Below are 72,089 nucleotides of genomic sequence, written 5' to 3' on the forward strand. Positions count from 1 at the left end.
GGGTATTTTCAGATAAAACTGAAATTCAAAAAAAATATGTCAGCAGGCTGGCAATAACACTAAGACTGTCTGGCAAGGGAAGGGAGGCAAGAAGAATCTGGAGGAGAGGAGTCACAGTCCAAAGGGTAGACAGAGGGAGGATAACAGGGAACACGATAACACGAAAACTAAAGAAGCTGTATCCACATTAGAAATGTCGTGGACAGAAACTGCAAAGACACACCTGGTTTGTCCAAAAGGTATGTTAGCAATTTATTAGTGAGGCATGTAGAAGATGACAAAGGTTTAAAAAACAGACTAAGTGAGGACTAAAATAAGCTAAGCATCCAGAGATTCGGTTTCAAAATTAATATCCATGAGGCTATAAAAGTTAAAGAATTTATTTATGAAAAGGTAACTTATGGTAGCAGCCAAGAGTTGCTAATACCAAGGAGAGAATGACCACCAAAGGGTGAGGGCAGTCACAGCAGCAGCATCACACAGGAAATGAGAAGAGGTAAAGACAAAGTCAGAGCCAAGGGCTGGCTGGAGAGGTGGCCTCGGGCATTAGTCCATTCCACAGCTGGGCACACACCAAAGGGCAGGAACACCACATCAGGCACATGTTCACCAGCATTTTCAGAGAATACACTTACAGGGCAAGCTGTGTTTTCAAAGGATCCACAAAACATCTGTGCTATGATCAAAGAAATACTTTTCTTATTTGTCAAAAAAAATATTTTCACCAACTAATTATGAAGTGAGAAAAACACTTCAGTGTGATTTTTATGAACTTATGACAAGAAGCACCAAGCTTAATAGAATCTTTGTAGAAACCCCAAAAATATATGATGTGAAATTTACCAAATAAAAGGTAAGCCACAGCTAAGAAGAGGTAGATATCTCTATTTCCAAGTGTCGATCAGATGTGAAGAGATCTTGGTTAATAAAATCATGAATTGTGGGCTCATAAATTTATGTCAGATTAGATCTGTAAACATTAATAAAGTTTTATGTAAAGTCAAACAAGAAGAATGTGGATAATGAATTGCATGGGGAACGTTTAACTACAAAGCCAAGACATCAAAAATAAGGTTCATTTTTTTTTGGTTTATTAAAACAAAACTACATTTCTGTGGTTCTCACAATACATTATCAGGCATAACAATCAATCAACATGTCCAAGTTTCACTCACAAAATCACTCAGCGTTACTTTACAATACTTTATAGCAATTCTTTTTACAACAATCTAGCATTTCTTTGTACAACAGGCAATACTTTAACCCCTTCCATCAAGACATTTAGCCCTTTAACTGTTTAGAAATAAAGTGAAGAGTCTCTTTCAAAGCAATCATTAGTTCATATTAAATTAAAATGCCAGGTGGCAACTCCAGGTTCCTAAAAAGAGTATTTTAAAAAACAGATTTACATCCCATAGTAAGTCTTATAAACCTCAATAGGTTCTACATTTCTAAATACTGGAACTATCTACGGATAAAAATCTGCATTCAGTTGTGCGATGTTTTCTTCTAGATCTGAATTAAAACCCTGATCATTTCCCACAATTAATCCTTGTATTAATTCTGCTACTTTCAGTAAAAAAGCCAGTCATTGACAGTTCATCTTCCCATCAAAGGAAAGAGCTCTGGCCACTTATGTTACAATTTTTCTGTGCTTATTCTTTCCAGGGGAGGAAATACCCACCATTCATCTCAACATTTGGTGGTACAAAATGCATGCGAATTCGGCCTCGGTGCCATCTGTTCGTCAGTGTTTTGTCTCCTTATAGAACTGCATAACGTAGTGTTTTCCCAAATGTTTTCCATAGGATACTAGTGAGAGGTTCAGAGGTGTCCCAGAGGGGGAAAAGGTCCTGAGGTCAAAAGAGTTTGGGAAATGCCAGGTTCAACAGACTGCTGGGGGCCAAGCCCTTACTGTGCTCAGGTGCAGCACAAGTTTCTACGATCGAACGGTTTGCCAGCAACACTTGCTAAAAAACACCGAGGCACATCTCCCAGGGTCCTCAGAAGACAAGGAACTCTGCGGGCACTGCCCTCGCCCCTCCAGGTTGCAGGAAACTCCACAGTCGGAGCTTCCATTCGCTGCCATCCTAGGACATATTTTCTCTACTCACCCTCGTGACTCTGTGAGACTTAGAGGTCTGAAGAAGAAGATGCAGTGCCTTCTCAGTTCCTAGTTTTTTACACTTAACACACATTTTTGTCATTTTGTTAGAATTTTAAGACAATGCAAATTCCTTCCTGTCTTCTGAATTTCTTAGGACATTGTTATTTTTTAAAAAACAAGGTAAAGTTTCATATTGCTTGTTACTGGGTTATTTGTTTTTAAACTTGACTCACAGTCTTCCCCTTAAGGGCATGCATTTCAGTTTCACAGAAATGCAATACAGTAAACTGTAATAAATTATTTACAAGCACCTAGTTGGTTTAACCTTACTTGGAAGCCATCCGTTGTTGGAAAACAATGAGAACGTGTCTATTAGCAAAACAGAGCTATCTGGAAGCCTTATTGTGATCCTTTTTCCCCAGTAATGAGGCACTAAAGAATGAGCTGTGCTAAAATTAACTTAAGGGTCAGCTTCTCTGGATGAGCATAACTTTGGTTGAGATTTTTCTTCCTTAAAAAAGGTTTTCAAAGCACCAGTTAATTACAAAAGCATGCATGTTTATCCTCACAGTGAGTTAAGTGGCAAGAGAGCTAGCAAATTGCATTCCCCAAAGCATCTGATCAAATTTCTTGAAAACAAACCAACTAAAAGGGAAAGTAAAGCAAGAGAAGCCATAGTTTCTCTGCTCAAGCTGGTAAAGCACAGCTCTTTGCAAAAGTGACAGGCAGAGCAGCAATATCCACTGGAAAGCCAGTCTCCACCTGGACTTTCCAGCCAACTAACAGAGAAGTTGAATGATCCTTGAATTACAATTTAGAGGATAGGAAAAGAAGAGACTTGTGAAGTGTTTGATTCCCCAGAGAAGGACCATCCAAGGGAATGAACAGATTCCCTGGGTAGTCCCCAAGTGCAGCCAGAAGTGTTCCTCTATTCTACTCAGTAAATTGAAGGTGAAAAGGTGGCATCTCATGCCACACCAGTTGCTACAGTGACTGACTTAATGGTGCGTGAGTTCCTACAAGATAAAGGAGAGATATATTTATGTACAGAATTAGAGAACAGTGGAAGATCACACAGCATTAGTATTATTGCTGACTCTCAAACAAGATTATTTCACAGAATATGAACTATCCACCAATACCCCTCCCTCTCCCAATGCACACATACTCATGAAATACTATTAGTGTTTAAAATCCAAGCTCAGGAAAGTACAAACTTAATTTGCAGTACTTTTATACTAAATTCAAAGAATCTATGCAACACTCATCAGAAAAAACTCATAGTTTCATAATATCATGGAAATAAGGGACAATAAATGGTTAGGAAAATTTTTAACATTACATGATCTTTAAGAAATCACCATAATTATCACAATTAATTATGCTCCCTGCTCACAAAAAGGCACCTACCCATTATAAACAGACATTTTTTCATAATTAATTATTTGCCTCTATGAGGCATGAGAGGGTTTAGGCATATAAATCATGTTTTTTTCTCAAAGGTAAAAATCCATAAATGCTATTCACCTAGAAGTAAGGACATGCAGATACTGCACAGTTCAAACACTGCAAACTAGAGTAAGTACCAGCCACCCACATTGGCAGCAGTATCCGACCTGTGTGCATACATGAAAGCCCTGGGTCGGGAGTCTGCAGCCAGAGCACCGTGCACTAACAGAGCCCATCAGGCTGAGCTAATCAACTCAGTGCAGGTGCTATTTGGCTGGAGATTTTAGAAGAAACAGCTGTACCTGTGAGAGGTGGGAAGGGGTGCAGACATAAAACAGGAGAAGTTTTTAAATACTTGCTGGTCATTTGAAACTCAATGGCACTTTTTTATGTGAGCACAAGTTTTCAGTGCCAGTTTTCTGGCCAAGTTTACCTTGTATTTTGCCAGCTAAATTTAATTCCTGATGTTGGCTATTTGATCGCATTATCTCAGTTCCTGACCTAAACTAATATTGTCTGTTTTCAGGTAGCTCTTAACACGTTTTCTAAATCTGACCTCAGAGGACAGCACAGTGATACCTGGGTATGATGTACCTCATCCCACTCATCTGTAAAGCACTTGGGATGAAAGGGCTCCCATTTCAAATTTAGTTACTACTGACAAAGGTAAAACCAAAAAGAGTGAATGGATGACAATTATTTTTAAGGGAAGCATTAACGATTAATCAGAAAATATACGAATGAATTACTCCACTATTTATGTATACTATACAACATTCAGTTCTAGAATACAACTACATTTCTGTTTCCATCACAGTAAATTAGTCCTTAAAAGTTGTACTTAAAATGTAAATCTTTAATAAACTCCAAAATAATTTATTGAGATTTCATCTAGTAATCTACTGATTATGAGTTGCAACAGAGGCTGAGGGCCCCCCGAGTGTTATCCATAGGCCGCTGTGTCTCAGAGTTGGGAAGATCACAGGTCCACAAAGGGGAGAAGGCACTTGTCTTCCAGGTCACCTCAGGGCAGGGCAGGCCCGGCCACGCGACGGCACCTGCAACTCTCAGGACAAATGCTGGAGCCTGCAAGGGACTCATCTCCAGCCCTTCACTTGCCAGAGGTGCCATAAGTTACCTACAGCACCACAAAACTCAGGATATATTCTAGGAGTTTTTGCCGGTTGCATTGAGGTAGGAAAGTGCTGCTCAGTTCTAAAATAGATACTCTCTTCTGCTTGGTCTCTTTGAAAACCTGAAGAGAAAGTGTAGATTCAATTAAAGGCAAAGGAGGGCATATCTGTCACCAACCCTGACCTGTGTTCTAGACCCCAAAGGGCAGCAAAGGCACCTAAAACCACGTCCCGATTTAAATAAATGAGGATGTGCAGGTGCACATGAGGCAGGAGGCTGGGGACACAGTTCAACCAGTGCATCATACACCATGACTGAAGCCAGAACAAAGTCACACATGGTGCCTTACAAAGAGACACTTGATGCCCCCTGGAGTTCATGTTCCACATGAGACCAAGGGAAAAGACGCCTGAGAAGCCTTGTAGCAAGACCAGCAAAAACACAAGGAAAAAACTGAGAGCCATGTGGAATTAAATGAATGGCTGAGCTCACAGGAGCATCTTGAAATGCTCTGATATCTTTAAATGTAAACAGTTTGGGAATGAATATGAAACCAGCGCAATTCTGGGACATGCAAATAAATCTGTACTGATGGGTCTCACTGTCGCCATGTCCCTCCCCAGCACTCATCCCCAGAAATGCCTCCCCAGTCAACCCAGCAGAAGCAGCTGTTCTTGGGGCCACGCTCCCAATACAAATAGTGCAAACAGACTAGATCTTGAGAGCCAATGTCAACACAGCTTTTATAAACATGGATACCTACCCCAATATCCTTAAACATTTTCACAGCATTCTTCACAAGACAGTAGGTGGCACTCTCAGCTGTAGAGAAACAATAAGACCCTGTCAGGGTTTAGATCTAGTGGACACAAAGCCCCAAGGCCAGCAGTAAGAAAGCAGTGGGGGCAGAGGGAGGGCCACAGCAAGCCGCAGACCTGCCAGCTCCCCTTCTGCCACTGGCAACAGTGAGGTCTCCCAGATGATCTGTGGTCTCTTTAAACCCATTCTATCATCTATTAGGGAAAAAGGGGTCGGGGAGGGAGAAAAGAGAAGGAAGAACAGACAATACCTAAAGTATCCATTTTGCAGGGTCTCTGTGAGACTCAAACAAGATAATGTGTGGGAACTCCTGTAAACTACACAGGGCTGCATAGATGGTTCCTACACACCTGTGCAGCCAGAGGGAGCACAGGCTACAGATCAGAAAGTAAGAATTCTAAACCCAAGATTGTCCATTAACTGACTAGCTGTATGATCCTGGGTAGTTTCCTCATTCATAAAGTGAGGCGATTGAATGAGATTATCTCTGGATACCTTTTGGCTCTAAAACTTGATTCTAAGTAGTTTCAGTTCCAAACTGTAACCATATGAAGTGCTACCTCCACCCCATCCCACCTCTCATAGATATAAGAGATGAGGGCGGGGTTGTGGCTCAGTGGCAGAGCACTTGCCTAGCACGTGTGAGGCACTGGGTTCGATCCTTAGCACCACATAAAAAATAAAATAAAATAAAATAAAATAAAGGCATTCTGTCCATCTATAACTACAAAAAATAAATATTAGAAAATTAAAAAAAAAGAGAGAGAGATGATGTGACAACCCCAAGGGCTGTAGGACATGGAACAACTGAAACACACACTACTGGTAGGAAGGCAAGTTGGTACAATACTTAGAAACTGTCTGGCAGTATCTACTAAAGTGAACATACCCATGGCCTGTGACCAAGCAATTCTATTCCTGCATGTATGTCATATATATGATCATAGATGCTCCCCCTAATGACAGACATTCAAACATGTTCACAGCAACACTATGCAAAGTAGCTCTAAACTGCAAATGATGCAAATATCTTTCAACAGTAGAATGAATAAAATATGGTAAATAATGGAAAATTTCATGACAATAAGTCAAACTACATATAACATGTATGACTCTCACAAATGTTAAGTGAAAAAAAGCCAGATTTAAGAGTATATAACTGCATCATCTAACTTATATGACATACCAAAGAAAAGAATTGTAATAATCTATTGAGTTACAGGTCAGGATAATTTTATATTTTTCCAATTTCCTACAATAAGCAGATTTCTGTAAAAGTTTTAAAAGTTTTACAAATAGTAAAAGAATATATGAAAATTGTCCAAATCGATCAGGGAAATGCAAATCAAAACTACACCAAGATTTCATTTCACTCTCATTTTATCAATGGCTGCAGTATGGCAGCCGTCAAGAATGCCAAATTACATACAAGAGGAAGTGAGGGGAAAGGGAAAAATAATACAAGGGGGAGGAATGAATTACAGTAGTGGGGGTAGAGAGAGAAGAGGGGAGGGGAGGGGAGGGGAGGGGGGATAGTAGAGGATAGGAAAGGCAGCAGAATACAACAGACATGAGTATATCAATATGTAAATCAATGGAAGTGTAACTGATGGGATTCTGCAAGCTGTATACGGGGTAAAATGGGAGCTCATAACCCACTTGAATCAAAATGTGAAATATGATATATCAAGAACTATGTAATGTTTTGAACAACCAACAATATAAAAAAAATAAATAAAATAAAAAATAAAAAAAAAAAAGAAAGATGATGTCTGGAAAAAAAAAAAAGAATGCCAACAAGGAGCTACAGTTGTGGCTCTCAGGTAGAGCGCTTGCCCAGCACGTGTCAGGCACTGGGTTCGATCCTCGGCACCGCATAAAAATAAATAAAATAAATGTATTGTGTCCATCTACAAATAAAAAAAATATTTAAAAAAGAATAAAACAATAATAAAAATTGGACAATAATAAATGCTGGAGAAAATGTGGGGAAAAAGAAACACTATTAGTGAGATTATAAATTCATACAACCACTGTGAAAATCAATATGGCATGTTCTCAAAAGGAATGGCACCACGTGATCCAGCTATCCCACTCCTCAGTGTTATCCTAAAGAATTAAAATATCATATCATAGGGATGCATGCATATCCATGCTTACAGCTGCACAACTCACAATAGCCTAACTATGGAACCAGCCCAGGCATCTTTCAAGACATGAGTGGAAAAAGAAAATGTGCTATATATCCATAAAGAAATTTTATTCAACCACAAAGAATGAAATTATATCATTTGCAGGAAAATGGATGGTACTTGAAAGCATTATTTTAAACGAAATACGCCAAACTGATAAAGTCTAGGGTCATATGTTTTCTCTCTTATGTGAAAGGTAGAGAGAAAAAAAGAAGTGTGTTGGGTAGAAGGGTGGTTTTCATGAAATTACAAGGGAGACCAGTAGAGAAAAGGGACCAGGGGTTGGGGGGAGCAGCAAAGGAGAGGTATGGGAGAATGAAATTGAACAAATCACGTGTGCATATAATGAATATAGAACAGTGAATTGCACTATTATGCATAACTATAATGCACCAATGATTTTTTTTTTAATTTTTAAAAAAAGTTGAAATAGGGATTTAACATACCATATACTGCAACATTTCTTTCCGTTCGGTTGATTAGGTATTTGTGCAGCTTTTGCAGATATTCAGGCTCCGGAACAGGACCACTGAAGTTGTGGACAAAGATGGCGGCAGAGCTGTAGGCCTCCAGTAAAGGCCCAAGCAGTCTCTGTAGGAAGGTGATGAACTGCTGGTGCTCCTTGGACTGGCTCACCTGAGAGTACAAAAGCAGAAAATGAAGGCTCCAACAAGGGACAGAAGAAGTGAAGCAAGCTGACAAGGACTTTATTTGGAAAAAAAGAGTAACTTGAAAAGATGGCCCCTCCCACTAACACTATATAAAAGGAGAATCCTCGTCATGCAGATAATCTCTGCTAAAAACAACTGATTCTGAAATGTGTTCTTTACTGCAATCTTTCACTTTTATAATATTTGAGGCTGTGTTCACTAACCAGTTCCTAGAAGCAATTTTTATAACTGAATGACAATTATGACATTCTGTCATCAAAGCAAACTGGTTCTGAGGCTGGACCCTCTGGGGTTTAAAGCCTGGACTCAGCAGTCACTCGAGTGTGACAAAAGGCCATCAGGTCAGACTACCAAGATCATCTCAGTCCTTCCCAGGTCCCACTTTCTGTCTCCCCCATAGGACTTCACCATACACTAGCACTTTGGGGAAGGATGAGCACAGTAATGGGGAGCTTTGTGGCGAGGGAGGTTCTCACTGCACCCACCCAAAATTGAAGGTTGATTTGAGCCCCTCTGGAATGTGCAAGCAAGATCACTGCCTTATCTTCAAACTAGTAATATCTAAATGTAAAGAGAGAGAAATTCTGAATGTCACTTGGAAAAAAAAAATACTGCCTCATGGGGAGTAGGTATGAGGATGGGTGAACAAGAATGTGCCTGTAGATTTCACAAGATAGCAGTGACAGGGAGCCCCCTGGTCTTCCTCTTTCTGATTTCTCAACTTTTATTTCCTTTTCTACTTACCAATCCCCAAACTGAGCAATTTAGGTGTCTTTCCTAGATGGAGCTGGCTAGTGAGTATTTAGAATATAAACGAGTTACCAGAGTTTAGTTTACCTAGCTGCAATATGAACCTCAACTCATCACTGTAATGTTCCCTTCAATTCTTCACCAAAGTACCTTTAGGTAGCAATCTCGCTGCTCCTCACCAAAATCACTGTCTTCATCTTCTTCATCACTTCTCCAAGACAACGGTTCAGGAAGCTTCTTGTCCCACTGCTGCTCTGCAAGACCAGGACTGATTTCTTCCTGGTCATCTTGCTATGCCAAGGAGACCACCAACAGTGAAAAAATACATCCAGGTACCCAAGTAACTGCCCAGCTGGACCAGAGAAGGCAGTCCTCTTCTCAGTCCCTTCCTGCCCCTTCTCTGTTTAGCCTTTCCTAACACCAGTCTACCTCCCTCTCCAATCAAAAATCACTCAGGAGATAGCAGGGGAAGGAGAAGGGTAGGGTCTTGGGAAAGAGCTACCAGACAGAGCAAATGAAGATACTCTTCCATCTTCTGAATTGACTTCCATTTTCCCAGGCCCTCCCCTCTACACCAAATCCACCAAAACTAAAATCTCAAGAGAAAATTGCACATATGCAAGCTACAAGCACACTGATATGTACAGTGTCGCATCTTAGAATGCAACTTCTGGATGTCACAGAATCAAGTCAAGGTATGCCTTAAACAATAGCACTTATACAAAAGAAAGCAAAATATTAAATAATTCAAAAAGACATTTATTCTCCCCATCTTTATTTTTCTCTTCTTTCACCTAGACATGACTACATGGCAAATGTAATTATTGGTTAAAATTACTGATAGAAATACTGGCATAAATAATTGCTGGAAAAGGTAAGGAAATAGAGCAAGAAACTCAAGAGACAAATAAAGGAAGGCTCTTCCTCTTACCTCTGCCACTGTAAGAATACCATACTGGATAAATCTTCCTACTGTTTCATGGCAAACTTGGTAAAAAGTCTGGCAGGGCTGCAGGAAAAACAACAGCAAAAAAAAAAACTTATTTACACACATAAATTTCTCTGTTTCATATTTTTTAAAGACACTGAACAAAGTAGCTGCCAAATCCTTCCATGTTATCACCTACTTCACTCCCCTGGCAAGTCCTGTGATTTCTGATGTCCACTCTGTTGATAAATGCCTGGTCATGGACAAAGCCAGAGACCTAGTTTCCTGGCTGGTGGGCACTCCTGATGTGAAACCACCTGCAGAGGGCGCTCCTGAACTCAGTCCTCTCCCAGAGTAGAGCAAGCCCTATGAAGGGTCTTGGTCCCCACCACCTGTTTCTTGGTCTTTTATGAGACAATCTCTCTGCATAGGCCATCTTACAAACAAAGAATATTCACAAAAGTAGTGAATGAGGAAACAAAGTATTATGACAAGACCCGGGGAAAGGATGAGGCTAATCTTAAGATTCTCATCTGTCCCTACCTTTCCTGTCACGTCATCCAAAGTTCATGCAAAACAGGTTCCCCCTCAGAACCACCAATCAATGATACACAATGAGAACATACAGAAGAGCTGTACTCAAAATACTTTTAATTGCAAATGTCCCAAGACTTATTCACATAAGGGGAAGAGATATTAGAATACAAATAAAATATGAATTGTACTCGATTGAGAAGGAAATATTTATGGCTTAGTATATATGTCTCATTTTAAATATCTAGAAGTGCCAGGTTATAATATAAATGCTAACTTTTACTTCTGGGCTTCAGTTTCCTCATTTGTAAATTGAGAGGGGGTCAAACAGATGATTTTTAAGGCTGTTTCTCTCACTCTTTATCACCTGTGATCCATCATCTACATGTGGGTGTGTTAATTACTGACAAACTATGACTCAGACCCTTTCACACATCACTCAGTCACTTTGGGTCTAACTACAAACATTGAGAAATCTGTCCTCCCATGCCTTGTAGTTGCACAAAGGATTCACTGGGGAGGTAAGCCACACTCAAATCAAGATGGTCAATGACATTGATTTGGTGGTCACTGACGGCAGGAATGAACAGAAGGCTGCAACCGTGGGCCAAAAGTTTTCTATGAGAAAAACAAAGGTGGTTTGTTTTCGTGCAAATGCTCAAAAGAAAACAGGTAACATGAAGAGCCTTCACTCACAAGAGAAATGGTGCCTTCGTTGGAGAGTAGGTAGCACAGGCTGGCGGCCTTCCGCACCAGCTGCTCCTGGCTGATCAGGTTGCCGGGGGCACCTGTGGGTCCTCCTGAGCCCCTCTTTTTTAGAACTGCGTAGAGGCTGCAAGCTAGGGACATAAAAGTAAGAATGAAGTCACCAGCATGGGGTCTCCAAGACAAACTTCACCTGGCTCTAATAACTCAGATCTCCTTAAATGTTAATATATCAAAAACAGTGGCCTGCTTTTACTGGAGAAAATCCCACAGGATTTGATTCTTATGATTCCACATGATCTTAACACTATGAAAGACATTCCCAAGGGCTCAGTTGCCTCTGCTCTTTCTCCTCGGCACTCTCTCCATCACATAAGCCCTCCACTCTCTTCACTGCCCTGTGCATGCCATCTCAATTAGATTTTTAGCTCTTAGACAGCAAGGCACTTGACCCCCTCCACAGTGATAAGCAAACAGCACACACACAGTGGTTCAGTAAATACCTGCTGTGGCCATAACCAGTGACATGGCAGCAGATTTGGAAATTAAAAATATAACAATGCATTTTATCCAACAAGAGGCTATCATCTAACCAAAGTAGATGCCACTATGTGTTTTAGGCCCTGTGCTTTCCAAGAAAATATCTGAAAGCATTCAGGGCCTGACATACCTATGATGGCCTCCATGATGAAGACATGGAGCACCCCGTTGCTGTAGAAGTTCAGTTCAAAGACTGATGGCACAGTTGTGCTGGGAGTGATAAAGAATTCATCATTCCTGCTAGTGTGCGTGATTGTAACACAATTTCCCAGCAGCTGTATAGCATGCATGACTACATCTTCCGAATTTCCTGAGAAGCCCAGGTCAAAATCACGAGCCAGGACTTCCTCCTTCATCACAAAGAAGTCTTCCACCAATGTGGAGAGATTGATTCCCTACAGACAGAGAAATGATCTCAGGACAGGGAAAATATCCTTTCCAAAAGGCCAAGAGGCCAATATTCCCAGGATTTTCTTCTTGCTTTGGCTTCCCACAGCTTGCTGTTGGGACCTACAGAAAACACCCAGATCACCAATATAGAGCCAGTCAGGAAACTGCTTAAAAAGCTGGTCTCATAGGAATGACATGGTACTCCACATGCCAGAAACCACTCTAGTATGAGTGAGTATGTAAGATCACAAAGGGAAGGAAAAGTTGTCTGAAGGTAAGTTTTCAGTTTTGAGAAAGAATTTCCTTCATTTTAAATATTTGTCTAACAAACATTTATTTGGAGGCTACATACCAGCACCATGCCTTGTGCTGAGAACATGACTGAATGGGCCAGTCACGGTCTATCCTATCATAGAGTTAAGACAGGTCTACTGTGGGAAGACAGAGGGTGGGCCCTAACATACAAATCAGATTACTTGGAAATCATTCACTATCAGAATACATATCACAAGTCAATGAAATATACTTTATTTACATTAACCATATTAATCAAAGAATATTTACCACTGACTCATATTGCAAACCTTTTTACTTTTTGTTATGAGACAATTACCCAGCCTTACCTCAAATTAGCAATTCTCCTGCCTTAGCCTTCCAAGGAATGGGAACTATAGGCAAGTGCCACGGAGCCTGGTCTCAAAGAATATCTTATTACTGCATATATTAAGTAGTCTGACTTTTCTTTTATGTAGATTCTTCCTTTACCAAGTTTAGAAACTCCCTTGGACTGGGTTCCTAACTTATTTTACTGTTTATCTCATAGTACTAGCCAGGAGTGGGCCAAATCTATTCTGAAGATGCCTCTGAACAGCTGATAAAAGCTTCACAGGTTTTCTACTGAACTGTGGGTGATATCATGGACATACCTGCCTGTGTCTGTAGAGCAGCAGGCAGGCCACAATGTGGGTGGACATGATGGCACAGGATTTGCTAGCAGCTGGAAGGCAAACACAAAAGCTTTAGTTGCACTTTTTTTTTTTTTAATACAGCTAAAACTTTTTAAAAGCACCTTAATTTTAAACAAAGGTATTAAAACTATAAAAGTTCTCTGCCACATTTCCTATAACTGTGATTTACCAAAAGGAAACAGCATTACACCATGCTTTGGTAAAATGGAACCTCTTTAGAGATCATTATTCATAATGCCACCATCTAAGACGGGTCCACCTTCAACCTCAGCCAAAAGATTTGGGATGCGTATGACCAAGAGATACCCTTATTGAAATATCAAAACCCAAAGTATGAGCCTGTTCTCGAGTTCTATGGGATACCCCCTGTGTGTCTCCTGACTTGTCCCTGGCCGCAATCTTTTAGAATTGCATCCCTATTTCACTCTTCTTGCACATACTCACCAAGTTAGAGTAAAGGTATGGAAAAAGGAAAAATTTGGATTTGAAGTCAGAAAAATCTGGGCTCAAATCCTAATTTCTACACTAATTAATTTCATGACTTGGAGAAAATGAAACAAAATTCCTGAGCCTCAGTTGCAAAATACTATCTAGTTCATTGGGCTGTGAAAGAATGAAATGAAGGTCTGGCAAGGACTCATGGTAACAGGAGCTCAATGTATCTTCATTTCCTCTTTTCAAACTGGCCCAGAGGAGTCTATTCCTTTTTTTTTTTTTTTTGGCAGGGAATGGGGGTTTGGGGGGGATAGGCTAAGCATGGGTGGGGGCAGTGCTGGGGATTGAACCCAGGGTCTTGTACATGCTGAGCCAAATTCTCTACTGCTGAGCTATACCCTTGGCCCCTCAACCTGGCCCAGAGATGGGCAGCAAGGGCACAGAAATATATTTGAAAATACCTATAGTATATAACCCAACATTTTGATTTATAGAAAATTAGATGAACATCCATGGAATATTTTGAAATAAAAAAATAGTCTGTAAGGAAAAGAATAATGAAGGAATGAGGGGGAATCTCATAAAAATAAAAGGGAGGTCAGTAGAATATAAAAAAGGAACTAGGGGGAGGTAGGAAGGGAGAGAAAGAAGAAATAGTGGGAAATGACACTGGCCAAATTATATTGCTATACTGTGTACATGTATATGTAACAACAAATCCCATTATTATGTAGAACTTTAATGCACCAATAAAAAATGTGGAAAAAAAAAGAAAATATAATCTAAGTTGTATGACAAATAACAATGAATTCATGAACATGTCAGTCACAATTGGTCTCTAGTGTTGACTTTAAAAAGTATCCAGTACCATATTTACAGTCATTAAAAAGAGTATTTATAAAGAATTCTTTAAAACATGGGGCCGGGGTTGTGGATCAGTGGTAGAGCGCTTGCCTAGCATGCGTGAGGCACTGGGTTCCATCCCCAGCACCACATAAAAATAAAACAAATGAAATAAAGGTATTGTGTCTATCTACAACTAAAAAAATATTTTAAAAAAAAAGAATTCTTTAAAACATTAATAAATGTTATAAATGAAAACCAGTATGGTAAAAAATTGTAAATATCTTTAGAGATTAGACAGCAATGCCACTAGTTACTTGAATAGTGGATTTTGCTATCTATTTCACCTTTACTTTTCAAAAATTAGATGTATTATTTTTTGCATCCAAATCTTAGGCAAAAGAGACACATAATCAGCTGTGCTTAAGAAAGGATCTTGTGGGCTGGGGATACAGCTCCGTGGTAGAGTACATGCCTAGCATGTGTGAAGTCCTTTGGTTCCATTCCCCAGCACCAAAGGAAGGTTGGAGGGAAAGAAGAAGGAAGGAAACTCCTCTGGCCCAGAGTCAAGTAGGAAAATGAGCAGCCAGAGCAGAAGGAGCAAGGAGATCCTGTTGGTCTGAGTACCAAGACACCATGGTGCTGACTGAGGACTTTTTTTTTTTCCAGTACTAGAAATTGAACCCAGGGACAGAACTGTATTCCCAGAACCTTTTTATTTGGAGACAGGGTCTTGCTAAGTTGCTTAGGGCTTGCTAAGTTGCTAAGGCTGGCTACAACTTGTGATCCTCCTACCTCGGCCTCCCGAGTCACTGGGATTACAGGCATGTACCACTACACTCAGCAGCTGTCTCCGGTTTTTAAAGCAACCTCTAAAAGAGTACACAATGCTGCAACTTAGAATGTAAGGGAGGCTCATAATACCCACAGCTCTAATGCTACTCAGTGTCACTATGACTTCAAGTATTTGTATACAACTATTCCACTGAGACAGCAGAAGCTCTTTGAGCACAGAACCATTAATGATTCAATTTGTATTCCATGCAGCTATAGCAAACCTTTATGTGAAATAGCCACTCAATACTTACTGAATAAAAATACCCATGGGATCAGAGAAGAAAAGAATATGCAACTATAAACCTAGATGTTGCATCATAAACTAGTTCAAAAACACATTTATGAGCAAAATAGGCCACAAATCATTTTGACAAAACCTTTTTTTAAAAAGCACAAGAAATAAAACATGAGCATCACTGCTTATCAGACACCAAGTCAAATAATTTGTTCATATTTCCTCAAATCCCCCCAATATCACTTTCTTTTTAATAACTTGCCTATCACCACCTGTGAATTAGGCAATTGACCTGGAAGAGGAAACTACAACCTCAGCAGATTCCAAAACCTGTAAGGTTTGCACACACTGTGCCAAATCTGAATCACAGGTTTAGAGTGTGGAATTCTACTCACTAAATAGAATGTGCTCAGCCAGATTTGCAATCAACCTTCTTCGGAATTCTTCTGCTGCATTCCTGGATTCATTACTGGGTATTTCTACACCTTCATTAGCAGCATCACTAGGTCTGAAAAGATTTTTTTAAATCAGAATTCCACTGCCCCACTCTTTTACAAGGCAAAGTACATGGGACTAATCTATAAATTAAACCTAATTTACATCTAATTTAAATACTTCAAATTACTACACATTTTGTATTTAAACCACAAAAAAAAGGGTATTTTATGAGTTGTTTTCCTCCATAATATACTTATTTACGTTTAGTATCATCTCTTGGACAAAACATGCTATTTAGTTATGACTATAAACAGTTTTTTGGTACATCACTTCCAAAACCCACTGGCAGACAAAGCACAAAAAGCAAAATTTCATGTTTTAAAACATGTCTGAAAACCCAAAATTTTAGCATATTAAAAGAAGGGCTTAATATTCGATTTCTTGAAGCTATAATTAAATTTGAATTCTGTAAAACTCAAATAGCAAAACTCTTTCACATGGTTCATTTATGTATAATATGCACAACCTAAACTACTACCAAGAAGAATTCAGTTCAAATATTCAAAAGCATAAATCAAATAAGAACTTGTACATGATTCACAAAATCAAAAAGATTTCACATGCAAATAAAAGCCTCCAAACTAATGTGAAAACACAATTCAATATTCTTTATCAGATCATGAGAAAAGTTACAATAATCAAGAAAAGAAGCAGCAGTATGTTCTTAATAAAGTTAACATTTTTCTATGTAATGTTAAAAATAATAGTTATTTGGTAGTTAATATAAAAACATTTCCACAAATCTTACCGTGAAGGAAGTATAGCTGGTAACAAGGCTTGCTCCAAAGAAAGTGGAGCAGATACAGGCTTCTGACTTTGGCTTTCTAAATATTCCTTAAAAAAAAAAAAAAAAAAAGAAAGAAAGAAAAGAAACCTATCATCAAAACTTGCATTGTTTCACTTTTTTATCAACATATAAAACATTGATCCTCAAAGGTAAAAAAAAAATGTGCCATACTACGGAGCATGGGAATACTTCCTGTACTGAAACTGTCTTCGAAAGTCCAAAATGATTCATAAAGTTATTAAACATATAATCTAAGAACTAAAAATACAAAGGACAGAATGATGCTTAAATAAAATCACTTAAGAACTAAAGGGAAAATGTTAACTTTTTTCAGATCGTCATGGAAATCATTCAACATTTCCAATGAGAAATAGTAATAATAGACTACCATACTTTTTGAAGGAAATCTGGCAACCTGAAGGTCACATAAAATACAAAAGAACCTCAACCAAAAACAAATCATAAGAACAAGCTGTGCTATCATTTAAAAATATAAAAAATAAAGTGGCAAGAAATGACAAGGCCCCTCTGAGCTGAAAGCACTTAATACCAGAAAGTATGTGGCACAGCATTTAGAATCTTCTAAAGTTGAGCCAAGTAGTACAAAAGAAGGAGATATATAACACCCCTGCTCCTTGTCCCCGGATTCCTCCCCCATCTCTTTCTTCCTCTATACCAATCTGAAAATCTAAGGAATTTTAAACAGCAAGACCTCAGGGAACTGGCAGTCCCAGACTGTTAATGAAGACAACAGTCCCCTTGAGATGGCTAGGTACTGAATTCTACTCAGCAGCATACAGACTAACTGTCAATTTTTACCCACTGGGAAAGTTTTTTTTTTTGAAAATTTTGAAAAATTTTCCCTAAATGCAATTTTAAACTATAGAATATTGACATATATAGGATTCTCATGAACTTATCTTTTTAAAAATAGCAACATTGAACCTGTTACCTCCCAAAGACAGACATTCTCCTGTGTCAATGGGCACATTTTGGTGGGAAAATTTAGGAAATGCTACTTTTGTCATATCCTTCCTGCAGGAGAGGAATCAGAGGCCGTGAGCACACAGAGTTGGTGTTAATGCCAGATGAGAGCCCAGACTATCTACTTCCAGGCCAATGCTTTCACACTCCACAGACTCTCACCTTTAAGGAAAATGGTTGTGCAAAGTCCACTCTCACATATCCGTAGTTTTTTCGTAACATTCTAATAACACCTCTTGCTACGCTCCAAAGGCTCTCGTTTTTCTTAGGTTTGCCCTAAATCCCAGTGGTGAAAAGATAACATGGTGAGAAGTAAAGCTAACAAACACAAATATTGTTTTCCAAAGAATAATTCTATATAGATACTAGAGACTCATCTTGAAAGAGGAAACAATAATAAAGAAAAATAAGTTATTAACTGAGACCTGTTAGGAAGTGTTTAGTATTCAAAGATACCAAGAGAAGTAGGCTCATCCCTGGGAGAGGAAAACATTTAATACTAGTTCATTTAATACAACGTTCACATCCTTCACAAAAAATACAGCTGCAAATTGGTGAGGGATAAAATTATATAATACCTTGAAAACTACTCAAGTTCACAAGTAAAGATAAGAGGTCAAAGAGGCCACTTAAGAGTAGTCTGCCAAATCCCAGAGTCTGAATACCTAACTTCAGGTAACTAAATGTCAGTCAGCCTCACAGTGGCCTTTGAGCTGATTATTCGCCTAAACAGCACCTCCCGAGTTTTTATTTGACATCAGGCAAGAGTGAGACTGACAGCATAAGAAGAAAGCTGTCAGATAACAATCCAGGTCTATTGCTTAATTTTTAAAGTCTGAACTGTCAAGTGTCCTTAAACTTGTGACATACTTGAAGCAGTGAATGCAGTAAGTATTTTACCCAAGGCTTCCATACTAAATAAGACCAAGACTATTCTCCTCCAGCACTCTCACACTGCCAACAGGAGGGTATGTTGGTAAAACCATCAAGGTAAACTGTTTGGCAGCATTTACTAAAAATGAACACACACGTACTTTATAGCCTACCAGTTCTGCCTCTAACATATACTCCACAAAATAAATACCTACGGTTGCCAAGAGAATTGTGTAAGAATGATGGCATGAATAGATAAATTATGGTTTATTCATACACTGGGATACTACAGAGCTAGAGCTATGAGAACAAATCAACTATGTGCAGCAACTTGGATGAATCACTTGAGTAAGGAAACCAGGTATAAAAAGAACACATACTGTATTATCCCATTTATATGAAACTCATTAATGGAAAAAAACTATCTATTCTGTAAGAAATCAGGTAAGTAGCTATTCTTGAGGAGCTAATGATAAGAAAGGCACAGGGTGACTTCTGGGGTCCTGATAATGTTATTCCTTCATCTGGGTGCTGTTACTGGTTGTATTCACTTTGTGATAATTCAATCTACATGGTTATGTTTTGTGCACTCTTTGGTAACTACTATACTTCAATAAAAAGGTTACAGAAAAAGCTTGCTGCCATTTCACAAATTAACTTGTAGTTGTTTTGCCGATATGATCCCACCAATTCTTCAAGCATAACTAAAATCTGCAAATAAACTGCAGGCCCTTGGGGAGAGCAAACCACAGATAAGCCACCAATTGAGATGACAACCCAATGGCAAGTGCTCTTCTATTTTCCAGCCCCATGACCAAAGCCAGCACTGATAATCCTGGTCATTGGGCTGGGGTTGTGGCTCAGTGGTAGAGCACTTGCCTAGCAAGTCCGAGGCCCTGGGTTCCATCCTCAGCACCACATAAAAATAAATAAAATAAAGGTATCATGTCCAACTATAACTAAAAAATTAAAAATTAAAAAACAAAACAAAACACCCTGGTCATGCCATTTCCTCCAAGTGCAGAATGACACAATGTGAGCACTGCCCCACAGTGACACAGTGGATGAGGGCTACTCAGCATGCCTCCAACCATGTTTCACTGTGTTCTAAAGTCACAGAATACCTAACAGCAAATCTAAATGCTGATGTTTAAATCTAAAAGCAAGCCTTGAAAAGTGATGGTAACTTTTGTGTAGGCAGACCCCTTACCAGCTGTTCGCCATTGTAGTGACCTTCAATGATCCGATCATAGGAGATTCCCACAGGTATGATCAAGATGTCCGGGATGGTATTGGTAGACAGTGTATCAACCACCACTGACAAGAGTCCTGCCCGAGCACAGGAGGTCTTCCCGCTCCTTGAGCGTGTGCCCTCTAAGAAAATCTCCAAGAACTGCTGCTGCCGAAGTAGTTCCACTACGTGCTAAAATATAAAGAGAAAGCAAAGCATGACTTCAAAACCACTCAACTGAGACTCAGATAAGAAAAACTAATCTTAAGAACATAGAAAAAACTATGTTTTCACTACTAACAAAATATTTTACCCACACCAAGAATAGCAAAGCACCATTGCCAACATGGTATTTTGATGATAATAATCAAATTATTCAGAGAACAGTTTTTTAAAATCTCAGCTCCATCAATCTCTTCTCCCTTAAGCGGGCATGACGGCTTAAGGATAATTACAGATCATACTCACCCCATACAACAAAGCTCTGTAGAGAATATCTTTCCGTCCATCTGGTGTTTCATCCAGCCTCCGTCGTATGAAAAAGCCCCCAAGTTTGTGGATCAAGGTACTATAAATTCAAGAGTGCATGAATTATTTATAAGGAAAACTATAAAAAGAATACTCCAATTCCAAGTTTCTTCAAAACATTTGCAATCTGATGTAAGCCACATATACGGTGAGTGCTGACCAGGCAGATAAAGGCAGTCTTTCACCTTCCGCATCACTGACACACTTCATCATTCACAAGATTCCCCAGCCTGCAGACAACCGCTGCATGTGATGAAGGTCTATTACACTGGTTACAAACCAAAAGGAACTTCATGATATACTGCTTTGCAAAGGGGATGGCACAGATTATAAAAGGATTATAGGATACTTCTAAATTTTAAAACTCTGTCCAGGGTCTCAAGACATACTGAAATTTGTCCATGGCAAATTTATAAAAATTCACAAAATGAACATAGTCCCTCAGGGAAAATGTTCTCAAGTAATTGTTGCTTAAACAGGTTCCCTTGATACAAGGATAATTTTATTAAACTGAACTGAGTATAATCACCTTTATAAAACATGAAACAAAAATTGACTTTATTTACACATACACAGGAATAAAACAATTCTGTTCAAAGCCCCATGTCTCTTTTTACAAATAGATGAATGAAGTTGAAATTTTCTAAGTCATCTTTCCTGAACTCAAAGCCTCTTCCTATTCTTTTCAAATACTACAATGCAACTATAAAAGAACCATTAATGTCTATGTTAATCTAAACAGAGTGACACTATATTAAGTGCTATTTGTATTTGTGTTATCCTCCACAGTTAGTATGAGAAGGCCAAGGTAAGATGTTGCCAAAGCTTAGTATCACTCTTTTTTTATTTTTTTAAACATTTGTTTAGTTGTTGATGGCCTTTATTTTTATTTATTTATATGCCAAGGATAGAACTCAGTGCCCCACACATGCTAGGTAAACACTCTACCCCTGAGCTATAACTCCAGCCCTAGTATCACTTGTTGAAATTAAAACTTTGCAAAATAAATTCATAATGAATGAGATGAGCCAGTCACAAAAATACTGCACCCTGAGAAGTGTAGACAAGAATGCAACAAAAGCAAGCTGCACATAAACAGACAGGGCTATGTGTGAAGGAAGCATGGGCAAGGCAATGACTGGCATCAAATTTGTGAACAGGAAGGTTCATTTATGAGAAATTATAAGTATTTATTAAGTACTTTCCAAGATCCTAGTTGAGAAACAGACACAACGGGAATCAGTATGTGAGCTATTCTGATTATAAGAGGCAAGGCTTCTCTAGAGGCCCGGTGGAATAATCCTCTTCACTCTGAAACTGCCTTCTGGCACCTCTGATGACTTTCTAAGTCCCCTTCCCAGGGTCTCTGATACTGGGACTCAAGTGCTCTGGAGAGTCAACACAGGTATTCTAATCCTTAGAAACCATATCTGCCCTTTAGGGTCCTCTCCCACTGTATTATAGCTAGCTATTATACATTAGCTAGCTAATATAATATTACCATGCTATTGCATGGTAATAATGTGTGACTTACTCACTTTTTGCCCAAAGTACAGCTGGATAAATACCGTTAGTGAATGGTTCCTCTTCTGCTGATCACATAGCGACTGCCATGACTTAGATATTAAATTCCCCCAAATGCTCAAGTTAAAGCCTCACTCCCCGTGTGACAGCACTCTAGGGATGTGGGGTTTGGTTGTAGAAAGCGGGTCCTGGGGACAATGCCCTCAAAGGCTTTATTATGTCCCCAGATTCTTCCTCCCTCTGTCCTGCTTTCTGGCTGCCATGAGGTGAGCAGCTCTCCTCCATCACACCTTCACACCCTGCGGTACTCCCTCACCACAAGCCCAGACACAATGGAGCCAAGTATTTCAGATATTTCGTCACATCAACGGAAACTGACAAGCTACAGAACTCAAAACCTATAGAACACTGAGCCACGGGATTAGAAAGGAGCTCCTTGACATGGGGCTGAGGTCCAGAATTCACAGCATACAAAGGTAACGAATACCACCCAGGAGGCTCTACCTGCAAAACCTGCCAGCCAACTTCTCGTCCAGTCTCTCTATAAATTTATACTCCTCTTACCCACCCTCTTCTCACAGAGGTGACCTTGGACCTTACTTTGTTCAAAGTTTAAAAGTTTAGTTTCTCAAACTAGCTCAACCTACTCCTCACCAATTCCTCATGAGTATTCAGACCCAATATCTTTCCAGTTTCCTAGGTGGAAAACACCCAGAAATCTTCCCTACCAGCTTCTTCCCCTCTACTGAGCCCCAAATCTGAACCATCATTGAGTCTTGTAAATAAAACTTACTAAGTACTCTGTAAATCTATGCCCTCCATTTCAAGAGCACTGCTACACTTTCAAGCCCTCATTACATTTTGCCCAAATTGTTATAACAGAATCAGAATTGATCTAACTTCTTCTGCTTCAGAATGATCTTTCAAAATTAAATCTGAACATGTCATTTCCAAGGATCATAGTGGACACTTGACTCTTGTCTTGGAACTCGTGTGGATCTAGCTCTCACTGCCTATGCAGCTACAAGCTCCAGCCTGACCCTTCCACAGGCATCCTATATTCACACCTCCCCTAATGGTCCATCACCTCTCTACCACACCAGGCTCTTGACTCTGTCTTTGCACAGCAGTTTCCTCTGAATGGATACACTTCATTTTCCTGAAAACCTCTAAAAAAACACCTTTCATGTTGTATTGTTCCTTCTACATGTTTTTTGCTCTGTGAGGTCAAAGTCTCAGGTATGCTTATTCTCATTTACCTTTATACCACCACTTCACCTCCCTACTGCCAAGCCTGGGATAGTTGTCTACTATCTTACCTTTCTAACTGCCTTTTATTTACTTGATAAATATTGCCTGTCAAATTGAAGTATTCACAGTTCATCCATAAAAAATACATAAACAATGGTGATGGTCATAATGCTTTTTTGCACTACCCAAATTCTACACAATAAGCAAGTACTACTTTTTATAATAATAAAAGGAAAAAGGCTAATATCATCTTAAGAGGCATCAAAAGGTACACACATATACACACACACTAAAAAAAAAAAAAAATTCAAAACACGATCTTTTGAATAACTTAAATTTCAAATTAAGCTGAACTTACCTGAAGATTGGGATGTTAAGATTATTGCCTGAAGCAATGTATGGCGCTTTGATGTTATGGCAGAAGAGAATGAAAGTGAGCAGCAGATAGTCAATATGGGATCTATGGACTGGTAGAAATATAAGCGGCGAATTCGTCTAATAGAAAAAAAAAGTCAAATTTAAAATTGAAATGTAAATTCAATTACAATTTGCAACTGCATATTTGGTGAGAGGCACTGGCTAATCAGTGATTCATTCTTTAAAAATATTTTCCAAGAACGTGAACTTCTTTCAAGTTAATACTGACGTACTAAATAGAAGAACAACTATGGGAAGGAGAGGCGTAATCAAGAATTCAAGTTGAACCTCTGAGAGGCAGGCCTAAGCATGTAAAAAGAACATAAGTTTTTGGAGTTAGGCTTGGTTTGAAATCCTAAAGTAAATCCCTTACTATCTGTGATTTCTTTCTATGTCTCTATTTCCTTATTATAAAATAGGGATTGTTCCCCTTGACTCTTAGGTTTTACAAGGTAATTTACAAAAGGAAACCTACGTAGGCTGGTAGGTCTTCCTTTACCCCACATCCACCGAGATACACAGCCACTGCAGTTATCACAAAAGGGAAACTTCCAACTGGGTTGAATTGCATGATACTATACCAGAGAGTATTTCCCAAAGAACTCTAAAGTCACAACCTATAAACAAGAGGAAAACAGAATAACAGATTCACAGAAATTCTTGCCTCAGCTGCAGCTTTAACCATCTCAAGTTGACCCTTGTGAATTTGAATGTTCCAAAAGAAGCTATTGAACAGCTTTAGCAGCACCCACCCAGTAAGTCTGAAAGAAAGAACAAAAAGGTAAATCTATAAGCATACATTTACCTATACATATAAATATGATTTATAAGTCAGCTATAATTATAGGTGACATTTTTCAACTTTGGTTTCTGAACTACAACCTTTTATATGAGTACTTGCAAATGGCTTTGTGTGCACATGTGCACACCTATGTATCTGTATTGCAGAACTAGTGAGCTAACTTTAAATACATATTACTGAAAGAAGTAATTATTTATTATGAACTAAAAATCATGTTTTACTCTAATAACACTGCATACTTTAAAGGTAAATAAACAAGCTAATATACAGTGAGCAGAATGGTCCCTCTAACACACACAAACCACTCCCTTGAGACATGCATGTGAAACTTGACTCATAACCAGTCGAGGACAACAGGTGTCAGTAGTACTGCAATGGCTGCTCTCAATTAGCAGAGTTTAAGGCACCCTGGAGCCTACCATAGTGCTACTTTCCACAGAAGCTGAATAAGAATATAAAAAAGAATTGGACTTAACATTAAAATACATTAAAATATCTTCTCAGGCTGGGGTTGTGGCTTAGCGATAGAGCACTTGCCTAGCACATGTGAGGCCCTGGGTTTGATCCTCAGCACCACATAAAAATAAAAAAATAAAATAAAGGTATTGTGTCCAACTACAACTAAAAAATAAATATTAAAAAAATACATTAAGGGCTGGGGATATGGCTCAAGTGGTAGCACGCTCGCCTGGTATGCATGCGGCCTGGGTTCGATCCTCAGCACCACATACAAACAAAGATGTTGTGTCTGCCGAAAACTAAATAAATAAATATTAAAAAAAAAACATTAAAATATCTTGTGCTCAATCAGCACTATATTAGGATAGGAGAATCCAATGGTTCAGTTCTATTCGCTCAAACAGGCTGGCTCCAGGTAAAAGTTTGTGCCTCCACTGTTAATACCTGATCATCCCAGGTGAGACAGTGGCAACCATTTCTTGAAGGATCTTCTTGGCTTTCTTTTTCACTTTATGGATGGCTTTGGTCTGCTGCTGAGCAGAACCATCAGGGTTTAATTCAGCAGCCACTTCAGCAATGGCCTCTTGTACTCTGATTTGAAAATGGAAAGACAGACAATATAACTGGTATCATATTACATTTCACTGCATATTCCATATTGCCTAAACTACAGCGATGAATCACAAAACCCGAGGTAACAAGAAAGAATAAGCTCAAGTTAGAATACACTCAAGTTAAAAATAAAGGATATTATATTCCTAAATCAATGAGACTTAAGAATTCACTGGGTAACAACTGTACATTTTCATGTTCCAATTTTGGTATGAGGGACAAAAGTTACACTCTAGCAAAAAAGAAAAAAGGAATATTTTCCTTTTAGGTATATAATTCAGACGTATACACACACACACACACACACAAATTGCCAAAGTAATGTGTAATTTTTCTTTCAAAAATCCTAATTTACTATTGACTTATATTAGTACCCCATTAATAGAACCATATGTAAAACTCTCTAGGAAATACAAAGAAAAAGACAAATATTTATAAATTGTTTTCAAATCAATCTGATAATTTTTAAAAGGAGTAGGACAAGATCAACATAGCACTAGCAATAAAAAAATGAGGTAAGAGGAAAAGTTTAATCCAATTTTATAAATCCTTCACATGATTAGGAAAGAAACATGAGGTTAACCCTTCTTAAACCATTACTAATATCCCAGTTACTAATTAAAACAAATGGAATGAAACAAACTTGAAGTTTTTAACTAGAAAATATACAATAATCCAACAGAGATTCAAATACTTGTGTTTTCTCTTACCGTTGCTATTGAGTTAAGACTAATGGAGTATGGAAAAATTCCAAATGGTCTCATAGTTCATTAATATGAAAAGATTCTAAGGACCCAACACATCCAGTCTATTCCTTAAATAGCATCTTTTACATCTGGCTAGAAATGTCTTCACAAATATTTAATGTGTTTATTATATTACCGTTATCAACCACTTGCTCATACAACCAATAAATATTTCTTGAGTACTTACTATATGCCAACACGGCTGAGGTTTTAATAACCACACCACAGGGCCCATGAATGGCCCTTGGGAATTCTAAGCAGCCTTTCAACCAACCCCATTTCCTGCTCCCCAAATCCAACTGAATCTCTACAACGGGTCACCCCAATGAGATGGAACAGCCTAACCCTCTCCCAAACTCCCATATTCTAGAACATGTACTTCCCCTGATGAGGCTCAGAAAATCATACACCGAAGTATGGTTTTGGTATGCTGAGCAATTAAAATCAATCAGAAGCCCCTGAAAGATGCTTTAGGACCAAGTACTTCCTAATTTTTGTTTCTTTCTTGATCCAATTATAGGGAGGGGTTCTCTAGAATTCCCTTATTTGACTGAAGAAACTTCTAGATTTGATCTTAGCCAAAAGGCCAAGAAGCGCTAAGAAATTTTTTTTCCAAAAGAAATGCAATGGTCTTTAAACCTCCCCAACAATCTCACTGAATAATCAGGGAAGATAAGCCACAAGAGGAGACTGGGAGTCCTCACCATGTCCAGACAGACTTTTGATCCATTCTGAGGGTAGCTCCCACAGGTTATCTGTGTGTCTTGCTATATGCATAAGACACTCTGTTTCCAGTGAAGTTCTGCCCTACACCTAACTTCCCGGAGACCAGAGGCAGTTTGTCCTAAGCTACTGACTATTCTCTAGACTTACTAACAATCCCCTAAATGTCATTTACTATACTCAAAATTGCCACATCCCCCTTTCTCTCCCCATGAAGATCTCAATCTCGCTGGGTCATTGGGTAATTACTCTCCTGTGATGCCCAATATACATTAATAAACCCATATGCCTTTTTCTCCTTTGTCAGTCTATTGTCAGTCTGTTCCAGGAAGCCTTTGGAATAGAGGGAAAATCTGCCCTGCCCCTCCGCCCCATTCACTCTGGGTCTAAGGCAGCGTCCCCTATTTACAAGCTCCTCTATAAGCAAAAACTCCTCTTAAGTTTTTTTTTTTCTTTTAGTTGTTGATGGATCTTTATTTAATTTAGTTGGTTATTTACATGTGGTGCTGAGAATCAAACTCCTTTCCTCACTTGTGTAGGCAAAGCACTCTACCACTGAGCTCCAGCTCCAGCCCCTTTCTTAAGATTCCTGACAATGACTTTCCATTTCAATAATTCACACCTATGTATTCAATAACTGTTTGACAAAAATATCAAACTCACTTCTCTTTGGACTATAAAAAAAGGTCCCTGGCATTCATATTACAGAAAATGAGTCCTGGAAACATTGGCACCTCTGAACCCCATAAGTCAACCACATCAGTGACTCATGACCTGCCTTGCATGTAATAGAAGCTCATTAAGTATTAATCCCTAAAACTGGACTGCTCTCCCTCCATGGCACCATTCACCGAAGCCATCTATTCTCCCATCTGTCCTCAGTTTCCTTAACATTTAAAGTTTGAAAATACAAACACTTCTCAAGACAAAGTCCCAGAGAAATCAAGGGTTACTGAAGGGACCTACCTCCCCACTCTCAGTCCAACAAACATCCCTGCCTCTCCCCACCTTGACAACAGTGTCCCCACCCTCACCTGCTGCTATTCAGTACATTTTCAGCCACATTGGTGGCAAACATGCCCTTATGGACATCCCGTTCTTGAATAAAAAGGACGTAAGAAAGACGTCTGGCAAGCCATCCTCGGTGCCTGCAATGCAAAAACCATTTAGAAGAAAAGTACTCCAGAATACCAAAGCTATTAAGCTTTTTCTCCCATTAAAAACAAAGCCTAATGTCCCCTATTAAAAAAAAAATTTGGAAGTTTTTTCTTTTTAATTATTATAATACTTCTAAGAAAATCACTGACTCTCAAACTGAATTAACAAAGCTGATAGGATGAGAGACGTCAAGCATAACTAACATAGACATTAATATTTGTACTTATATTCTACAAGCCCAAGAAACAGGGCACATTTTGGTCAGTGACAGTAATGACGAGGTATTTAGATGAGGTGAATAGAGATGAGGGGATGGGGACACGATTTTCAGAATAAGCATGCTGCATGTCTTTACCAAGTAACGATTTGAAACCATTTTTTTTCTGATCATTCAATGCTGCATTATCATTTCCTCCATAGTGATATATACAAAAGAATTCAAATAAGAATTCATTTACACTATAAAGAACCAAAAGCCCTCACTTGAGGAAAAATAATTAGGAAGAAAAGTGTTTATCAATCACTGTTTCTTCTCTCCTTCATGCTTCTTTTTCTTTTTTTTTTTTAACTTTATCTCAATCTTGTGAAAATGTAGCCCAGTACTTTTAGTGTTCATTCTGAAGTCTTCTTTCAATAAGCATTTTCAGAATTATTACTAGAATATAGAGTCTCAATGAATTTCCTTTTCAACTGACTAGAAATACTACAAGTGTGTAAGCAAGTACATATATGTAGGTGTGCATAAATGCATATGTATGTGTAAAGACAGTTACATTTTGCTTCATATAACACTAACTAAAAATCTACATAGGCAGCTTATTACACTGAATAGTCTCATATTGCCAAATCCATATAGCCAATACTATTTTCCTAACTTGCTTCCAACTGAGGGCAATAAACAAACCTTTTGAATTTATATGTATAAAGTCTATTTACATCAAGAAGAAAATAATATGCTCCTTATTTCAGGATCTTAACCAAGAAAAAAAATGCTTCGATGGTCCAGAGTCCACCCTCTTTCCTATAAATACAAATTAAACAGAGAGAAAACAGTAGCTCTGATTGGGAAAAATACATGTGTGAAGTATGACTTTAGTTCTATTTAAAAAAAAAAAAAGCTTTAATATATATGCAGGTATTACCATTCTCATGTATGAGCTTATCATCTAATTATGAATAGTAATATCAGAAAGGCTTCAAAAGTAAATATTTGACTTCTTGCATTAATTTTTTATAGAAGCTGAGGAAGGAGGATTACAAGTTCAAATCCAGCCTCAGCAATTTAGCAAGACCTTCTGCAACTTAATGAGACCCTGCCTCAAAATAAAAAGGGCTGGAGATAAATCTCCATGGTAAAGCACACATGAGTTCAATATCCAGTACCAAAAAACAAACAAATAAACAAAAAAAAATAAACAATAACAAAAAAAAATCTCATGTTCAATTCACTCTTGAAAATATAAATTCACCTAAAAGTATGTTAATGTATATTATGGAGTTTTTTTTGAGATTCATTAGCAGTATAAGAGATTTCTTTTTACCTTGTGTGAGTTTCATTGATATAAATAACATTCCGTAAACCCAAAGATGGAATACTGGGGTTGAAAAATTTTTCCTGTATAAAACAAAATAAATATGGTCATAAATACACAACTGTATTGACAGTAAAAAGCTCACAGTACCAGTTCTTAATGAACTTTAAAATTCAAGCATAAAATTAGGTATTGCTTCAAAGGAGAAAATGTGCTTTATTGAAAAGTACTCTAGCCTTCAAAGAAAGTCAAGTTAAATATTTATTTTTAACACTTTAAACCAAAGGAAATAGTGCCTCTTTCCTACCTATACCATTCCTCACCTCCATCAAAAAAAAAAAAAAAAAAAAGAGCTAGTTACAGATAGTGTAAGTCACTCATAGGGAAGTCAGGGATTTCACTGTTCCCAAAATACAAAAGAACCATGCTAAGTACCAAGCAGGTATCCTTAGATTACTAAATCTCCCAAAACATAACAATTATTACCCCCCCTTCTATAAGTTAGAAAATTAAGACTGGTGGGAGGTTAGGATTTCATCTTAGATCTTGTTCTGAAAAATACGGTCCCCTAAAATGATAGTCACTTATGAGAAAATGCACATCTACAGGTCACCCTCTGTACAGGTGCTCCTGAAAAATAATCCAAAAGACAGCTCTGTTAAAAAGATAAAGTCTGTATCTTTACCAATGTGAGCAAAAAGGTAAATATGCCACAAATAAATGCTAAAACAACATGGCATACACTCAATCAAATATGTAAAAAATGTTTAAGTGAAATCTCTTTAAAGAAAAGGAAAACAAGGGCCCGGTGAGGTAATGCACATCTGTAATCCCAGTGGCTCAGGAGGCTGAGAGAAGGATCACTAGTTCAAAGCCAGCCTCAGCAACAGCAAGACACTAAGCAACTTAGTGAGACCCTGTCTCTAAATAAAATACAAAATAGGGATAGGGATGTGTCTCAGTGATCAAATGCCCCTGAGTTCAATCCCCAGGACCACAAAAAAAAAAAAAAAAGAAAAAGAAAAACAGAATTTCCTTTTATAGCAAATATTTAAAAAGTTAATAAAAATATAAACTAGAATATAAAAGTTTTCAAACAAATTTTTATTTTAAATAAACATGGTAATGAATCCAAGATCAAGTTCAGCTTCATCAGTTCAGCAAAAATTGATTACCTGTACATTCTTTCCATCTACCCACTCTACACCATCATTAACCACCAAGTAGTTTATTATACTCTATTCTGACTTAAGAACACACTGCAAATTGTAGTTAAGGTATTGTTTTGGTCCAATATTGTAGTTAAAGTATTATTTTGAATAAGCATTCAAAATTAGATTTAGATGAGATTCCAGCTCTCAAAAGAAAATACACATGACCTTCTCTTTAAATCTTTATTTCTACTATCCTATGAATCTGAACTGGTCTGTCTTCTAGACTGGAAATTTCCATGAGCCTTTAATTCTATCAAATTCTTGCAACAAGGCACTTGGTTGAGAAGCAGCAATATTTATAAGGAGATATTCTTGAGCAGACCTGAACATTTAATGTGAACTGCTTGAACCCACACAAATCACTCCAGTGTTAGTAAATCCCTTTATATCAGACTCAGGATTCTAATTTGTGCCAAGCCAACCCTGAGAAGAAAATTCACACAGCACAGTTAGCTATTCACACAGGTTATAAGCAACCTCTATAAATGGCAGGAATTTAAGTGGCAGGGAGAGCTTACCATCCAGATACACCTTCTAAAAGGTGACTCTACTGTCTTAATGCACAGTAACATGAGACCTACATTCCCAGGCTAGCTCACCCTTCTACCTTTCACCCAGTCCCCACTTCTCAAATACTATACTAGAATGTGAAAGGTATTGCCTGGCTTACATATTTTTTTCCACTAAAATACAAAAAAACAAAGCCAAGCACTCTTTCTTGAATCTTCATCCTAACATTTTAGTGACTGCATGTATCATAAATCCAACATACAGATCTCAGAAACAGAAATTTAGCCAAGGCCAGGAGCAAAGCCACAGCTTCAACTTCTGATTCTGTCCCATTATGTCACTCCCATCTTGCTAGAATTTTAATGTTGTCATAAAGTTCAATAATTGGAAGGTAGTATATCAATGCTCCTACCAACAACCTGGAAGAGTCCAAGTAAGATCTAGATTTCCCCCTAAAATTAAATTAAAACGTCAAAAGAACAAGAAATAGTGACCAGATTAACTATAGGACCAATATTTATTAAAAAGTGAAAGAAAAATTAAGTCAACTTCTTTAGATATAATATTTTGTTAATAAACATGGATCTCAATTCTCAAAATGAATTAAGCCCATTAAAACCAAACAATAAAAATTCACACAAAGTTGGACATCTGTCACGAATTTCACTCTATTTATTAAAGACCAACAAGCAGGAATGTACTTACCCAGCTCTGGGGAGTGCAAGAATAACAACATCTTCCAACAAAGGGCCTTTTCCGGCTCATTAAGCTTTCTTTCCATTTTAAGGTTGCGGATCTGAAGACGGTAGGTCTAAAGCCACACTCACCCTAATAAATAATAAGGAAAAATAGAGTCTAAATGGCAAGAGAACTATACTTGTCTACTTCATCTCTAAAACAAAGATATTGCCATGAGAATAGAAAATTTGACATATTCTATTGTCATAATGACAATTATGACATATTCTCTCTTGGTAATATAATTATGTGTCTTATGTAGTGATTTTCATTTATGGTTTTCCCTTTAAGGATTAACACTTGGAAGAAAGCTTGCCACATAAACAAAAGTTGATTACTTAAGAACAGTAACAGCTGCTAACAATCATTGCATATTCAATGCAGCATCTAAAATTTTAAAACTATAGGGGTCCAACAATGGATGAATTGATAAAGAAAATATGAAATACACACTTTCTCTCTCTCTCTCTCTCTCTCTCTCTCTCTCTCTCTATATATATATATATATATATATATATATATATATATATAATGAACATTATGCAGCCATTACAAAGAATGAAATTCTGTCACTTTCAGCAACCTGGATAAGCCTAGAGGACATTGTGTTAAGTGAAATGAGCCAGGCATAAAAAGACAAATACTGCATGTTCTCACTTACATGTGCAAGCTAAAAGAGCTAATCTCAAAGAAACAGAGAGTACAGAGTGGTTACCAGATGGAAAGGCTGGGGCAGGGGACAGTAAAGAAAAGCTGATTAATAGGTACCTGTGTGTTGAAATAGTACACTGCATCCCATGAACATGCATAATTACTGTCACTTAAAAATTAAAAATTATAACTAACATCACTAATAAAAAATTTAAATAATGTAGATCAAAAAAACCAAAGTTGTAGAAGGTCAAAGGGACTCTGGCCAGGCTTCGCAGTGGACATCTGTAATCCCAACATCTCATGAGGCTAAGGTACAGGATTGCAAGTTTGTGGTCAGCCTGGGGCAACTTTGCAAGATCCCAAAACAAAAACTAAAAATGACTGGGTATATGGCAGAATACCCCTGGGTTCAAACCCCAGTACAAAAAAAAAAAAAAAGGGGGGGGGGGGCTTTTGACAACAGGATAAACAAATCAGACTCCTGGATCCCTATGCTGGCAATCCACATTCCTCCCACAATAAAACCTCAGGCCTGACATAGCAAACAAGTTATTTTATGGTTTAGAATGTTTTATTTTGAATGGAAAACTTAAAAACATTTAATTATCTATCAAGAGAGTTTAATGCCTGAAATTTAAATGATAGCTACATTGACCCTACAAACCCTACTCTACTATTAAACTTTTTCTCTTTCAGTTCATTATTTACTCAAATCTCACTGCATAATTTTTTTTATTTTTATTTTTTGCTACTGGTGATTGAACCCAACCTACATCCCCAGCCCCCATTTTTTTTTATTTTGAGATAGTGTCCTGATAAATAGCTGAGGTAGACCTCAAACTTGGAATCCTTCTGCCTCAGTCTCCCAAATACCTGGGATTATAGGTATCCACCACCATGCACATTTTCACTGTATAACATTCGTAAAAATAACTCAAAGAAAAACATCTTTTTATAAGGCAGATACTGTTTGAAATTATACTTAAAATATGCCATGTTATGTTAAAATAGAGAAAATAATAAAAGAATATGTAGGCTTTTTAGACTGGATTTATACTCCAATCTCCTATCTTTAATTTTTTAAATGTACTTCTGTTATAATATTTGTGCTTATTACGTACAACTTATGGAAAGTAGATACCAAGAGAAGGAAAACAAAATCCTTTTAATTACACTACCCAAAATAACTACTAGGATCTTCCCTAGGCAAATGTTTTGTTTTTTAATATAATCAATGTATTTCAACTATTGAATTTTTTCTTTCATAATACCATAAAAAATTTTAAGTATTACTACACTTCATAAACATAACTTCTAATAATTAGTTTCTGTAGTCATTATAATGTCTCTATTTTTATATTTTATTGCTGCCAATGTTCCTTTATTCATAAACAATACTGAAATGAGAATTCTTAGGTTGAATGCATTTATCTCTTTTCTTAAACTTACCAATTCCTCACTTGTGTGTTTGCATCGACCAAGGCTGTATTCTGATGAATTTGGCAGATAAGAAACATCTATTGTGCCAAGGCTCAATGCAGATTCATCCATGTCACAAAGTGTAGCTCCCAAATCATGTGCTAGAAAAATATACACCTTTTTAAAGAGGAATCTAGAAAATAAATACAAGAACTCAAAACTGACTTCTACATTATTTTGTTCCATAAAAGGGTATCCAATGAACTGGTGGGCTTCTTTGCTGAGTCAGGGTAAAAATTGCCCTTGATGTGTTTATATTTTCAGGCTGTCCTGACTGTTGCAGCAGGGAAGATGGGGCATGGATCAACAATTTTATCCTAAGACTTCCTGAATACTGAATACACAGACTCTCTGAAGAGAACAGTTATGAACAGTTACTTGCAAGGGTAAATAAGAACTTACTACAAGTATGCAACAAATAATTATTTCATTTTATTCAATAATTGAATGGTTCCTGGGAGAACAAAGGCATGAGTTAGTTTTAATTAAACATGTTACATGTATGCACACAAGATTTTTAAAACTATAAGCTGGGAATTTTTACTCACACCTACCATGCAATGTAAAATGGATAAAGGCAACTAAAGCACTTTTAAAGTTTCCCACTTAAACTAAAGTAAGCTTCTTAATTAAGAAGTGAGCATCTTAATTTCTTATGATGCTTTAAAATAAATGTTTGCACTTTTAATACATTTACAAAACTATAAAGGAATTTAGGAATATCCAAATTATAAGTTTTCATCCTTTTCAACAAGGCTTTTCCTATCCTAAGGGAAAACATTCACTGATATTAACGTAAAATATAAAATTTTTCTAACTTATCTATTCCCTATTTTAGCTTTTAGCTACTCTCATCTGGCCTTAGATGATTCCCCCAAAATCCTGAAAGATCACCTCCAGATAACAATATTCTTTAGAAGGCATATTCTGATTTCTTTACAACCCACATATATATTTACTGCAATTAGTATTATCCTCAAAATAACTACACATGTCCTTAACAATATAATGTATGGAACTACCTAACAGGCCAGGGGAGAGAATAGTAAAGCAATGCACCTGGGATGAAAAATTCTTCTGTGATACAAAAGAAAAATTCAGCACTCAGCTATCAGTTTCCTCTGCAGAATGTCCACACAATAGGAGAGCAAGCAGCTGCCTGAGAAAAGAAGTAATCAGGAGATGAGGAGAGGAAAAAGACTAGTGCTAATATGAAGTCCATGCTATGCTCCTCCTCCCTCCCCACTGGGTTTACCCAAGGTCAAGGAGTTAAAAAAAAAAAAAAAAAAAAAAGGATCCTAAAGGCGTCTGGCGGCTAGACTGAGGCGAGTCAACGGAGAATCTGTAATGGACAGGGGCAGGATGGCCGGCTTTGACGTTTAAATCCCCCACTGCGTACCATATGTGTGGATTTGGTTACGTTAGTTAACTTCTATGCCCTCGTCTCTCCATCTGGAAAATGGGAATAATACCATACCATCTAATTTGGGTTGCTAGAAGGACTGAATCACACACACAAAGCGTCCAGCACGGTGTGCGACACACAGTGACCATTCAATCACTGGTGGCTGCTGCTATCGGATTACCTCCAGTGCCAGCAGCTCTCTGAGCATCCCGGCTGCCTCAATGTCCGCACTTGACGGGATGGCAGGCGGCCCAGGCCTCTTCAGCAGGTGCTTAGGGCACTGAGTGCATAAGGACTTCCTCCCCCGCAGGGACCCTGTGCCGCAGCCTGGTCTCCCAGGAAGAACTGTGCTGACCCCTCCCCGGCACGAGCCCGGCCCATTTCTCAGGGAGAACGCAGGAGCTGGGAGGAGGACGGGGTCTCAGACCTCCCGGAGACTGGCAGGCGTTGTGCTAGGTCCGGGGAGAGGGGCGACCACGCACCTGTCCCGAGGCTGGCGGCCGAGCAGCCTCCCGTAGCCCTCCCGCCCCCAGCCGCTCCACCCCGCAGCTTGGCTCCAGCTGCAGCAGCTGCCTGCACTTCAAGTCTTGGCCGGAGCCTGCTGCAGCGTCGCGCCCTGAGGACGCGCCCGGCGCGCAGCAGTGACGTGATGGTGGGGGCTGCCCGCGACCAGTGCCAGGGGGCGGGGCCGAGCGCTGCGGGTTGGCCTGAGGGCCTTACGCACGTGCTGTGACTGCGCGTGGCTCCTAGAGTGAGAACTGGACACGCGAGAGTGGAGCGTGCCTAAACAAATGGTTACGGTACCGGGGCTGTGAGTGTGTGAGAGTGTGTGTGTGTGCACGTGCACGCAAGCGCGCTCATCCAAATCAGGGAACTCAGGTAATCAGGGGACACCCCCAGCTGTTGGGAAGCGGGTGGGTTGTAAGGTTTCATGTATGTGTGTGTGTGAACTGCCCTTTCTTGCAATTTGTAAGACTATGCAGAATTTAATTTGGGAGAGGCAGGGATTTGCAAAAGGCTACATTGTATAATTTCTGTGAGAATAGCTGAGCCTCTAAGAAGCAAAATGAAGAATGAAAAAAGAAAATAAACCCTGAAAGATACAAAGGCTCCATTCGGCAGAAGGATACATTTTTCCTTTTAAATACATTGCACAGAGTGGTGAACATAGTATTACACTCCGAAGGATTTTCAAATGTATGTTTCAAATGTTCTCACCACACACACACACACACACACACACACACACACACACAAATGGTAAGTATTTGAGATGATAGTATGTTAATTAGCTTGATTTAATTCCCATTGTATTCATAAATCATCGCTTTGTGCCTCAAATATGTATAACTATGATTCGTCAATTTACTATTAAAATTTTTTAAAATCAGCTTGAAGAAATCTGAAGCAAAATTTGGCTCACTTGAGCTGTTTAAACAAAATAACACTGAACAGGAAAAGGCTCTTTCACAATATTTGTCATGCCATTGGTAAAGCCAATGGTTATCAAGAGCATAGCAATTTAGAAAGAAAAACATAACCTTTTACTTGCACTCAAGCAACAAACAACTAGAATCTGGAAGTGCAAAGATAATTAAGACATAGTCTCTGTCCTCAAGCCACTTGTCTCTCTTGCACACACAAGCTCTAATACTCAAATCTCTGTGCACATCAACCCCAATCAAAAAACATCCACAGCTCCCTAGAGTCCAAATGCCTGAACCTGGCATATTATGGCCTGCCCAGAGGGAGCCTCTACTTTTCCCACTGCTCTCCATCAGGACCCCCTACCTCTCTGATGTTTCCTAAATAAGCCATGGGCACTGATACTCCTCATTCTGCTCACACCATTCTATCCCAAATTCTATAATTCTTTCCTGAACTAATTCTTCAATCCTTCCCTAATCACTCCAACCTTCAATGATTAAACTTCCTGTGAAAGAAATCTCACAAATTTACTGTGGCATATCTTGGGGTCTTTATCAATCTGTGCCAGATTTCCATAAGATTACAAATTAATCATGTCAATGATTTGCCTCAGTCTCCTAGTTAATATTACAATACTTTAGTATAATAAAGTGCTCGGTAAACACTTATTGAAACTGAGCAACAAGAAAAACAAGAATTCCTCCTCTTGCATTCTCTGCTTCTATTTATAAATCTATCTGAAAATGCAAATATTATTCTCTTTTGAAACAACCCTTGAGGCTGGGGTTGTAGCTCAGCAATAGAGCACTTGCCTTGCACATGTGGGGCACTGGGTTCGATCCTCAGCACCACATAAAAATAAACAAATAAAATAAAGACATGTTGTCCATCTACAACTACAATTTTTTTTAAAAAAAAAAGAAACAACCCAAAGCAGCAGGAATGTATATTCATATTTTTAAAATATTTCAATCTTGAGGTAAAAGACTCTGTTTTTATTCAACCCCAACTGTACCTTAGCAACAAGCTCAAGGCTAAATACTATCTATTAACTAGAATAAGATGAATTCTAATCCCATAACTACATGGAAATTTTATATGCCAATTATTGGTCCCTGAAAAAAGACAAAGAAAAGCCTTAGGGTTTGAATCACTGCTAAAAAGAAAGTAACACGAAATGAAGTAAAGAAAGCACCAGAGGAATTTCAAAATGTAAGCCAGAAGGGAAGATTGTCTTACCTAAAATTCCTTTGTAGGCCACTCTTCTGTAACAACCATTGCACAAGGGTGACTCTACTTGTAAATGTGGATTGTCATGCTAGGTATTGCAGGTTACTTAATGAGAATTGTTTTGGAAACAGGTGACACCCTCAGCAATCTATTTTATCAACAGAACAATAATTTTATTGTAATCTAGTCTAGCCGGCCAATATAGAGCAGCAGGACTAAATTTACTGTCCTGCCTAAAACAACAAAAAACCCAAACCAAACAGGTAAATATAAAACAATGGCTTTCAAACATTAGACATCATGGATCTGTTTGAGACCACAGTCCCTAAGGGAAGGGAAACAAGTAAGCTGAATCCTATGATTGCCTTGGTTTATCATCTAGACAGTTTCCAGACTGCAGGGAGGAGAATCCAGGAAAACCTCCTTCAATTAAGGAGATGGAACTGGGACACCAGGCAGGCTATAGCAGCTGAAACTGGAAGTAGAGTATCAGAGAAGAAAAAGAGAGAAGGAACCATGGTGATGTGCAGACTTTGCTCCAGCCTTTAGCTGACTAGCATATAGGCCAGGGAAGAACATATAAAGAGAAGAGAGAACAATTGCCAAAGCTTACACTGAATATAGTATCAGTGAACTCAGTATAAAAGAAATTGGTGTCCCTAGATGAAAGGGAAATATGAGGTGAGAAAGATGAGGGAGAATAGAAAGAAATAATTGTCTAATGGAGGAAAACTTCTAAATATGATGAAAACTATAAATTCACAATGCAAGAAACTCAACAATGTAAATAAAAATGAAGAAAAAACTCTGCCAAGGAATATCACCATCAGATTACCTAAAGTCAGCAATAAAACCTTAAAAGCAGTCATGGATTTAAAAAGCCATTGTTGTATAGAAGAACAACAGATAAGAGTGACAGCAGACTTCTCATCAGAAATAGGCAAACCAGAAAATAGTGGAGCAGTTTTTTATAGTACTGAATGAAAATAAATTAATATAAAATTCAGACACACACACACATACATACGTATATATGTATGGATATATATGTATATAATTCAAAATAAGGCAAAGACATGTTTTGACACACAAACACTAAAATAAGTCATCACTGGAAGACTCCCCCTAAAAGAAATGTTAAAGTTCTTCAGGCAAAAAGAAAATGCTATTATATGAAAATCTGAATCTATACAAAGAATTTGAGATCTTAATAGATAAATATGAAAATAAATAATTTTCTTATTTTAAAAACACTTTATAAAAGACAAGTACAACAAAATTAAAAACAATATCTTGTGAGGTTTTGTAACATTTTTAGAAATAAAATATATGACAATAGCACAAAGTCTAAGAAAGATAGACAGTAGTAGAGAAGGGATTTGAGCTACACTGTTCTCATACTAAACCCATTCAACTCATTCTTGCCAATAACTGTCACTGTCTTCAACAGATTTCCTTCTAAACTGATCCAGACTCATGGATAAAAACTTATCCTGGCACATCTGTTCAAGTTGCTACAGATCCACATTTGTGTAGTAGCATTTTTCTGGAATAATCTTAATTAATTTGACTTGTCAAAAATCCAATGGTAAAGTCAGTATGATGGTTCTTAACTTAAAACATAACAATTAGTCTATCAAAATCTTTTAAAGGCAATAGTCTGATTTATCCTTTTTGGACCCATGTTCTTATCATCTTTTCTCTAAGCTGCTTTATGTATATAGTCAATAGAAATGAAACAGCTGCTTCATGTCCGTCACTCTGTAGATACCACATTGAACAATTGAACAAGACAGCATAGTCCCTTCCTCCACAGATTTTGCAGTCTCACATACTTACTTTACTCCTGCTTCATAATTATTTCCAAAAAGGTACAAAAACCAGCAGCAAGTTCTTCAGCCTATGGATTCTAGAATCCACTAGTTGATTTGGAGCAGGCTCTGAGAATTTACTGCCCCATACCTATTCCTTGTCTCTGATTTTGTTCTGGGTGATCTCCTATCTAGCTCTGAGGAAAGAATGCGTGACGGTATCTAAGCCAATGGTGATCCTCTTTTTCCCTAATATTGCAGCTGTTTCTGTAGCCAGAACAGTCATATGACCGAGTTCTGGGCAAAGAGAAAGGCCAACTTGAAGGCTTCCGAGTAAAAGGGAACAGACAGGGCAGTCACTGACTGCTGCTTTCTCACTTCCTTCCCCCCTTGCTGTGTGACAATGTCCATACCCAACATCATCTATCATGCACCTCTGAATTTTATCCACTCTCTACCTATTTAAGCCACTAGAATCTTGTCTTCTGTGATTCTCATGCAAAAGCATTTCTAAATCATATTTAATTTTGAGCACAGATCTTACTGCCGGAATGACTCAAAAATATGAAAAAAAAAGAGAAAGCTTAGAAATAGTCCCTGCCAACGCCATGCTGAGAGATGGCAAGGGAAAGAACCCTTATCTTTTAGAAAGGACCTTAGATCAGAAGGGATTGGAACTTCTCTGACTCTCTTTTACCATGTTTGTGGCAAAACAAAGGCTTCATTTTTACTGAAAACTGCTTCATCAGGAAATTGATTAGTGTATTAAGCTTTAAAATAGAGATATCAAAGAATGATAGGAATATTAGGTGTGGTACTGAGTGAAAATGTCTATACCTGCACCCCATACTTGGACTGCAAATTGGACAACCCATGTTACTTACACACACACACATACACACACACACACACACACACACACACACACACATGTATCAATCAGTATATATACCAATATGTGTATTGAGGTGTGTGTGTGTATAATCCTAAATCAAATTTGAACAATTCTAATTCAAATTTGGATAATTCAGAACAGTAAATAATGACTATTCTGCCTACTCTAGAAAGCAGAACCATTCAAAATTCTGCACCATGAAAAGTGTGCCCAACTTATAAGCCCAAATAACTACTCACTCAGCCTTGAGTTATTGCTCTCATGCTACAATATGTGATATTTTCTCTTACATATCTATTTGCTCCCAAGTCCTAAAGTACATAGAACTGTGGCTTATAATAGTATAAACTTCCTGGGCAAACAGAATGAAAGATGAGGAAATTTCCCTCATACCAAAGCCAGTTGTGGTAAGATGTAATGTCCAAAGAATGAACCCAACCACATCTAACTCATGTGCACACTGGGACAGGAGGCCCCTGTGAAGAGGCAGGTTGGAGCAACAGTCCCTCAAGGTGCTCATCAAATATCCCCAAGCCAAGCAGGAAGGGCCCCTCAGACTTTGGGGCGATCTGTGCTGGCACCACCTGCCAGATGGGGTATGTAATGAGGCTCACCTCCCAGGAAGGAAACACAGCAGAAACTGGGCAGAACTCAGGGCTCCTAGCTACCAGTGGTGCCTCGGGCAGGGTATGGATTTAGGCAATTAAGAAACTAGCTAATATAACTTTTTTCTTAATTAATTAGCTCATTCTTAAGGAATGAAAGCCATTTTCCATTGTCTCAGGAGTGTAGCTAGGCTCCTTTGCTTTAAATCCAAAAGTCTGTTAAGCCCTTGAGAGAGCTTGAGTACTTGCAAATAACAACCTTTTTGTGATAGAAAACCAAAAAATGAGAAATTGTTTGCTTGGGGTCACTAGCCTTTGTTTTGCCCCTGAAGTCAAAAGAGATTGCCGTCTGAGAAGCAGGTAGGAACCTGCATGGCCTAGACCTGAAGAAGGGGACAGGGCTGAGGAGTAGTTGTGGTTTGGATGTGAGATCCCTCACATGTGAGGCAGGGTCTTCCCTGGATCTACGTAGCTCACAGAAGCTGGGCATACCATTGAGAGACTGGAGCTTCATGTGTCTGGCAGGGCCCTGGCAAGGAGCAGTGATGAAGACCAGCCTGAACAGAGCCAAGCCTGGGGCAAGGGGCAGGGGGCAGACTCCAAAATTATCACTACTGGATAGCTAGGGAAACTTGACAAGAGCTATTTAAAGACAGATTGATTCAACAACATTCACCCATTCCCAACACACTGACCAAGAGCCTGATCCATACCAGGCACCTTGCTAATTTCTGAAGATACAAGGATGAAGATTATGCATGGACCCTGCCCTTGTGGAATTGATAGTCTGATGGCCTATGGCGTGTAGAAATGGACAGCCAGAAGAAAGATGGGAACAAGTAAGTAAAAGAAGAAAAGTGCAAAACAAGGACTTCAAACAGCCTCTGTCACAGAGAATAGCAGAGGTCACTAACCTTAAAGTGGTGAGGAAGAGCCTCTCCAAGAAGCCAACAGACATGCCAAAGCCCAGAGGATGAACAGAGCTTGGCAGAGAGTGAGAATTGAGCAAAGACCAGGATAACTGGAGTTGAGTAAAAGGAAAAGTAGCAGAAGGAGGAAGGGGAAAGCCAAAGTAGATCAGATAAAGCAGGACTTGTAAAGCCACAGTAAGAAGTTCATAAAAATAAAACTGTAGCATGTGACATAAAGGTCATGGAGGGATATGCACTGCCTTTACTTTGTAAGATTAGATAAGGAGGAATCAGGAAACAGAAGCCCAGGTGCTTCTTCATCAATCTGGAAGGAGAAGTGGATAGTGATTCAGGGGCCTACCTAGGCTCAGCCCTGGGGCAAATGGCAACAGAGAATGTAGGTAGAAAGAAGTACATTTGGTGAGCAACCCTTTATCCAGCACTTAGCATGTGCCAAGCACTATTATAAGTGCTTTATAGGCATCATCTCAAGCAAGCCTGTGTCAGCCAGGAGCAGACAAAACAAAACAAAAAAAAACAGAGCCCATGCCAAACAGCTCAGCTGAGGGATTCTAATCAGAGAACCATTGAAAAAGGTCATGGAAGAGATGAAAGGACACAAGGGGACCATGCGGCAACCCAGAGATAGCAACAACCTGAGATCACTCTCCCCCCTCGGGTTACAATGGCAAAGCCAAGTGGGACAGAGGACAGGGAACTGTCCAGGAGGAACCTAAACCACAAAGTCATGTCCTGAAAAGAGGGGTCTACCCTCTTTCTGCCCTCCTACTACTGATCCACCCTTCCTATTGATCAAACAAGCATCAAGGGAGCCTGAGGCATGAGTTTATAGGTCACCCCCGCCCCTAGACATACAGTAGAGCACGGAAGGTTGGAGAGTGGGTCAGGAGGCAAAGAGGCAAATGCAGAACAATCCTTCCAACAGCCCTATGGATTACCAACTATTGGTACCCAGTTTTCAGATTGGGAAACTGAGGAACCTGGAAAGTTCCCGTGAATCTTGCAAGTGGCAGAATGCCAGTCTGAATTCAGATCAATGTGATTGTGGAGCACAAGCTCATAGTGATATGCCATTTGGCCAGCCTACGAGGGAGCCTGCTAGTTTGGGCTGAGCTGGAAGATCCTAAACCTAAAGAAACAGACCATACTGCCAAGACTCATTCTCCTGAGGAGCCGAGGGCACTCACATACAGAGGACAGTGGCTCAAGAACTGAGCTACTAGCAACCAGTCCTCCAAGCAGAATGCCTGCGAACTCTGTGAAGGCTATGCCTCCAGCTCACCTGTTTCCAATCCCAGGTCTGCTTCTGGCTAGCCATTTGGAGAAGATATTTAATTTGAGTCCCAGTGTTCTCATTCTGAAAATAGATTTGCTAATATCAATTTACTTATTGGGTTATTTTGAGATAAAAGAGAATAACCTACATCAAATAATTAGCACAGTACCTGCACATGGTAAGATTTGCTAAATGATAGCTATTACTGTCACTGCTGTTAGAATTTGCTATGGATGTTGTCATAGTGTTTTTGGCAGCCCTCAGGGCTAGGCTGCCAAGACCCTATGCTTGGAAAATTCACTTCTTGTAGAAACTTTGGGGGGGGGGGAATGAGAATCCTATTCTTTTGAGTTTGAATCCTGGCAAACATTTTATCCTAAAACCATTGAAACTCTTGAAACTCACACAAACCCTTATGGGAGTTTCGGGGAAGCACATCTGTAGATCAGTTAGGATGGGCTAGGTTATGATTCAGTGACAAACATCTCTGAGTTTTAAGAAAACAAAGTTTATTTCTTGCAGATGCTATGGGTTAAGGACAGATTATTATTTTTAAAAATATTTATTTCTTTTAGTTGTACCTTTGTTTTTATTTATTTATTTTTATGTGGTGCTGAGGATCAAACCCAGGACCTTGCACATGCTAGACGACCTCTACCGCTGAGCCACAACCCCAGAGCCGACATTATAGTGGCTCTGTCTATGAAGGTCATTGAGGGACCCAGACTGAAAGAAGCAACATGTTGACATGTCCTCTGGGGTTGCCAAGGCTGTGAAAAGGGAATATAGTGAACTCTGCACTTGCTCTTAATCTACATATCACTTCCACTCACATTTCACCAGCTAAAGTAATCATGTAAAGCAAGTGGGTAAGGAATTGTAATCCTACCATTCTGTATCCTGTCTACAATTCAAAATAAAATAAGTAAACATTTATAAACAGCACTTATGACTACCAGAACAACCTCGGAGACACTTTCAGGAACACTGAGGGAAAGCAAAGGCCCTAATCTGAAAGGAAAAGATTTAGGAGTTTCTAACAAGCCAGGCTACTCTGTATGATATCATGAGAGTTTTCTTCATGTGCTCAGGAGGATTGCATCACTGAAGACAGCATGTTACTTAGCAAGACCTTTTGTTCCTAAATATTGCTTAGGACCACATCCCTGAAAATCACCCTGAGTTCTTGGAAGATATCGTCTAAGATGGTTGGTGGAGCTGAGATGCTGACACAAATGGTACAGAAAACTAAGTATCTTGTCTTCTGGAAGAGGAACCCTAACATAACCCTAACCCTAACTTCTAACCCTAGAAGTCAGTGGCCAGAACTTTCCTACTGTTGTGTAAGCCTATGTGAAATTATTGGGTATTGACATCTTACTGAGCAAGTCCAAGCTCTGAGTATCAGGGGCAAGGCCTTTCCTTGACTTTCATGATCCATGCCCTCCTGCGTTTCTTTCTACCCACCTAGATGTTTTGTTTTCTTGGCATCTTTTACTGGCTCCAGGTCCTTCTTCATTCTCACCCTATTCTCTCTCCCTAGCACATGGGAAACTCAGGAAATTTTCCCATATCCCTTCTGGATCTTTTCCCATATTCAATCCAGAATAACTCAGCAATTTTACCTTATAAATAGCTCTAAGCCCGGCATCCACTCATTTCCCTCTCCACCTGCACTCTTATCCAAACCGCCATCTTTCCCAGGAGGCAAAATGCTTCCTCTGTGTGCACCTCATGTCTAGTTCTGACACCCACCACCCTTCCACACATGCCCTACCGCTTGTCAGCTGGCACAGTTGAAAATGCAGCATGGACCATGCCAAACACCCCCACCTCTCTTCCTCCTCCCCACTCTAACTGATTAAAATCCTTACAATTACTCCTTACAGAGTTTAGGTCAAACTCTGAAGTCTTAAACATGGTCTCTAATGCCTAGCACAGTCTGCTCTTACCTGTCTCCACCCTCATCTCCTTCTACACACCCTTTGTCTGACTTTAGCCACCCTACCTTGCTTTCAGTTCCTCAGGAAACAGATCTGTCCTTCCCTTGCACAGGCTGCTTCCTTTGCTTACAAGGGTCTCTCCGACTATTTCCCTTCTTGTCTCCAATCTATGCTTTCAAACACGGCTCAAATCTCACTTCTTTCTGAAAACCTCTGTTGACTCTTCAGACGAAGTTGGGCCCCAAGTCACAAGCTTCTCTCTCATAGAATTTATCACAGTTACCATTAAAGCTCTTGGTTGTAGAATTAATCATTCTGTAGCAGTGTCCACTTTATGCCCTTGCTGCTTTGCCACTGCAGCTTATTTTTTAAATGGACATGTTTCTTTCTCTTCCTCTCTCCCTGATTCTCCCTAATCTTCCTTCCCCATCCTAGGCAAAGTTATCTGTCCCTAAGTATACACTCATCATAGGAATGAAGTGATTCAGACTTTGGGGATGGTACTAAAAATCTCAGAAATGACTATCTCCCAAATTAACAAGTGAATTATAACCCCAACAGAAAATTGTGGAATGTAGCCTTTGAGTCACCTCTTTAAAAGCCCCCTGTTCCGATTGATGGGCAGAATCACAGCCTTTGGGACAGGAGTCCCCTGTGTTCTCGTTCACTAGAAAAGCAATTACCTTTTTCACTTTTCTCAAAACCGTGTCCTTGGTATTGAATTGGCATCAGGGACAAGGACCAAGGTTTTGGCAACAATTCTACAACTCTCCCTCTTAAATGTCGTTCTTGACTTCTCCCATTCCCTTCCCCTGCATTCCTAGCATTGATTCGTGCCTTGATCAATAACAAAACAGATGTTCAATATCTGTTTGTCAAGTGTCTAAAATACAACTACATAATGAAGAAGAATATGGATGGCATTTGCAACTGCCAACTTGCCTGAGCAAGGGTAGCTCCGGGAAGTATTCAAGGAGGGATATGTAAATCATAGAATTGGGGGACTCAGGACCTTGTGAATCTTGGGGTGGTCATATACCCAAGCCTGACAAAGGAAGGCATTAGGTTTCCCAGGTGTCCTCTACTCCCACCCACTCCCTGGGTCAGAATCAAGGGGACAGCATTAACTGTGAAGGAGAATAGCAGCCCAGATCTCTGATGATGGCCAGCAACACATGGTGGGGACACACTCTGTGTGACTGCCACCATGGAGAAGAATGCCACAGTGTCAACTGGGCAGCACAGAAGCTGGGGGAAGCACCCATGTGCCCACATACTTGAAGGAAGGAATTTGAAAACACTTGAAAGAAAGAGCTGGATATGCCTGGGGACAGGCTTTTTTTTTTTTTTTCTCCCTCAGGATCAGTCTCTTTTTAAAAGGAAAAAAAAAATCTAAGACAGTCTCAGCAATGCCAAGGTGCTAAGTAACTCAGTGAGACCCTGTCTCTAAATAAAATACAAAATAGGGCTGGGATATGGCTCAGTGGCTGAGTGCCCCTGAGTTCAATCCCTGGAAGAAAGAGAAAGAGAGAGGGGGGGGGAATATTCTAAATGCAAAGTAAACTAAAACCTCAGTCATTTATCATTCAATCTAATTAGGAGAAAGATTGATCTAAATTCAACTAAGGCTCACTTCTAGAATACTTTTAACAAAATTTAATTCTATTACTTTCAAGGGCATATAGAGGCTCAAAGATTTTCCTTTAGGAAATGTATTTTCTTGAGTGTTCTAAACGCATTCTGTGTAACTGCCTTTGGCTTTTAACATACAAATTTCCCCAAAGAAAAGCTTTCCAAAGTAAAAACTTTTATCAACCCAGTTTCCAATTATCTGAATTGTCTGATAAAAAACAAAACCTGAATATAAAGTCAAAACTCAGTTGACTGAGGTTTAACCATGCCTATTCTAGCAGGCATTCATCATCATCCTACAGAGATAATCTCCACCTGAAAGTAAGTATGAGAGAACAGGCTCTCCATAACCCAGACCCTGGGCAGTTTCTTCTCTAGCTTCCTCCTGCACACCACTTCTTGGATGTATTGTGGAGCTTGATCCCTCGCTGTGTTAGGATGAATAATGACACATGCATTGCATTCCCACTGCACGTCTAGGTGCACTGTGAGATGGTAAAACATTGTAGTTAATTTTTTCCAGAGGTTCTCAATTTTGGCCAATGTTCCTACTTCATCTCTAAAACCATTGGATACACATAAATTACACACACAAATTAGAGAATTCCTAGTAACCACTATAGGCAATGGAGGTGCTAAGTAAACATTAATATCAGTAATGTTGATTTTTTTCTCTAGGTGAGTTATAGGTGACATCATTGGAAAATAGTCCATCTAAATTTCTAGGTTGCCTGCTCATTAGCTGTTGAATAAACACAATCTAGACAAAGAGTAAATTATATCTAAAGCCCCATCAAGGGAGTAAATCCTGGAATGCATGAAACTTTAACCTCCCAGAGATAAGGTTTAGTTGAATTTCAGCTTTACAGAGTTGTGACATGCCTAATGTACCCAGAGTAAATTTATTTTCATAGTGATAAAGGCTAGAAAAATAAAGTTACTTTGTTGATTAGTAGCCTCATTTTTTTAACTACAGTAACTCTTAGCCAAATTCTAATTAAGCAGAGCTGGGATCTGGCTCCCCTCTGCATATGACCTGGTAAATTCTCTTATTCACAAAACCAGAGGTAGCATGTCTAGGAATCCAGTTAATAATTAGGCATGTGCTTCAAGTTTACAACATGGGTACTGTTCAGACACGTCCAAATGATAATTATTCTGAACCACTAATTACAGCTCAACAAACTGCATCATCCACAAATGTGAAGGGTCTTGTAATGCTGTATGTAAACTCGATTCATGGTTTTCATCTCTCTGTGCCCCATTTTTCTCATCTATAAAACAAAGTTAATAACAGTACCTATTTTATAGTGCTATAAGGATTAAAAGTTAAGATATGTAAGGCACTGAGAGGGTGCCTGTCACATGGTAGATATTCTGTGATGCTTGCGATTAGCATAAGAGTTCTTGGAATAATGTCTAGGAGGAAGGTTTTATTTGATCCAGATATTAGTAACCATTTCATGGATAATTGATAATGGGGATATTTTTAAATCATAGTATTCCCTAGCTTTAACCCCAACATTTTTCTTTTCAATTATAAACTTGCATAGAATTTTTCTTTGATAACTACACTATTGACTAAGTCAGTAAAGCCAATAAAGCAGTAGTCCCTAACTTTCTGGCCTCAAAGAATGTGATCTGATGAAATCCAGAATTTTTCCCAGGAAAATCACAGTTTAGGGCCAGTGTTCACAGTTTAGGTCTGGTGTCCTTTACCCACAGTGAGATGATCTGTGGCTACCTGGGGCCAGGCTGAGAAATAGTTCTGGGAGTCCCAGCACTGGTTTTAAAAGATTGAAATTTTTTTTAACCCTTTCTTCTGGTGCCCTGATATCTTTGCACACCAGAGGCAGTGCCTCTTGACATCTTCAACTTAGCTCCTGACAGTTTAGACCCCTTATCATGCAAATGCATAAATGCTTGTACATATAGAATCTCTTTAATATACATGACTCCTGATAGACCAACTTCAATGTCCAGATTGTATAATAATCCAGGCTGCACGGAAGGAGGGGTAGCAGATGACCATGACCCTGGCCCACCGTGTGGTAGGAGCAGAGTGACCCTCATGCGTGATAGGAGCTCTGCCCCATCTACCAATATGTAGGGTGGCTTCCCCTGCAGCTTTCCAGCTAGTGACAACAGCCAGAACCTACAAGACCATCATCCAGGTTCCTGTAGGCAAAGTACCAGTACCTGCAGGGACATTACAAGATTATAAGGTAGAAACTGTAATACCTCGAATCCACACTGCTAGAGAGGAAGACACATGGACAATATGAAGAAACAAGGGGAGAAAGTGCCCAAAACAACCCAAGTTGATACAATAATTCCATTGGCAGCACAGTAGATGAAATGTCAGAGAAGAAGTTCAGAATGTACATAATTAAAATGTTATGTGAAGGGCTGGGGTTGTGGCTCAGCAGTACAGTAATTGCCTTTCACGTGTGAGGCATTGGGTTCAATCCTCAGCACCACATAAAAATAAACAAAATAAAGGTATTATGTCCATTTATAACATATATATATATATATATATATATATATATATATATAAATGATATGCAAAGCAAAGAATGAATTAAGAGAGCAAATACTGGCAAAAATCAACTGCTCAAACAAAGAGATAAGAGAGGATATACAGTTAGCAAAAGAATATGTCAAGAAAGAGATAGACTTTGAAAAATAAAACAGAAATCCTTGAAATGAAGGAAACAATAAACCAAATAAAAAATTCAATAGAAAATATCAACCACAGACTAGATCACTTGGAACACAGAACCTCAGGCAATGAAGACAAAATATATAATCTTGAAAAAAAAAGTTGATCATATAGTGAAGATGGTAAGAAACCACAAACAGAAGGTCCAAGAATTATGGGACAACAGAAGGTCCAAGAATTATGGGACAACATGAAAAGACCAAATCTAAGAATTATCTAGAGGAAGGCTCAAGACAAAAGGAATGCATAATCTCTTCAATGAAATAATATCAGAAAATTCCCAAACATGAAGAATGAATTGTAAAATCAAATACAAGAGGCTTATAGAACACCAAATGTACAAAATTACAACAGATCTACACCAAGGTACATTATAATGAAAATGCCTAGCATACAGAATAAGGATAGAATTTTAAAGGCCACAAGAGAAAAATTTCAGATTACATATAGGGGGAAACCAATTCAGATTGCAGTAGATTTCTCAACCCAGACCATCAAAGCCAGGAGATCCTAGAACAACATATACCAAGCTCTGAAAGTAAAAGGATGTCAACACAGAATCTTATATCCAACAAAATTTAGCTTCATATTTGATGATAAAATAAAAACCTTCCATGACAAACAAAAATTAAAAGAATTTACAATGAGAAAGCCTGCACTAAAGAATAGTCTCAGTAAAATATTCCATGAGGAGGAAATGAAAAACAACAATGAAAATCAGTAAAGGGAAGAACTGCACTAAAGGAAAATTCTCTCAAAGAGAAACCAACTCAAGTTAAAAAACAAAAATAAACCAAAATGACCAGGAATACCAACTGTGTCTCGATTATAATCCTGAATGTCAATGGCCTAAACTCATCAATTAAACGACATAGACTGGCATATTGATTTTTTTTTTTTAAATCCAACAATATGCTGCCTTCAAAAGACTCATGTCATAGGAAGACATCCAGACACTGAAGGTGAAAGGATGGGGAAAAAACATACCACTCATATGGGCCATGAAAACAAGGAGGGATTTCCATTCTAATATCAGATAAAGTGGACTTCAAATCAAAGTGAGTCAGAAGAGATAAGGACATTTCATACTGCTTAAGGGAATCATACATCAACAAGACATAACAATCATAAATATCTATACCTCAAACAATGGAGAATCTACATATATCAAACAAAACCTCAATTTCAAGAAGCAAATAGATCACAACACAATAATACTGGTTGACTTTAACACACCTCTCTCACCACTGGATAGATCTTCCAAACAAAAACTAAACAAAGAAACTAAAGAACTCAATAATACAATCAATGATTTAGACTTAACAGACTTAACGGTATTTCATCCATCATCAAGCAAATACACCTTCTTCTCAGCAGCACATGATCCTTCTCTAAATTAGACCATGTATTATGTCACAAAGAAACTCTCAGCAAATACAAAAAAATAGAGATACTACCCTGTATTCTATCAGATAAGAATGGAATGAAACTAGGAATCAATGATAAAATAAAAAAGAAGCTACTTCAACACCTGGAGTCTAAATAATATGATATTAAATGAGCAGTGGATATCAGAAGACATCAGGAAGGAGATAAAAAAAATTCTTAGAGGTAAATGAGAACACCGATGCAACATATCAAAATTTCTGGGACACTATGAAGGCAGTACTAAGAGGAAAGTTCATTGCATGGAGTTCATTCCTTAAAAGAAGAAAAAGTCAACAAATAAATGATCTAACATTACATCTCTAAGTCCTAAAAAAGGATTAATCAACACCAAAAGTAGTAGAAGACGGAAATAATTAAAATCAGAGCCAAAATTAATGAAATTGGAATAGAAAAAATTCAAAAAATTGACAAAACAAAAAGTTGGTTCTTTGAAAAAATAAATAAAAGTATTTATATGACAAACTCATAGCCACGCTAATGAAGAGAAGAAGAGAGAAAATGCAAATTACTAAAATTCGTGAAGAAAAAGGAAATATCACAACAGACACTTAGAAACTATTTGAAAAATTTATACTCCTGTAAAAAATTGAAAATCTTGATAACACCCACAAATTTCTAGAAACATACGATCTACCCAATCTGAATCAGGAGAACATATACAATTTAAACAGATCAATTTTAAGCAAGGAAATAGAAGATGCCATCAAAAGCCAACCAACCAAAAAAAGCCCAGGACTGGACAGATTCTCAGCCGTGTTCTACAGGACCTTTAAAAAAGAACTAATACCAATACTCCTCAAATTATTTCATGAAATATAAAAGGAGGGAACCCTTCCAAATTCATTCTATGAGGCTAGCATCACCCAGATACCAAAAACAGACAAAGATACATCAAGGAAAGCAAACTTCAGATGAATATCTCTAATGAAAATAGATGCAAAAGTTCTCAATAAAATCCTGGCCAATTGCATATAAAAACATATTAAAAAGATAGTGCACCATGATCAAGTAGGGTTTATGCCAGGATGCAAGGTTGGTTCAACAAACAGAAATCAATAAATGTAATACACATCACATTGATAGACTCAAAGACAAGAATCATTATCTCAATAGATGCTGAAAAAGCATTCAATAAAATATAGCACCTCTTCATGTTCAAAACACTAGAAAAACTAGGAATAGTAGGATCATACTTCAACATTTTGAGAACTATCTATGCTAAGCCCAAGGCCAATATCATTCTAAATGGAGAAAAATTGAAAGAATTCCCTCTAGAAACTGGAACAAGACAGGGATGCCCTCTTTCACCACTTCTATTCAACATAGTCCTTGAAATTTTAGCCAGAGCAATCAAGACAGACAAAAGAAATTAAAGGGATATGCATAGAAAAAGAAGAATTCAAACTATTATCATTTGCCAATTACATTATTCTATATTTAAAGATCCAAAAAATTCCACCAGAAAACTTCTAGAACTAATAAATGAATCCAGCAATGAAGCAGGATATAAAATCAGTACCCATAAATCAAATGCATTTCTATAGATGTGATGAGTCCACTGAAAGAGAAATTAGAAAAACTATCCCATTCAAAATAGCCTCAAAAAATATAAAATACTTACAAAAGAGGTGAAATACCTCTACAATGAAAACTACAGAACACTAAAGAAGGAAATTGAAGAAGACCTTAGAATATGGAAAGATCTCCCATGCTCTTGGATAGGCAGAGTTAATATTGTCAAAATGGCCATACTTCTAAAACTGTTATACAGATTTAATGCAATTCCTATTTAAATCCCAATGACATTCTTCATAGAACTAGAAAAATCAATCATGAAATTCATCTGGAAAAATAAGAGACCAAAGCAATCCTTAGCAAGAAGAGTAAAGCAGATGGCATCACAATGCCAGACCTTAAATTATACTATAGAGCAATAGTAACAAAAACAGCATGGTATTGGCACCAAAATAGACATGTAGACTAGTGGTACAGAATAGATGACACAGAGACCAACTCTCATGAATACAGTTATCTCATACTAGACAAAGGCACCAAAAACTTACATTGGATGAATGATAGCCTCTTCAATAAATGATGCTGGGAGAACTGGAAATCCATATGTAGCAAAATGAAATTAAACCTCTATCTCTCACCATGCACAAAACTCAAAGTAGATCAAGGACCTAGGAATTAGACCAGAAACCCTGCACCTAATAGAAGAAAAAGTAGAACCAAATCTTCATCATGTCGAATTAGGCCCCAACTTCCTTAACAAGACTCCTAAAGCACAAGAAATAAAATCAAGAATCAATAAATGGGGTGGATTCAAATTAAAAAGCTTCTTCTCAACAAATGAAACAACCATTGAGGTGAAGAGAGAGCCTACAGTATGGGAGCAGATTTTTACCACACACACATTAGATAGAGCAGTAATCTCCAGGATATTTAAAGAACTCAAAAGACTTAATACCAAACAAACAAACAAACAACTCAATCAATAAATAGGCCAAGGAACTGAATAGACACTTCTCAGAAGATACACAAGCAATCAACAAATATATAAAAAAGTGTTCAACATTTTTAGTTATTAGAGAAATGCAAATAAAACTACTTTAAGATTTCATCTCATGCCAGTCAGAATGGCAGTTATCAAAACACAAGCACAGTAATAAGTGTTGGAGAGGATGTGAGAAAATGTACACTCATAGATTGCTGGTGGGACTACAAATTGGTGCAACCATTTCGGAAAGCAGTGTGGAGATTCCTTAGAAAACTTGGAATGGAACCACCATTTGACCCAGCTATCCCACTCCTCAGTCTATACCAAGAAAGAACTTAAAATAAACATACTACAGTGACATAGCCACATTGATATTTATAGCAGTTGAATTCACAAAAGCTAAACTGTGAAACCAACCTAGATGCCCATCAATAGATAAATGGATAAAGAAACTGTGGTGTATATTCACAATGGAATATTACTCAGCATTAAAAGAGAATAAAATTATTGCATTTGCAGGTAAATGGATGGAATTGGAGAATATTATATTTATAAAAGTAAGTCAATCCCGAAAAACTAAGGCTGAATGCTTTCTATGATTAGTGAATGCTGATCTATGATGGGAGGAGGGCATGGGAAGAATGGAGGAACTTGGGATTGGGCAAAGGGGAGGATAGGGAGGGGTTATGGGGGGAGGAAAAATGGTGGAGTGAGATGGATATCATTACCCTAGGTACATGTATGATTGCCAGAATGGTGCGTCTCTACACCGTGTACAAGAGAATTAAAATTCTGCACTGTATTTGTGTACGATGAATTGAAATGCATTCTGCTATCATGTACAACTAAGTGGAATAAATAATAATAATAATAATAATAATAATATTGTATAATAATCCAGGAAAAAAACACTTAAAGGCCAGATTGTGTTACAACAAACCCCCTTTCTCTTAAACAGGTTTATCCCTATAGGTGGCCCATGCAGTTAAGATCTCTCCGCTCAATAGACTACCAAAAATATCAATGCAGCACAGCCCCTGTCTTAAAAAGCCAGTAACATAAAAAAACAGATGAGAGAGGATCACCAAAACTAGGGCTGACAGATGGGAACCTTTAAAACAGACAGAACTGCAGTACAAATTTCTCATACTTTCTTTACCTATGACAGACCAATTCCAACTGCAAATTGTATAATAACCTAGAAAGCTATGTAAAAGTCAGATCATTACAGTAAAACATTATCTTAGACACTTAGAGTTGGCCCCTTCTTCAGCCCCCTTTACCTCTGACAGGCCAACTCCAATTGCAAGATTGTATATAAAAGAAACAGAGAAAAACAACCAGAGAGGAGCCCCCAAACCATGGCCAACAGTTAAGAACCCTTAAATGGACCAGCCAAGATCTTTCCTAAGAGACTACTCGGAGAATCAGTGCAGCCCTGGCCATGTCTTAAAAGGGGCAGTAGCAGATAAAAAGGGGCAGTACCAGGCAACCAGAGGGAATTCCCAAGCCCAAGGTCAACAAACAGATGAGAACCTAGAACAGGTCAGAAGGGAGCACATATCCCCACTTAACCATGACTCCTACACCACTGGCTCCAGAGATGTCCCAGAAAGAGGAATTAGGTGTATCAAATGAAGGGTCTCGGCATGCACACGGAGGGACGTACCAAATGGCCAAGGATGCCTTGACTTTCCTGAGTTCAGTCTCCTCTTTCTCAAATAGAGCAACTGATGGAGCAACTTGTGTAGTTCAGGGAGAGAAGGCGGGCATTCTCCAAAGCAAAAAGAGCTTTGGCATGTTCTGGGGTGGTCCCTCAGTCCCTCCCTTTACTCGCAAGATCAGCTCTTCTTGTTTCATCCAAGGCAAACTCACACCATCTCCCAGTGTCTCCAGCATTCGGCTCTCACTAACTCATTAGACACCTTGTGTCCTCTGCCTGGAAGTGGAGGTCACTGGAGTGCCAGATCTGCCCAAGAAAGCTGAGCAGGGGCTGCTCTTGGGTCCCATCTGGGTCACCAAATTTTGTTGCTGAAAGCTCTGTCCTTGTCCCTGATGCCAATCCAATAATGGGGACACAATTTTGAGAAAAGGGAAAAAGATGGTTTGTTGCTTTGCTAGCAAAGGAGAAACACAGGGAACTCCTGTCCCCAAGGCTGTGATTCTTCCCATCAGCAGAAACAGGGGGCGTTCAAAGAGGTGATTCAGAGATAATGAAATTAGGAAGGAGAAGATCAAGGAAAAGATCAGAGAGGAGAAGGATAGGGAAAAGATCGGGGAAGAGAAAATCAGGGAGAGGAAGGTTGGGGGGAAAATGTAAGTTTTCAAAGCCACAAGGGAGATACTCAAAGCATCAAGAGAACCCCTGGGATAGCTTCAGTGTTTGAGTACATGGCTTGGGAGAGAGTCACATTTGGACCTCATTCTTCTTCTTCTTCCTTTTTTTTTTTTTTTTTTGGTACCAGGATTTAACTCAGGGGCACTTGACTACTGAGCCACATCCCCAGCCCTATTTTGTATTTTATCCTTTCAGGATCTCATTGAGTTGCTTAGTGCCTCACTTTTTTGAACTCGAGATCCTCCTGCCTCAGCTTCCCAAGCTGCTGGGATTACAGGCATGCTCTGCGGCTGGATCTTGTTCTTTAACAATGCAAGATGAGGCAGAAACACACATTTACACATTGTAAGGGAAGAATTAATTATTACTGAGCTAAGTACTTCTGCTTTGGTTGTGGGAGCGGGGCGCATGAGGCAGTGGGGATAAAACTCATGCCTTGTGTGTGCTACGCAAGTGACCTACCATTAAGCTACATCCCCCACTCTGCTTCTGCTGTGGTTTGAATGGAAGTCCCCCTGGGCTTATGCAGGAGTTTAGTCTTCCAAGTCATATGTTCATTGAATTAAAAGGGTGAAAACTTGATCCAACCATGGTATTTAAAGGTGGAGCCTTTGGGAGTGATCAGAATTAGACAAAATCAGCATCACAGCCCCTGGACTGAACTGTAGATAATTAGGCCCCTTTTCTTTATAACATAATCCTGCCTTAGGTATTTTGTTATAGTGATAGAAAACTGACTACTATGTACTTCCAACAAAGGGGTTTGAGGATGATGAAGATAATGGAGGAGGAAGATGAAGAGGATACAAAGAAAAGGACAAAGGTTGGTAAAACAAAGATACAGTTTTACCTCAAGTGAACCAAGTATGTGCTTTGCCACTGTGGAGACTCTGAGGCTATTATTAGCAACCAAGAGGCAGTTAGAGTAACTGATGGTATCTGAGGCCTGCTTTTAAACCTCAAACAGGTAAAATATTATCACTAAGGCTCTTCACGCCTGTTCAATGATTTGGACATAAAAGAAATGCTAATTATGGAAATGAGCCATGAATTCAGAGTGACCACAGGAACAAAATGTTGATCTGATTGGTTTTATGTGGCTGGAAATCTATTGGAGGTTTTAAGATCATGTGAACTGATTTCCACCTTAAGTGCTCTACCTGAAGGAGCATTAAAGGCTCCTGATAAGGAATAATTTCAAAGAGCTAATAGCACAGGCCAAAAGATCAGTCAAGTGAATTTAAGGGATTGTGAAGAAAAAGGCCTGGTGAGGTGGCTGAGGGCAGCAGGGCCACGTGATGGGCTTGCTCCTGCCAAGAGCGGCCACCTTGATTGGGCTCTCAGGCACCTCTGCTCATTCCTGTTTCCAGGGGTGACCAAGGAGGAAGAGTAATCCTACCACCAAGGAAGGTGGCAGAGTGAGGCCCAGGACCTAGTTTCATGCCCCTGATTCTGAGGAGCACCCCCTCCCAGGGCCACAAACTCTGACCTGCTCTCAGACCCACCTCCTCCTCTCCTCCAATCCCCTACCATTGCCTCCTCCCTCTCTGCCCTAGGCCCCAAGGCCGACGGACTGTTCCTGGGCCATCCCGAGCTCATCCCTGGCCCAGTGCCTCTGTTTGATGGTCCCTCCTGCCAGGAACATTCCTTCTCTTAGATATTTGTGTGACCGATTCATTCTTATTTTTAGCTCTTAGATCCACTGGACTCTCTCTCCCCTGCCTTGTCCCTTTCTCCTAAATCACTCTATTTTATTTATAGCATTTAACACTATCTGAAAATAACCTGTTGATTTCTCTTCCGGTCCTTGCCTGTTGGAAGGTGAGCTCCGTGAGAACAGAAGCTTTCTGACGTCATTCCCTGCTAGAGACCCAGGCCAAGCAGAGGAGGCACTAGATACGCGTTTGTGCTTTTGTTAGCTGGAGGGATGAATGGTCACCATCACAGCTGCCATTTTTTTGTGAGCAGGTAATCTGTGCCAGGCACAGGGCTGTAGGTTTGTAATGAATGCTGTCTCACTGAGATCTTGGCAACCCTCCAAGGGAGGTATTTATTCATTATTCCTGTGTTGCTGATTAGGTTTCACAGAAAAGTTATGTCACTTTCCCAATGTCACAGTTAACAAGAAACCAAGACCTGATTTGAACCCAGGAGTGTCCGACTCCAACACTCATGCTCTAAATCAGGAGTTGGCATATTTTTAGTAAAAATTTGGGCTTTGCAGGCCCTCTGGTCTCTGCCACAAACACTTGATCCTGTGGCAGTGTGAAGGAGGCCAGAGGCTGTACATGAGAAATTGCTGGGACTGTGTGCAAATAAAACTTTATTTTCCAAACAGGTGGTGGGCAGGAGTTGGCCCTGGGGACAGAGCCGGCCGATTCCTCCTTTCAGTTCTCATTCTATACATACATCCCAGGAAGGAGTTAAAAATGGGGAGGATAGAGGGGTTTTTTTTGTTTTGTTTTGTTTTAAAAAAAAGCATTAAATGTGCTCTGCACATGGTGAACTGCCTTTGAATAGTTTACTGTTAAGCTAAAGAGACAAAATAGAAGAGGGAGTTCTGATAGGAATTATGACTCCACTGATTCAATAACCTTTTTGACCAAATTATAACCATCAGTTTGGACTTCAGTAGAGTTTAATTCAAATAACTTATTCCATTTTAACCAAAGTTCCATTTATATTTAAAATTTAAAATTTATATTTAAAATTACACATGATTTCACCAGCCAACATCCTAATAAACCTGCATAAACTCCATCCCAAGAAGGTCCCAAGTAGCATTGAAGGAGAAAGTACTCGAAGTCACCGCGGGAAGCCTGGTGCTTCAGGCTCTCCCTCTCCAGAAAACTCTTGGCCAGAGGTGAGAGGCAGATCATGAATCAGGTCTGGGTCAGCCCAGAGAAATGGCTTGCAATGGAATTTGGAAGGTGAATGTTAATTGTGCTGTGTGTTGATTGAGAGTGACTCTTGAGACTGGGTATCAGCAGGAAAGCAGAAGACCACCTCCCCAGTCTCTTGGGTGTGGGTTGGGAGGCAAGAGCTGAACAGGGAGAAGGTGGGAGGCCAAGGGACAGAGATGGGTTTTAGAGTGCTTGGCTGTGTGTAAGCAATGGGCTAGTGTGGACGGCCCCCCTCTGGGCACTATGCTTGGAGAGAGACACTGAATTTACTGTGTGTGTGTATAGGGGGGGTCACACATGTGGTATGTAGCAGGATGTGCAGCAGGGGTTGGGGTCCTGGGTGGGTGTGGGAGGGGATCTGGATTGTGTAGTGTGTGTAACAATCAGTCTCTTCTTCCTACTCCATCTAGCTAAGAAGGAAAATTAGAAACTTCCTTTCCCCAGGTAGCCCTAGTAACTAGACACATATTATAGAATAGAGAATATTCTCGTTGCTCTCTTACCCTGAAAGAAGGGTCTCACTGGAAAGAGCCACCAACCAAGGTTATCTCTGCAAACTGCACGTGGTTCTTAAGTCTCATTTTTTTCAACTTCTGTCAATTTGCTAAATATGACCTTTAAATGTTTGAGCAGGAAGGCAGCCTGAGCATAGAAGAAATAGTATCTGTTGGTAACTCTAGAGATCCAGTACCTGTCCCAGCTCTAACATTAACTAGCATTGAGAACCTGGGTCGCTTCTCCATCTCTTCCTCTTTCTGATCCTATTTCTTTTTTATTTCTTTCTCCCTCCACCCTGTGCCCCTTTCAGAGAATGAGAATTGAATCTAGGGCCTTACACATGCCAGGAAAATTCTGTACCACTGAGGTACATCCTCAGCTTTTTTTTTTTTTTTGAGATAACATCTCACTAAGTGAGGTTGGCCTCAAACCTGAGATCCTCCAGCCTCAGCCTCCCAAGTTGCTAGATAGTCCAATCATATGCCATGGTCCTGGCCTCAGCCGGTTTCTTTTTGAAAAAAGAAACTTTTTGTAGTCTGTTAGATATCTGTTATGTGTATTAGGGTTAATAGATAATATTTAAGATGAGGTACCTTATTAATCATGGATTTCTGTTAAACTCTTGGGTATCTAGCAGGACTGTGGTAGATACTGTGTCCTTTCTGTGAGTTCTATTACTGGATTTTCACAACTTCCCAACCAGTTGAAAGGAGGTCATAAGATAGGCCCTTCTGACCTCAGACTTCGCAGATAGGGTGGACAGCTGAAATTCAGAAGGGAGACACAAGCTTCCCCATGGAAATAGTTGGCAGAGCTGGGATTGAAAACACAGCCTAATTTTTCAAGAATATAGTCTTCACATTCCTTGCAACCCTAGTCAAGTCTTGGCCTGAAAGGAAAAAGCAGTTTCAAACTCCACACCTTGGACTTCCCAGTTGGCTACAACATCCCCCACCTTGCCAGTTTATCAAATGCCTCCTCTTCTAGGGAGGCCCTGGCTGGCACAGCAGCTGCCGTGCACATCCAAGGCATGGTCTTTGCCGGAGAGACACTTTGAGCCCAGGGGACATGATAAAACTCCTGGCCCAATCCGTGCCCTACAAGGAACAGCGCTGATAATGCACATAGTAGGCGTTTCCTTGTCCTTGGCTTCTTTTTGTCTTCGTGGTACACAGCAAACAGACCCAAGGATGGGATTGATTTGCAAGGCTCTGGTTGCTGGAGAATGCCCTTCAGGGGTGGCCCACATCAACCATCTGACACAAAAGATTTGGGATCTCTCTCCAAAACAAACAGTAGGGGGGTTTTAAGAGGAGGTATCAGTGCCGACCTAGCCAGGAAGAGGGCAGGGGGCAGGTGGAATAAGATGGGTAGATGGATAGAGATGGCAGAGCAAAGTTGGCAAGTTAACTGTTTTCATAGGTTTTATTCCCTCAGCTGTGGGAGAAAAGAAGAAGGGGAAAAAATGAGCTCATTTAACATTAGTGAATCTCTAGTAGGATCCAGTTGCTTTCCTATACACTGAGCACTAAGTCTTGTCAATAATGTGTAAAGATGAATTTTTTTTTTTTTTTTTGGCAGCACTGGGGATAGAACCCAGGGCTTCACTCACCTAGGCAAATGCTGTACCACTGAGCTACCCCCCCACACACACACACACTGATGTCTCACAGATGAGGAAACCAAAGTTACATGGTTAGTAAAAATCCAGAGATTCTACTTGTTTTCAGTTCTACTCCTGGCCTGTGCCCTAATGTAGATTTTCATGGAAAAGATGGCATTTTCTCAATAAGATATATGTAAACAGATATTTAAGCTGCAAAATTTAATACAGTGTCTAATACATAGTAGAAAGTTAATAAAATAGGAGGCATTAACATCTCTTAATGTGTTTTATTAAACCGAAGTAGGTATCATCTGATTCCATAGTTCTTGACTAGAGGGTGATTTTGCCATTTGGAACTGTCTGGATATATTTTTGGTTATCAAAAGGGAGGGGACAGGTCCTATTGGCATCCAGTGGATATAGGCCAGGATACTGCTCAACATCCTACCATGCACAATATAGTCTCACAATAAAGAATGACCTGCTCCTTAATGTTCATAGTGTCAGAGGTTGAGAGATTCTGACCCGAATGCAACACATTCTATAAATGAAGAAACCCAGATCCAGACAAAGTGACTTGCCTGGGGCCTCACATCTGGATGATGGCACACTCATGATGAGAAACATACCAAAGCCTTCTACAATGTGCTTGCCATGACTCAAGCTGCTAACAAGCCAGAGAGTTGCCTGCTAGAAGAGGGGTGAGCTCAGCAGGAAAGATCAGACTACCATAAGGGCCCAGGCAAGCCATGCACGATTATGTAAGTCTGAATGGACCAAGCCTGTGGCTCTCCAGTCCTGGACCAGCTCTGCATAAGCAGCCGTAGTAGGTTCCATAGGATTAGGACACCCAGACTAGGGACATGGAACTCTCACCTGGAGGCCTTTGCTGCCTACAAGCTTCATCCTCCCCCCCTTTCTTCTTCTTAGGGTTGCAAACCAAACAAATGTAGTCAATAAGTTTTAATAACTAAATTGGGAAGCTAAAATATGAACAATTATACATCATATTATGTCACAGTAAAAACTGCCAGAAATTCTCTGGCAGTTCTCTGGTTCTCTCTAAATGTATTAGTCATTTGTATTATCAGCATCACCAACAACCATTTTTGGCCTCATTTGTGCAAAGGAATGGACCAGGTCCCAGGAAAGAGAGGGGCAGAGAGAGAAGACAGTATGTGCCAATACCATGCAGGAGGCGTGTCTGGCCTCACAAAGCTCTCAGTCTAAGCATGAGATATTTTCTTTGCAGTTACCATCACAGAGCAAAGCCAACATTGCAAATGTGGGCAAAATAAAACCTTCCTTGCAGATACATATCTAAGCTTAGCAAGACTTGCTTATTTTAAACAACATCTAACATAGAAACCTCCAACTATAGCTCAAGAACTTGGACTTCACCACTTAGATGATTGGATTGGCCTTGTCTGGTAAATATTTTCTTATCCACCAAGCATTGTGGGGGAATTCCAATGTCCTAGACCCTAACTTTTTTTTTTTTAAGACAAGGTTTCTCTACATTGCCAAGGCTCGTCTCCAACTCTGGGCTCAACGGATCCTCCCACTTGAGCCTCCTGCATAGCTGGGACTACAAGCATGAGCCACCACCCAACTCTTCCTGACAATATTGGAAGTACCAGAATAGCCAGATGTGTTCTGAGATGTCCTGTAACACAGCAGTTCCCATGACCCATGACCCTAAGATTCCCTAACCTAGGCAGATAGAAAGAGGACCCTACATCTTGGCTGCCCCAAGCCAGGGTATGGCATCTTTTACAGCAGTCTCTAAGCATCTAAGTGGAAGCTGGTGACCTGAGTTAACGCTACTCTGAAGATCAACTTTAATCTTGAAATAGCAATGAAAAATTAAACACCCTGATAACCCTGAGTACGAATGGCTTTTATTTCCATTGCAACTGCTTTCTGAGATGGATAATTCCCTTTTAGATTTTCATTACTCTGGCCCAGAAAGCAGATACTTGAGGCATTAAACATACAGAAGCCTGTGACACCAAGAGAACAATAGATTCTATTTAAGGACTTGGCTGCTACAGTTAGCTACGTATCTTAGGGAAATGAGTAGAATTTGAATCTATCAGCCTTACGACTACTGAGTGGGAAATCAGAAACTATGAAAGACATTGCAAAGGCAAGTTGGGTTTGGACATGGGGGTTAGCCTCAGTGATAAGCTGATTGTTAGCCAAGACTGTTCAGACTCTGAGCTATCTCAAGGCAATAAAGAAGGGAGACCAACTTTGAAATTCTGCCCATTGTATTAAACTAAACATAAATTGTCAATTGGCAAACACCATCACTTGAAAAAAGAAAGAAGTGCTTTAACATCTCAACAAGCAGAAAAGATAGAACCTTGAAACAAAGGGAAGTTCCTCAAATTGATTATGTATAGCTGTCTTAAAAACTTGCAACTTGCTAGAGGTAGAGGTGCACGCTTATAATCCCAGCAGCTAGGGAGGCTGAGGTAGGAGGATCACAGGTCCAAAGCCAATCTCAGCAACTTAGAGAAACCCTGTCTCAAAATTTAAAAATTTAAAAGGGCTGAAGATATGGCTCAGTGGTTAAGCATTCCTGGGTTCAATCCCTGGTACCAAAAGAAAAAAAAAACTGGCAACTTTATCCTTAGATCTTATGTCACCCTAAACTGGAAAAACACTCCACAGACTAGCAGCCATGCCATCTAAAATGTTGTAAAAGGAGTGTTGAGGAACCACTGGGGCTGGCTGGAGAATAATTAGGTTTGAGACCCAGTGGGAATGAGAAGGTATTCCAGGACAAGGGCAAGGACAGGGAGGGGCAAGGGGATAGGACTGGGTAATTAAACAGGCCATTGAGTGTAACATTACAGAGAGGGGAGTGTGGCCAGGGAGAGGTGCAGGGCACTCACAGGGCAACCCTGTCACCCCATCCCTTCGACTGGGCTGTGAGTTTCTCGAGAGTAGCAATTGTGCCTTATTGTAGACTCACAGAGCTAATTAGAGGTAGAGATGGTGGTGTAGCAAGGGGACACTGAAGGAGCCATGCCAAAGCACCAGGGACACACAGTACTGCTTCACAGACCCAGAGGATCTGAGCATCAGAGGGCACGTTCTCTATCACCTAGCAGTGCGTGCCGTTCTGCCTGGTGTGGGCCGTGCTCCCACCCTACCTACCAGGCTCCCCGGAGCATCACCCTGCAAGATAATTAAATGCACCCCAGGAGAGCTTGATGGGGTCCAGGCTGCTGCAAAAAAAACTCAGCTCCTCTTCTGTGTTCCCTGCAGAGGTCTGGGTGGGAGCCGTTCAGGGAGAGGAGCCAGCCTCCCACTGCATCCTGGTCCCTGAGTTTTTCATTGCCAAGTCTTAGCAGAGCTCTTGCTCCCAGGGCTTCCCATTTTCCCAGGCCCTTGTTCTCACAGTCACTTAATTGTAATTGACTCAAGAAACAAACAGACAGTGTTGCCAGCAGCTTTGAGGGTTAAGTTCCACAGCAACCACCCCTCCCCCACAGAGAAAGTCCAGCCCATCAGGAAATGGATGTCCCAGTCTTTCAAGATCCAATAGGGTACTTTTTGTGTGTTTGTTGTTTTGTTTTGTTTGCCAACCTGGTTTCTGGCAGGAGGTTGAATCCCAATACACAGCCACACTTGCCACTTGACACTAGCTGTGCAGGGCCCTGGTGAAGGCCAAGGGCAAAGCTCCCTAGGCAAGTCCACTGGGGGAAAGGGTGCCTGCCTGCTGCTGGAGAGCCCAGGAATGATGATGGGGTGTTCCCATTAGTGTGGCTCAGCATGACACCCGGAGCCCCATTCCATATCTGAAACGCTACTGGCAGTTGGAGAGCTTGACCCCTCCAATGTGGGATTAGCAAAGCTATAGTTCCAGGATCAGAATGGAAGTGATGCACTTTCCATTGCAATTCTACTATCCTTTTCCTCTTCTGACCTGGGGTGGGAGTTTCCTTGGGATATAATTTCCTATTCAAAACAGTCTCTTTGGAAATGTTCTTGGTCTGGTGGGGTATGTGTGTGTGGTACATACCCCATCAGATCAAGAGCATTTCCAAGTGAAACTGAACCCAGGGGTGGTCTTCCGCAGAGCCACATCCCCATCTCTTTTTATTTTGAAATGGTCTCATTAAGTTGCTGAGGCTGACCCTTGAACTTGTGATCCTCCTGCCTCAGCCTCCAGAATTACTGGGATTACAGGCATAAGCCATGGCACCTGGCTCAGCCTAGTGTTCTACTGTGGCACATCCCCATTCTCTTCTCAATGTCCAATCCTGGGCGTCCCCCCTTCAACAGAGAGTCTTCCAATCCAGAATATAAGTGGAGAAGAGTTGTGTGCCAGGAAATCTCAACCCCACTACCTGTCTTCCCAAATTATTTTTCCACTGGGGCATCACTGACTGACACTAGTGTCCCTGGGAGGTCCCCCTAAACCCTGTGCTCTGCAAGTAATTGGCAGGAAATTCCAAGAGAGAGCTGAGGCAAGACTGAGGCCCAAGGTGGAGAAGAGGAGCTGGAGGAAGAGCTGATCTGCTCTGGAGGTCAAGGGAACAGGGTCCCCCCACAGGCAAGTGGAAGACCGCTAACACTGCTGTCCTCTCAGGAGCCTGAGGCTAATCATCTCCTTTCATCACTGATTCCCATCTAAGCCTCCCACCACCTTCCAGGGCCTGTGGCTTTGTCTGGAAAAAATGCTAACCAGTTCTTTACAAGAGCTGTCATTACCGCCCTGGCCTGAGAGCTCACAAAAGACACTGTGGGCAGCGGCAGAGGGAACACGGTGCTCCTGGAGGAGGCTGAGTGGGCAGCCGTGCGCACACTCATGGGCAGCCAAGGAACCACGGGCACATCCCCAAACCCTCCGTTCCCTGCACACCTCCCAGCCTTCCTGTACTGAGAATTAGGCCAGCAGAGAACAATGCCCCAGGTGGGTTATTCACCCAAGTTGCCCACACAGGACTAGGGAGGAAGGACACAGTTCCTGCCAAGGCACAAAGGGTTTTTTCATAGGAGTAGAGATCCCAGAGAAATGGATGTCACTTCCCAGTAGGGGAAGGAGGAAGGAGAAGAGGCCAGTTCTTCCCCCTGGGCCCAGGCTTGCTCCATCAGCAAAACAGCAAGAGAAGCCCTAAACAGGGAGTCACGTGGCCAGTGCTGGGGATCTCAGGCTTAGCGATCATTCAGGACAACCCCTTCATCTTGTTCTCAGACTCCGAGCCCCAGAGAAAGCAGGTCACTGGCCAGGCTGGCACACGCTGTGCCCCTGCTGCGTTCTGCTAGAGGTGGGGCGGTAGGTGCTCAACTGCTGTTGTTCACCATGAAGCCTTGTCTTGACTGGCTCCTGCCCCCATCTGAATCAAGCTCTTTGTGCTTTTTCTCCTGACAGAGGGAATGACCTACTTATTTGTGTGATACTCTTAATACCCGTCGCCAATTCAGCTGTAACTTCCACAGGGCAAATGCTTTCTCTGCCTCATGCGCAGTAAGTACAACCACAGAATCTCTGTTCTCAAAGTCACTCCGGGAGAGAAATATCACACCCATTTCACAGAGGAAGAAAGTTGAGCATTTAGAAAACAAGTCAGGACTCAGCTGTGGGTCCAAGTGGCCCTTTTCTCCATGCACTGACACTTCTAAAAGAGATTGACAGCCTGATGAGAGCCCCTTAAGCTGGGAATTTTCACCAAAGCTTTTATAAATATAACCATTCCCTGAGAGAGGAAGAGGAGGAAGGTGTCCCTTTAGGATTGAGGGCCACTCAGACCAGGGTCACCATGAAGGCAGGCACCTGGCCAGGCTGAGGCAGGCACAAGTGTGCACCCTCAAGCACCAGCAGCCAGCACAGGTGCTATCTCTGGGATCTGGGCAGGACCACCACAGGAAAGCAGTCCCCCCCCACTCAGTGACTAAGGAGGCAGACACAGGGGCAGGAATATCTGTATGACAGGAATACAGAAGGGACCAGTCACCAGGATGCACTGGGTCCAAGGTTAAGGGTCTCCTGTAAGCCCTGCTACATGGAAAGGGCAAGGGTTTTCAGCTAGACCAGTCTGATCCTGGGTCTCAGCTCTAGCGCTTACCAGCTTGGGCCAGTCACTTCTGCTCTAGGTTTTGATCTAATGCAGACAGTGGTGCTAACCTGCCCTCTACATCTTAGGGAGGATAAGTGAGATCCACCAGAGCACAGCATGTGCCTGAGACACAGTGAGCTCCCAGGCAATGCTAGTTGCCTTAAGCCTTTCCTTCAAGAGCAGATTTGAAGCCTCCAGGGGTCTTAGGAGACATCGTGGGCCCTTCAGCTGGCTACAAAGGTAGGAGAGAGGCCCATGGGGAAGAAGATGGAGCTCAGCACCGAATGCATCTCAGGTGAGGATCCCAGTCACCAGCACAGCCTCCCACAGGAGTTCCCAGTCTGGCACGTGGTTGGCGCTCATAGGCTCAGCTGAGGTCTCATCCCGCATGTGAGAGAGTCACCATGTTCCCATCATTAGCCTGTGATCATCCATTTGTTTTTCATTGGCTCATTCAGCCCCAGTGGCACCATGAAAGTGTAGGCTCTGAGGTCTGCCATTTACTGTGCTAACTGACAGTTTGATAATCTATTAAATGGGTTGATACCAACTTGCAGTGGGAATTGAGTCAAGAAGAGTGCTGAGAAAGGAGAAGGCACTCTATCGATATTAGCTGTTATAACCAATAAAAGTCTACTGCTGTAAGACACTGCTGGGCTGCCAGGGCCTGGCTAGCAAGTGAGACATGATCTCTGCCTTCACAGAGCTGCCATTCTAGTGCGGGTAATGGGTCAGAAACTCAGGATCACAAGGCAACATGGTAGTGGTCCAGTAAGGGGAGTTCAGGGGATCCTAACCTCATAGCAGAGAATTAGATTCACTCAGAGAAGGAGCTGATTAGTCTGTTGACCTGGCCAGATCTGAATACAGAGGAGTAGGGAGAACAATCCAAGCAGAAAGGATAAAATGAGATACAGCATCCTGGCAATGCGAGTTTCCAGCATCTGACTGTGGTGGGTGAAAAGAACTGAAGGAATGCCCATACAGCCAGATGGAGAGGGAGAAGGGTGAGGGAGGTGGCAGAGGCAGGCAGGACCCAGACCATCCAGATGGTGACAGAGGGAGGAAATGCTCCAAAGAGCAGAGAAGATTGCGGTCCAGGAGGTGGGACCCACTGCAGTGACTTGACCCCCCTCCACCTCCCAGCATGTTTCTTAAAATCATGAAGGGGAGCGGGATCCACTCTGATGAACTTCTTGGACCTATTACTCTGATAGTCTTAGCAAGTCCAATGGGACCTCATGGAGAAAATTCCCTGGGAATCTGCAGAATGATGAGAAGGAAAAAAATTCCTCCATCCAAGGAGCTCCACATGGGACAGAGCCATGGTTTCTTCCCACCATAGCTAACAAACTAGGGACAACCTGGATACAAACGCTTGAGAATTAGGACAATACAGTGGAAATCCCTGGGAATGAAGACAGTCAATAGAACTAAGAGAAGGAAATGCTTTTGGTATGGTAATCTCTTAACCTATAAAGATGGGAGAAATCCGTTTTAAGAACACCAACATACCATAAAAGCGTTCTTTCCCACCAGAGTTTTCAACACTAAAATAAAATTGTTTTCTGTGTTTTTACATCATATCCTCTCCTCCCCAGCCACCTCCAGCCAAAACTAGTAGAAAGACAAAGTCCATCTTTAAACTTCATTCCAGATAGTTAAATTCCTTCCATTCCTGGACGCCCAACATGGAACCCGGCTTTTACCTGTAGCAGGAAGTTCTTTGGCACAAAGCTGTCTGCCCAATCCAAGCTCAGAAACCCCCACTGAGTTGGGGATATGGTGGAGATAGAAGTGGAATCCACACATCAAAAGCAAATCTTAAGCAAAGTGGTTAAAAAAAAAAACCTCAGAAGTGAGGTGCTGGACTCTCCTCCCATATCTCAAGAATGGATAGAAGAATTTGTTTCACCCTGCAGAGCCTTTGAAGGTCATGTCCCAATTGCAAATCAGATTCAATGGTGTTTCAAACTAAAGCAACTGGATTTTTTTTTCTTATAAGTAACCAAATTTCTCTCTAGGGCTTGGGTTTCTGAGACAAGAGTGGGGGATTACATGGAAGCCCAAAGAGTAGCTAGACTTCAGGAAGAATGTTATGGGGAGCAAACACATGTAAATGTGAGAACCACATCATGGACATCCTTCAACCTCTCACAAGCTACAAACAAGTCAAGACCAGGAGCCACCTTGGTCCTTCCATAGAATTCCAAGGCTCTGAATTCTCTTTCCTTCAACCTGCTTCCTCCACCTGTGTTTCCCTCTCCTGTGTTCCACTCCACTCCCAGCCCTCCATCCAACCCCCACCTCCAATGTCAGGACATCTTAGGAAATAGACTCTCCACTCCCAAATTCTTTAAATACCTGTATTCTCAACTTCTGGCGTTTGAGGAATTCTTTCTTTGTGGATTCACAAAGCTGACCCAGGCTCTGGAGAAGATAGCCCCCAGGCTGTGGATGAATTAAAAGCTCCTCCTTGGCATCCTGTTGTCCTGTTCTTGGGACTCCGGGTGCTCTGCAGTGACCTCAGATAAAGCCCCTTGGCCACAGTAAATACTCCCAGCTCAGTTTTGAAACACCATGGGAGGAGGAAGGCTGTTTCATCAAATAATAACCAGCTGAAGATAAGGCCTGCTAGGCTGAGCGTAGCCAGCCAATCACATGCTTCCAACTGACCACAAGGCCAGGCAGAAGGAGGCTTCTGGAGTGAGTTTCAGGGCTTGTTATAATTTAATGATGCAGGGGGTGGTGTCTTCTTGGCATTGCCTGGTGGGGATTTTTCAAATGGGGAGTCAAGCTCCAGGCTCAGTAACCTCATTCTCCCTGGCAGCGCCTGGCCCAGAGGCTGCAGCTAGCTTCCTGAGCTGTCCCTTGACGCTCTAGGCTCCCAGCCTGGCTCCTTCCAATTTTCCAAGGGTTCTCACTGCAGGCAGAAAGGGACGCTGACCCATGCTGAGGTCATCATATTTAACACCAAATGTGCAGCTCCATGACCATGACCCTGTTGTAGAAACCCCAGGGACTGGCTCTCACATGTTGGAAAGGCTTTATGTGCCATTTCTTGTTTGTAGCGACTTTCCTATGTGTAGTGTTACTTTAGGCTTCGGTAGTTCATCCTTTCCAACTGCTCTTCCTTTCCAAAGCTATCGTTGTTCATCTAGGCTGGATGAGCTGTTATAAAGACAGTAGGTTCTGGGGACTTGGCAGGCCTGGAGGTGGCTCTGTGTCTTGCCAATTCTATTATCTACGGTTAATTCAGGAGAAAACCCCAGATCCCCAGTAGGCTTCTACAGGCCCCAAGAACCTGTAAATAAACCCTAAGTGATATTGGTATATTAGAGCTCAATATTTAAAGGAACCTAAGAACACTTTTTTTATATAAATAACTACTCATTCAACGTTTGTTTCACACTTCTTATAGTAGAGACTATGTTCATCACTAGAGGCACAAAGTGAGTCAAACCTGCCGTGGCTCCCTGCCCTCATGGAAAAGACCACAGCACAGGAAGGAGGAGATAAAGGGGTCTTTGGTGCAGTGGAACCAAGGCAGAGGCCAATGAAGGGAGCAGGTCATGAAGTTATGGCCTGTCCAAAGAGAACAAGGCTGCAATAGAGGACAGGAAGTGAACCAAGTCAGAGAGCTGAGTCTAACCAAACATTCTCCTAGAGAACTCCCTGCAGGGCTAACACTGGGCAAAAAAAAAAAAAGAAAAGAAACATCAGAGTTATTTCTGAATCCTTTTTAAAAAATGTATAATAGCTCATTGAGATATAATTTACATACCATACAATTCACCCATTTGAAGTGTATCATTCCATGCTTTCTAATTTATTCAAAGAGTTGTGCAGCCATCCGCAGAATCAATTTTAGAATATTTTCAAAAAGAATATTAAGAAAAAAGAAATCCCTTTCCCATTGGCACTCACTCCCCATCCCTCTCTCCTACTATCCACCCCCTACCCTGAACAAAATTTTTTTCTCCAGCTCTAGGCAACCATTGATACAACTTTGTGTCCTTGTGAATTTGCCTGTTCTGGATATTTCATGTAAATGGGACCATAAATAATGAATTCCTGACTAGCTTCTTTCACTTACCAGGGTTTTTTTAAAAACTTTATTTTATTTATTTATTTTTAATTTAATTTTTTGTGGTGCTGAGGATCAAACCCAATGCCTCATATGTGCTAGGCAAGTGCACTATTACTGAGCTACAAACCCAGCCCACTTACCAGGTTTTCAAGGTTCACTTTTTTCCTTTTTATTGCTGAAAAATGTTCCTTTGTATGAACCTGCCATAATTTGTTTATCCCCTCACCCACTGATCAACATTTGACTCATTTAGACTTTTTTGCTTCTATGAATAGTGATGTAAGGAATGTTCATGGACTCTCCTCCATTTTATGCACAAATTCACCAACCCACAAAGAAACAAGAAAGAAAGCAAGCAGGTGAGAGAGCTAGCTAGCCAAGAAGTGCCTCTTCTCCAGCCGGGAGTCATCATAGCATAGAGGTTGCTGAGCCTGACATCGGCACATAAAGCACAGTTGCACTTTGAATCTTCCCCACAACCACAGTAAGAGA

At 40.2% G+C, this 72,089-nt stretch overlaps 1 protein-coding gene across 3 annotated transcripts; it reads right to left on the bottom strand.

Annotated features, from left to right (window-relative positions):
• Positions 1-2,534: 2,534 nt before the first annotated feature.
• Gpam (glycerol-3-phosphate acyltransferase, mitochondrial) lies at positions 2,535-40,182 on the bottom strand. Of its 3 annotated transcripts, none has more exons than XM_026389097.2 (22): positions 40,160-40,182; positions 35,317-35,416; positions 34,228-34,358; positions 32,092-32,214; positions 29,672-29,745; positions 28,007-28,120; positions 25,336-25,482; positions 24,295-24,391; positions 23,572-23,708; positions 20,379-20,478; positions 19,890-20,102; positions 17,969-18,082; positions 16,784-16,869; positions 15,933-16,045; positions 13,146-13,216; positions 11,960-12,224; positions 11,281-11,423; positions 10,054-10,131; positions 9,273-9,413; positions 8,148-8,337; positions 5,454-5,512; positions 2,535-4,811 (listed from the first exon to the last, which is right to left on the bottom strand). In XM_026389097.2, the coding sequence occupies exons 3-22, from the start codon at positions 34,327-34,329 to the stop codon at positions 4,695-4,697; spliced, it is 2,484 nt and encodes an 827-aa protein (XP_026244882.1). In that variant the 5' UTR covers positions 34,330-34,358; positions 35,317-35,416; positions 40,160-40,182; the 3' UTR covers positions 2,535-4,694. The 3 variants fall into 3 exon arrangements, with proteins under 3 accessions (XP_026244882.1, XP_026244881.1, XP_026244880.1); XM_026389096.2 differs by lacking the exon at positions 40,160-40,182 and adding an exon at positions 36,145-36,252; XM_026389095.2 differs by lacking the exon at positions 40,160-40,182 and adding an exon at positions 35,844-36,242.
• Positions 40,183-72,089: the final 31,907 nt, after the last annotated feature.

This window comes from Urocitellus parryii, chromosome 5, assembly GCF_045843805.1.
Source record: "Urocitellus parryii isolate mUroPar1 chromosome 5, mUroPar1.hap1, whole genome shotgun sequence".
Classification (NCBI taxonomy): Eukaryota; Metazoa; Chordata; class Mammalia; order Rodentia; family Sciuridae; genus Urocitellus; species Urocitellus parryii.

What these genes read in the sequence shown, in the direction of transcription:
- Gpam (XM_026389097.2), bottom strand. Translation starts at nt 34,329, where the DNA reads ATGGATGAATCTGCATTGAGCCTTGGCACAATAGATGTTTCTTATCTG. An exon ending in CTTAACATCCCAATCTTCAG is followed by an intron (nt 20,479 to 23,571) that starts GTAAGTTCAGCT and finishes TTGAATTTATAG; the next exon opens with TACCTTGATCCACAAACTTG. An exon ending in TGCTCTACAGACACAGGCAG is followed by an intron (nt 12,225 to 13,145) that starts GTATGTCCATGA and finishes CTCTGTCTGTAG; the next exon opens with GGAATCAATCTCTCCACATT.